Source organism: Sciurus carolinensis, chromosome 13, assembly GCF_902686445.1.
Source record: "Sciurus carolinensis chromosome 13, mSciCar1.2, whole genome shotgun sequence".
NCBI lineage: Eukaryota > Metazoa > Chordata > Mammalia > Rodentia > Sciuridae > Sciurus > Sciurus carolinensis.
This window is the reverse complement of record NC_062225.1, coordinates 78553525-78625068: the sequence shown is the minus strand read 5'-3', so window position 1 is coordinate 78625068 and position 71544 is coordinate 78553525. Positions and strand designations below refer to the sequence as shown.

At 44.9% G+C, this 71544-nt stretch overlaps 1 protein-coding gene across 1 annotated transcript; it reads right to left on the bottom strand.

Annotated features, from left to right (window-relative positions):
- Positions 1-32773: 32773 nt before the first annotated feature.
- Positions 32774-70997, bottom strand: Apob (apolipoprotein B). The gene is made up of 29 exons (XM_047522404.1): positions 70810-70997; positions 70438-70476; positions 69112-69227; positions 67833-67978; positions 65868-66021; positions 65040-65195; positions 63574-63698; positions 62669-62754; positions 61331-61550; positions 60364-60591; positions 60013-60130; positions 59754-59900; positions 58863-59074; positions 58351-58588; positions 57621-57797; positions 55864-56055; positions 54789-54956; positions 54083-54294; positions 51133-51315; positions 50458-50579; positions 48977-49187; positions 48229-48404; positions 47906-48093; positions 47056-47201; positions 44892-45265; positions 36789-44339; positions 36176-36290; positions 35886-36072; positions 32774-34701 (listed from the first exon to the last, which is right to left on the bottom strand). The coding sequence occupies exons 1-29, from the start codon at positions 70874-70876 to the stop codon at positions 33058-33060; spliced, it is 13698 nt and encodes a 4565-aa protein (XP_047378360.1). The 5' UTR covers positions 70877-70997; the 3' UTR covers positions 32774-33057.
- Between the last annotated feature and the right edge of the window lie 547 nt (positions 70998-71544).

Genomic DNA, 71544 nt, shown 5'->3' with positions numbered 1-71544 from the left:
AGTAGACCAAGCCAGAAAAGGCTCATTTGGGGAAGTTTTCTTGCTCATTGATGGGGGCACAGCGAAAACTCAGGGCCCTCTGTAAGACAGCAGTAGAGAGAAATGGAATCATGATCTTTAAAAACAGTTTCTCTGTGTTACAATGGCGATGCCACTTGGGTATTTCCCCAAGGGACCGCATGCTGATGGATGCTGTTCTCTGTCCCTTTGATGGTCAACCAAGGTTTCTTAAAGATAGGAGCCTGAAAACTAGACTTTATTCAAGTTAGAACCAATTTGTAGTGTTGTCACAAGGATTAAATGTGGATTAAGCATAATTCTCCGTGTAAACTTCTGTGTGTAATGTGGTATACATTAAGCACTAAATAAAAGTACAATATTTATTGTACAAACTTGTGATGAGGATGCTAATCTGTCTTGTTTCTCAAAAGACTCACTGTAGTCTCAAGAGTGCAAAATTTCATTTATTTAGCATTTACTTTTTGCTACTTAATTTAATAACTTCTTATTGGTATGGATTTTCCCTCACCAGCCCCTACCCCTGCTCAGAACTGCTCGTGAACCCAAGGCTAACTTCCCAAGGTTGTGTGGACATTCAGAGAAATGGGACTTGGCTTTAGGGGCACTAAATTCCCTCCCCTAGGAACACTTGGGTCTGGTTCCTCTGGAAATATCTTTGTGCCATCACCAGAGGGATAATTATAATGGAAATTGCACAGATTGGCTGGGCTTCTGCTATTGAGCCCAGTGAGGATGTCCCAAGAATTCATCCCTTTGGCTCACCCACCTTACTCCTACCCAGCATCAGACTCCCACACGTCCTGGGCTTGCTCTGTGGTTCTGTGATCATGATCTAGTTCTTCATGATCAACTTGATCAACTTAGTCATCTCATCCTGCATGACATCTCAGGACAAGACATGATCCAGGCAAGGACAAACTTTCAAGACAGCCCAAGATACTCCAGGATCTGGCACAGCACCCGGCTCAGCAGCAAGTCTTCCTCCAAGACTTGGCTCCTTCCTGCCCACCATAGTCCATATTCTCTGCACCCTACACCTCTATAGCTTAATCCTTCAAGTACCGAAGGCCTCATTCTCACCTTGTTCCTTGTGTGCTGATCTCGAATGTTCTTCCAGGGGCGGGACTCCATCTTTTCCTGAGAGGCAGCCTGTACAGCAACAGGCAGCAGATGCTTGGAGTTGAATTCCAGCTTCATCACTTCCCAGCTGGTGAAGGGAAGATCAGTTATGAAATCTTTTTCATGCCTCAACTTCCTCATTGGTGGAATGTAGGTACTGATGATATCTGTCCTCATGAATGTGAGTTAATGTTTAATTCGACTTGGCATGCAGCGATCACTATGCAAATGCTCATGAGGGTGATGATGATGATGATAATTCCCTTCCCTTATAAAAACAGCATCTACACAGCCCTGGGCCCAGTGTCAGTTGGTCCTAAAAGATCTGTTGCTTGGAACAGCCTGACCAAACCAGGTTCTGAGGGATCTATAGGAGGGAGCTGGCTCCTTCTTGCAAACAGTCAAGGGCTACTTCTAGGAAGGAATGCTAGAAAAAGAGTTTAGCTACAGTGAATAGAACAGGGCTGGCAGTGCTGAGTGCCAGTCCTGAGGGCCACTGAGGGGCCCACGTAGCGCTGACCTGCCTCATAGAGTAACAATATCTAATGACACAAGGAACTCTTTCCTTAGGCTGTGAACTCTCATTCCTTTCTGGGAGTAAGTTGCCCATGTTACTGTGAAAATAACTAAAATACCTTTCAATCTAAATATTTGGCAGCTGTTGACCAGGGTAGTCAATGGACTGGGCAAAAAGGGTTACGACCCTCTACCAGGCTCTGTGCCCTCAGAATGGTGGCCAGAACCATTCTCTGGGACAGGAGGGAATTAAAAATCTTTGAAAATGTCTCCATTTCCTATGTCAGGAAGAGGCCAGGCCCCGCTGGGGGTGGACAGGGTGGGACAAAATGAGAATGAGGCCCACAGAGGGAGGCTGGTCCACTCTGAGCTATTTGGACTAAAGCAAACTTCATCTGCAATCCTATTTTCTTCTTCAGTTGGCTGTTTCTGAAGGTTATAATTTCCTGACTCAGGGGTTTGCTGGATGGACGATGACCTCATAGGAGAAAAGTGAGCATTTGAAACAGCTAGAAAAGAAGGCCCTAGGTGAAGACCTGCATCAGAGGCCACGAGTTGCAGCGTGAGGTTGGGCCTCTCCCTGGGAGGGTTGTCTCTGGGTTCTCTCCCCACAGCAGCTGTGGACATGTGGCAATGAGGATACTCCTAATGCATGAACTTCCCACTAATGCTGACCTGACCTGATGAGAAGATTGAAGTGTGTTGTATTGATTCTGGCTCTCTCCAGGGATCTGAGACTCCTGCGATAGTCAGGTGATGGAAGCCACTTTGCTCCTAATTGCATTAGGGACTTTAACTTCTATAGAAAGACAATCCAAGTTATGTTCCTGGGAATGACTGGATATAATGCCAACCTTAGGCAGTAGGGGTTAAAAAGAAAATCCCAGTAAGAGGGCTGAGATAATGACAACAGACTCATATCGACAGGACAGACAGGGAGAGGCATGTGGGATGGAGAGGGGAGGAGGTGCGGGCCTACTGGGCTGTAGTGGTCTCCTCAATCTGGGCAGTTTGGAGGCAGCTTTGATCCTATTACATGCTGAACAGGGAAGAGATGTCCAACGCTAAGAACTGAAAATCACATAATCTTGTTTTACAATCTCAGGTGCCCTCCCTTGCTAATTGTTGAGGCTTTGTCCTAAGGGGTCACCGTGAAGCAAGCTCAAGAAGACAGGGCTGCTCTCTGAGGAGGTGGGCTAGGTTGGATATTAGTGGCATTTATGATCAACAATGACCCTACTTGAGTGATTTCTCATGGTGGCAGCAAGATAAGCACACCTAGGAGGGACCACAAATGCCCAGAGGATAAGTACAGACAAATCTGTACCATAGGTTTTCTAACTTTCCTAGGATAAGAACACTCTTTTTAAAAATGTGACTTAAAATGACTATTTAATTCATGATTCGGTGGGTCAGCCATTTGGTCTGGGATCAGGTGGACTAGGCTTAGTGACTTTTTGTTGTAATCCCCCCACAGCTGTGATCCACGGCTGGGTTTGCTGGAGGCTGAGGGGTTGGATGAAGCTCATGGAACGACCCATCTCAGATCTGTGTTTTCTCTCATTCTCCACCAGGTTAAGTCTAGACTTTATTGCATGATGGTGGTGGCAGAGTCCCAAGAGAGGCACCTAGACTCTTGAGGCCCAGGCTTGGGAGTTTTGTAACATCACCATCTCTGCATTCTATTATTCAAACCAAAGGTCAAGAAATAGATTCTACCTCTTAATGGGAGAAGCTGCAAAGAATTGTGGCAATTTTTGCAATTGACCACAGGTGTCCTCTGTACTTCTGCTAGCTTTAAGGATTTGCTTGTTGCCTTTTGAAGTCCATAAAATCATTCTTGAAAGGAAATCCGAGAAGAGCCCCGGTGTTTGAGAGATTATAAGGATTCTGTTTTAATGTCAAAAAATTTCCCAAGCTCCATGGAGTAGTTCATGGACTTTTACAATCTAGTGTTTGAATAATTACTTAATAACTAGAAGTTATTGAGAATTCCGGAAAGTTTTGGAATAAATTTTAACCATAGCAGCATCAATGTGCATTAAAAAGCGGTTTAAAGTTCAGATGGAATATGACATGTTAAACCTATAGTCATTGCTCGAAGTACAAACAGCCTCACGGATCCTTTTAGTGCATCTGAGACATGACAAAGAACCAGATCCCCTAGTGTGGGGATCATTGTTCTAGACCAGATGAAGAACTGGCCGAATGCTGCTCAGTTCTGCACATCCCTACCCCCTTTGCTTCAATGACTGCATTTATTTGCAGATGCTCTTGAGAGACTGCACTAGAAACTGCCCTACTCCCCCCAAATCCCAAACCCTCATCTCTCAAGCCAAAAGGTGAGGTCTGAAAACCCACTGCAAAAAGTCACATCCCAAGTTTACGATTTCCAGGGTGAAAATACAATTCTCCAGGATCTGGGGACACAGCATGTGGCCACCATCACTGACTTCCTCTGCAGCAATCAGCCAAGATGATGGAGCAGAGCCGGGTCTGGTGGTGCATGCCTGTAATCCCAGAGGCTTGGGAGTCTAAGAAAGGAGGATCACAAAGTTTGAGGTCAAACTCAGCAACTTAGTGGGGCCCTGTCTGAAAATAAAAAAATAAAAGGGGCTGGGGATTTGGCTCAGGGGTTGAGCATCCCTGGGTCTAATCCCCAGTATCAAAAAAAAAAAAAAAAAAAAAAAAAAAAAAAGAAGAAGGAGCAGGTGGCAGCAGGCTGGTTCAGCCACTGTTAGGTCCTTGTCCCTCCTCTGGACTTCTGGTTTCTTCTCAAAGAGAGTAGGTATTTAAAAGGCCCTTTTAGGAAGGTCAGGACTGAAACCTGTGAACCCCACCATTATGCGTGACTATAAGGCACTAATAAAAACATTTACGAATAGGCTGAAACAGGTGACAAGGGGAAGGAGGGCACGCATAAGAACTGGCTCTCATCTCTTTCTCCTTTCCCTGCCATTCCTCGGTGGTGGTGGCAGGACCTGACCTCCTAAGGATGGCAGAGCTGCCTTCTCAGTGGAGAAACCTTGACTTTGAGAGGCGGTATCTTCCCCAGCTGGTGGGTCCCTGCTTTGCATTGAGGTTTTGACAATGAGTTTAATTAATGCACGGGCATTCTGGTGGTGCTCAGAAACCATGTGGTCCCAAACTCCTTGCATATTCAGGGGGAGGTAAAGGCAGGAGGCCACAGGGAGGGAGCAGGGGAGAACAGGTCTTGGTTGGAGGGTGTTCTCTTTACGAGAAGGGTGCCTGGTCACACTTCTGTCGTTCGGTGCTGTAAGTTAGTTTGTTACCTTCCAATACACCTCCTTTTGGCTTATGCCAGCTTGATTGGCAATCTTGATAGCATTGATTAAGACACATTAATTTACAGGTTTCCACACACACCTTTGATACTTGCCTGTGCTGGGCTCTGGCAGCTGCTGGTTGCCACAGACTCTGCTCTCGTAGCTGACATCTGTATAGAAGACTGACACGTAAACAGATTATAATAGTGTATGGGACAAAGGAGAACTAAAAATACATGTATGGAAGGGGTCAACATGAGCAGAAAAGTAGGTGGTATCAAAGCTGGGCTTTGTTGGGTCACTAGAAGTTCAACAGGAGCATAAGACCCACAATGAGAAGTAAGATAACAAGTCAAATAACAATGAGAAGTAAAACAGGATGTTTTCAGGACAGAAGGGAGGGAGTTTGGCATCGATGTGGTATAGAAGGAGGGGGAGGGAAGACTCCAGAGCTGAGGCCAGCAGGCAGGGCTGGGCTGTTGGGGGCTGTCAGAGATCCTTCCCCCGCTTGCTCCATGACTCTTGGCTGTTGGATTATGGAGATATAGACAAGTGTAATTTCACTCCTCATATTTTCAGCAAAGGTATACGATTGAACATCATTGTCATCTGACCTGAGAAAAGACCTTCACCAATTCATAAATCAGCATCCTTTAAAACATTCCTACCAAATGCTGCCGACATTGAACACAAAGGGGCTGGAGTTGCAGCTCAGTGGCAGAGCGCTTGCCTCCCACGTTGAGGCACTGGGTTCGATCCTCAGCCCCGCATAAAAATAAATAAAGTAAAGGCATTGTGTCCATATACAACTAAAATAATATTTTAAAAAAATTGAACAAAAAGATTTTTGAATCAGGGGAAGGTGGGAATAGGCCCTTTTAATACATGTCTCTCCTCCCTGCCCCTCTCCTTGGCCACCACAAATCCCTTGATGTCATAAATAGATTTAAATGCTTAAAAACAAGAAGAGGAAATGGTGCAAATGTCCCTGTGTTAGGATGTCATCGTGAACCACCGGAGTGACTTGTCTGGTTTGCAGTCCCAGTTTTAGGACACCAACAGGGATATGTACTGGGGTCCACAACATGGGTCTCCCCAGCTAAGAACTGCAGCGCCAAAGCCGCCTCTGCGAGGAAGACTCCCATGGGAACCAGGGGAACAAATCCCAGCCAGCTCTTTCAGATCGCCCCTCTGCTCCTGCCCCTTTGTGAGCCAAGCTCCCATGAGCATCGGGTGTAATCTAAACCATGGAGCCGCCCTTCACTCTCGTTTTCCTGTTTCAACTGCAATTTTAAAAGAAGCTTTAACGTTTCCTACAAAAGTGCAGTTCGGAGTTCATGCTTCCTCCGGTGGGGCCTGCTTAGGATGAGAACAACTCTTTTCAAGCCTGATGGAATCCGGGAAGTGCCTGGGAATTAGGCAATGCCAGCAACACGCAGCAAGCTAAAGACCTGTTCTAAATGGTCTTTCCACTGCTACGTGGGGGGCACTTAAGTCAGAAGATCAGGCTGCAGGTAGTTACCGAATGCTAACTTTCTGACAGCTTCTGTGGACCCATTGTCCCGGCCGCAGCCTCAGCCTGTGTTGTCATCCCCACCACTGGGAAATGTCACCATTGCATCAAGGTTATCACGGCCAGGGACTCCGTGAGCCCTCCCTCTGGGGCTTGTCTTCTCCGCTGTGTGGAGTGCACAGTGTCTGCCTCTCTCCTCACTTCCTCACACTCCCACAGAAATAGAAGTGGCCAATAGTAGTGAGCCCTGTGGTACCTGTGAGTTTCCAGAGCCTGCCCCTCTGGGAGGGGACATGCAGGTCAGAAAGCTACAGGCCCAACTTGCAAATAGGAGACATGAAACTACACTGCAAACCCTTGAATCCAGAGGCTCATAATCAGTCGTGGGCATCATGGATATAGAAGCCATCTTTCCTCCATCGAATATGGAGTGATGTTTGTTCACTGATGGGGCCAATAAGGTAGACTTTTTAGTTTGAGTCCATCCCATTTATTGATTCTTGCTTTGGTTTCTTGTGCTTTGGGAGTCTTGTTAAGGAAGTCTGATCCTAAACCAATATGATGAAGATTTGGGCCTACTTTGTCTTCTGTTTTGTGCAGGTCTCTGGTCTAATTCCTAAGTCCTTGAGTTTTGTGCAGGGTGAGAGATAGAGGTTTAATTTCATTTTACTGCATATGGATTTCCAGTTTTCCCAGCACCATTTGTTGAACAGGCTATCTTTTCTCCATTGTATGTTTTTGGCTCTTTTGTCTAGTATGAGGTAACTATTTATGTGGGTTTGTCTCTGTGTCTTCTATTCTGTACCATTGGTCTGTCTGTCTATTTTGGTGCCAATACCATGCCATATTTGTTACTATTGCTCTGTAGTATAGTTTATACCTCCTACTTCACTTTTTCTGCTTAGGATTGTTTTGGCTATTTGAGGTCTCTTATTCTTCCATATGAAGTTCATGATTGCTTTCTCTATTTCTATGAGTAATGTCATTGGGATTTTAATTGGAATTGCATTGAATCTGTACAGTGCCTTTGGTAGAATGGCCAAAGCTTTTTCTCAGCAAAGGATACAATCAATAATGTGAAAAGAGAGCCTACAGAGTGGGAGAAAATCTTTTCCATACACACTTCAGACAGAGCACTCATCTCCAAAGTTCATAAGAACTTATAAAACTTTACACCAAAAATTCAAAGAACCCAATCAATAAATGGGCCAAGGAACTGGACAGACATTTTAAAGAAGATATACAGGCAATTAATAAATATATGAAAAAGTGTTCAACATCTCTAGAAATTAGAGAAATGCAAATTAAAACAACTTTAAGATTTCATCTTACTCCAATTAGAATGGCTATTATCAAGAACACAAACAATAATAGATGTTGGCATGGATGTGGGGAAAAAGGCACATTTTTACAGTGCTGGTGGAGTTGCAAATTTGTGCAGTCATTCTGGAAAGCAGTGTGGAGATTCCTCAGAAAACTTGGAATGGACCCACCTTTTGACCCAGTTATACCACTCCTCGGTTTATACCCAAAGGACTTAAAATTAGCCTACTACAGTAACAGCCACATCAATGTTTATAGCAGCTCAATTGACAATAACGAGATTGTGGAACCAACCTAGATACCCTTAAACAGATGAATGAATAAAGAAGATGTATATATACATGATGGAATATTATTCAGCCATAAAGAAGAATAGTAGTATGGCATTTGCAGATAAATGTATGGAATTGGAGAATATCATGTTAAGTGAAATAAGCCAATCTCAAAAAACCAAAGATTGAATGTTTTTCTGATAAGTGGATGATAATAAAAAATGGGGATGGTGGTGGGGAGGGGTTGAGAGAAGAATGAAGGAACTTTAGATTATGTAGAGGAAAATGAAAGGGGGGAGACATAAAAATGGTGGAATGAGACAGACATCATTACCCTATGTACACGTATGATTACATGAATGGTATAAATCTACATCATGTGCAACCATAGAAATGAAAAGTTGTATGTACCCCATTTGTGTACAATGAATCAAAAAGCAGTCTGTAAAAAAAATAAAAATAAAAAAGGTAGAATTTTTGAATTTCAGCTCTTCTGAAAAATCTAGGATGAAAGGATATTGAGGAGAAGGCCAGGAAGAGTGATTTCTGCTCCTAGAAGACTGGGCAGCTGAAGGGTATGTGTAACTTCTTAGCCTTTAGACCTGGGTAGGTACCTGGTGACAGAAAGCTGTTGCCAAATTCATACATGAAAACTTAATCCCCACAGTGATAGAATAAGGGGTTGGGTCTTGGGAAGTGGTTAGGCTGTTGGGTTCTGCTCTCAGGAATGGGATCAGTACCCTTTTAAAAGAAGCCTGAGAAGATTGTTAGACCTTTCAGTCATGTGAGGACACATTGAAGACATATTCATGACACTGAATAAGTTGGTAGCTTGACCTGGCCTTCTTAGCCTCCAGACTTGTGAGTAACAAATTTCTTTTGTCTGTACTCAGTCTGAGGTATTTGGTTTTAACATCTGAGTGGACTCAGATGCAGATGTTCCAGAGATTGTTCAGAGGAGACAACTGGGGTGACTCTCTATGTCCTGTTGGAAATAAAACTGTTCCCCCCGTGAAGACCAAGTCCTGCTCAGGGAGATGGTGAGCTACTGTCCCTCTAAGACTGTACTTCTCAAATGGGGACTTTGCTCTCAGGGAACATTTGGCAATATCTGGAGACATGTTTGGTTGTTACTTCTAGGAAGGAGGTACAGCCAGGTACCAGGAGAGTAGAGGCCAAGGTGCTGCTAAACAATGGAGGACACAGAACACCAAAGAATTATCTGGTCTTCAGAGTCCATGGTGCCAAAGTTAAGAAACCCTGCTTTGAGGGGAAGGTCCAGGCAAACTGCAGTGACTAAGGCCCAGACTCAGTGCAAAGTGAGACCAGAAGAGTCAGGCTACCCCAGCTAAAGGCCTGGAACAACTTAACAGGATGCCCAGCTTTGAAAGCTGGAGGCGACTTACACAGAAATAAACCAGACAAATGAGTTATAGCAGAACCCTGGTTTGTTATTATAAGTGCTTTCTTTCCACCCACTGTGCCAGTGGGGCCTCCAGAGGGCAGGAGTGTAATCAGCTTCCACTGAAGCTTCCATCAGACATGGCCCTGGGCTCTGACTGTTGTGGGGGCAAGTGAGCTTCAGGGAAAGCTTTTCTGTTCATTAAAAAGTCAAGTGTCTGGGAGGATGGCCTCTAGCCCTGCCATATAGGAAGCTGGCTATTTTTAGGAGTAGGAGTTGTGGGATTTGATGTGGTAGGAGATTGGGGATTTGAGTCTAGACACATGAGTGAAATACTGGCTTTGCAGTCTGGGGTCCCAGAAGCCAGAGCTGGCTGAGCCTGTTCCCCAGAGCAGATATTCCTGTTTTGGGCAGGATGCTGCATCCCTACCTTTCTTGCCATCTACATAGACCCAAGGGCTTGTGTTTCAAAGGGTAAGTGCTCCTTCCCTGGGCTTGGCCTTATACTTGGGAGTTCGTCTTTCATAAGGTACCAACAGATGCAGAGGGCCATGCCTCCATACCTACCGTCCTCCTTCCTTCTTGAAACTCCTCTTCTGCTCTAGGGAGGGTCAGTGTTACCATGAAGACCCTGGGCAAGACTCCAACTAACTTCTCCCTCTCTGTTTCTGGCTATGTCTCTTAAGTGAGATTGAGTACACTGATCCCTGAGAGGGGCTCAGACTCTAAGCTTCTTGAGTACAGTAGAGGGACTCAGTGTCATTTGGCTTAGTGTCTCTAACCCCAGTGAATACAGGAGTGGTACTCTATGAAGCCTGGATGGCTGACTGATTGAGTGGATGGATGAGTGACAAGGTGGATGGATGGGTAAATGGATGGATGGATGAAAGGATATGTCATGACAGACTCATCAATTTTGTGGGGTGCTTGTTGGCCATATGTGGAGTATATGATAACCCCCACCTGCCACAATTCAGGTACCTCCCATCCTAGGGTTATATCTGGGGAATAGAAGGATTGAAATGAAAACCAAAGGAGTATCAGGGAGAGAACTAAAGGGCCATGCTGGGCCAAAGTTAATATTTCATAACCACTGGGGCAGCGGACAGATTTGGGAAAAGCAAAAGTCTTCTCAGAGAATTATGGTTCTGTTGGCAGATGCCTCTGTGGGTGCCCAAGGCTGTCCCTGGCTGGAGGAGACCAAGATGAGCAGGGAAGAGTGCCTTCCTTGCTGAGGTGTCCAGTCTAGGTGGAGAGTAGATCATGAACATGTAAAAAGTTAAATAGTCCTACTAAGCATTTGGTTTGGTTGACAATTATTTGATTACAAAAAAACAAAGACTACTCAAATAGATGGAAGCAAAACAGAGAGTCGCTGAGTGAAGAGTTACTGCTGGGCCTCCTGGAATCTGTCAAATTGTCTCTGTCTTGCTCTCTGGGACCACTGTCACTGTCCTTTGCTCCTCTCAGCTCCAGACTCCCAGAGCTTCCTCTGCAGGGCCCTTCATTTCCATCCCCCAGACTTACAGCTTTCCTGAGACTTTGGGTTTTGCTAACCTCTACGCTGGCCCAAGCTCCACATGGCATTTTGTGCCAGTGTGTCAAACTTTTGTACTCTCTGTCTGCATCTTTTAGAGGAAGAAGACTAAGAGAGAGAGAAATCGGATTGCTTTGGCCTGGGTCACATTCCCTCTTCCTTACCCCAGGCCCCCAGGGTGTTGCAACTCACATGAAAGGGGCATGGCTCATGAGGACAGTCCAGCCAAGAGGGATGTGAGCGAGCAAGTGACACTGCAAATGTATGTCGACTAACGAGGGAAGTCTCGGGGATGTCAACTGACCCCTGACACGTGGGCAGGACCCAAGGTCTCAGACTCATGGGATGAAGAGTGTGAAGAGAGAGGGAATCTCACTAGGCTGGGTGGTTAGTATTTGGGGAGTGATGAGAAATCCAATTTTAGGTTCGCTGAATTTGACACATTCCAGAATAGGCAGGTCAGTGAAGTTCATGGTGGGGGGAGAAGCTGCAGGCATGCTCCCCTGTGGGCATGCTAGAATAAAGGGCAGACAGGTTCCAGGATGCAGAGATGAAGATTCCTCTGAGAAAAGGTGATACAAAGATTACTCACTGAGGGGAGAGAATCAAACCGCCTGGTTTTCTCTAATCCTGCTCCCCAGGAAATGTGTTCCAAGTTCTTTGAGAGAAGAGGCTGTTGAAATGGGGGCCCCCGAAAGAATTCCACTCACTGAGGTCATCGGAAGTGTGGCTGGAAGCTGAGCTAATGTTGGGAAAGCCCCAACTTCAAGGCCAAATCCAAGGGAAGTGGGTAAAGATGGAGGCAGGGGGTGGGAAGGGAGATATTGAGATTACAGGAGACAATGAGACATGTGGAGTAATAATAAAGGAACCAGGTAAGCTTCTGGGCTCTGGAGGAAGATGGGAGAGGCTCAGGGGCTTGGAACTCAGTGACTTTCCAGGGAGGAAGCACAGGGTCAAAGGTCACTTGGATTGTTCTCTAGGGACTGGGTATTCCTCAAGACCAGGGTAGCTCAGAGGGAAGACTGAACCTATGACTTTCCTAGGAGTGTTCAAGAGGAACTTTGCTGGATACTAAAAGAATCTGGCTTAACTCAGAAAAATTTTTCAGGACTGACCCCATTCAGGTGTCAAGAATGAGGAGGGCAGAATTGCTGGCAGCTGTCCCCTGAATCTGGAAGTTCTTGGGCATCCAGTTTAGAAGCACCTGTATGAACCCCAAGCTCATCTCTTTCCTGACTTGAATCACACCCCTCCCTCTTGCCTGCCAAAAGTCCTGGAGATTGTAAAGAAACTCTATCTATAAATGCCTATTGATGCTAATGGATCTGTCTGAAGGGTGAAAGTGAGTCGTTATTATTGTTGTTGTTAAAAGAGTAATTTTAATTTCACATGTACTTTCCCAGAATAAAGAGATTGATTTCTTTCTTCCTTTTTTTACATTTTATTTGTTCTTTTTAGTGGTACATGACAGTGGAATGTATTTTGACATCTACATACATGGAGTATACCTTCCCATTTTTGTGGTTGTACGTGATAAAGAGTTGCACTGGTCAAAAGTGAGTCTTGAACTGAGACCTATCTTAGAATTTCTGTGATCCCCCCAAATAAATGCTTATTTATCATAGTGATGAGCTTAAGCCCAGAGCCTCCAGGGTTGGGAGGGCAGCAGAGGGGTGGACTGAGAACCCATAGGCATAGCCTGTAGCAAGTAAGACCATATTTTGAGTTAGTCTTGGTTTCACAGCCCTGCTTCCCCACTTACTAGCTGTGTGTCTTTGGGAAATTCACCTAACCTCACTGAGCCTCAGTAAAGTGGGGATACTAATGATACCAATTTCAGAGGGTTGCAGTCAGGGTGAAATGAAAACGATGCAGGCAATTACTTCCCCTGTGACTGCTCCCTGCTATGCTCTCAAAAAGTATCCACTGCCTTAGTGTCAGTTTCCTGGCGTCACCTTTGCACTCTGTCCCCTGCCTGAAGTCCAAGGCTGGTGGTGCACAGAGGCAGGGAAAGTCATCTGCCTGCTCTAAATAGCATCTAGACTTTGCCACCTACTGAAGATGCTGGCCTGAAGCATTTATTTCTAGCCAAGCACCTTGTTTGTCCAACTACAGCGCGTGGCCCGATCATTGGACACAAAGTCACCGCAGCTCCATTTTTCATCAGGAAGTATGGCCAGGGGAGGGGTTGGGTTGTGACTTTGTTTCAGCACAAGACTCTGAAATCTTCCTGCTCTGTAGGCGCATCTGCCCTCCCAGTGGCCCCGTGAAACATGCAGGAACTGAGAATCACTTCGGGTCAGTGGGGGAATTGATACTCTTTGAAAGAGGGTTGAGAATAATGCGAATGTCATGTGATCACTGCTCCACACAGTTCCTTATAGAAGCAACAAACCAATTAACTAATGGAATGCGGAGCATCTAGGGGAACTGCAGGGGCTCTGAGTGACCAAGAAAAGCAGCAAAACCAGATCCCCGTGTGGACTGGTGGCCCTAACAAAAGCTCTAGTGGCTTCAAACTGGTTCTGCATCCTTCGCCTGAATTCTCCATCTTTTCTCTCCAGTATCCTAGAGAGTTTGTCCCTCTTTGAATATGTACGTTTCCACACCAGGGCCAAATCCCAGGCCCCACGCCTCCCTTCTTGGAATCTTGAGTCCCTAACCACTGGTGGCTGTGCGTTCATGTCCCTTGTGTGCCTGGAGCTGTCTTCTCTGCTGCACTGCTCGCTCAAGTGGAGGATGCTAAGTTTCACCTGGATTTGAATCCCAGAGACAGGAGTGCCTAGTGCACTAAGTCTAGGATCTTGGGGACAGCGTGCAAGCATTGATTACCAAGTTCTGTCATGGATAGAGGTGTTTACAGCATAGGTTGGTTAGGAACTAGTGTATAGTAAGTGACTTAGAAACACTTGTAGAGTGAATAGCTAAATGGGTAATGAGTAGGATGGACAGGAGAGGTGTCTTGCTGAGGGTCACAAAGGCAGTTTGTAGTAGCATGTGGTCTAGAAAGCTGTCTTTTGTTTGGCAGCTCCTAATTCTTCTCCTGTGTACTATTTACTCAAAGCATGGGACTGTGGGCATTCAATGACAGCAGGAAAGGGGAGAATCTGGCAAAGGCCAAAGTTCTTTCTCCAGCTCTTATTTGATTTGGTCAGAAAAGATACACTAAGGCCCAACTTGGGCATGAAACCTCTGCTGAAAAGAAGCAACTCGACCACTCAAATAGAAAATGTTGCAAGCTTCAACGGGGATCGCCAGTCACATGCGTTCTCCATTCAGAAATCATTTGTTAATCAATGACTGCACTTTTTTTTTTTTTTTTTTGGTATGTAGAATCACATCTGGAAATGATCTAGCCCCATAAATTGATGCTTAGGAAGATGATTAAAAATTCTGATTGTGCCCAAATAAGTATGGAAATGTTTAATAAGGAGCCGGGGTCTTGGGATGCCTGTGAGGCACATTCCTGAATCCTCATCTTCATGGTCTGGACTTCACTTTGGGCAACAGGGACCAAGTAGAGGATTAGGGAGGTGGTGGTTCAGTTTCCCTCTCCATTCTGGGGTGGAGCAAGGGCTCCTGCTCCCCCACTCGCCCTTCTCCTGTCCTTTGGGAACGTTTGTTTCCAGTATGGAAGGACACATGGTTTTCACTGTGCTGGCATCTCACAGAAACACCATGAGGACACTGACTGAGACTTGGGCAGCCATCCCTCTTCACCCATGGAGTGGTTGGGTGGTGATCTAAGGTGTTTCTGAGCCTCAAATTCAAGGTTGTGACTTGTGCAAGATCATTATAAAAGCCAGAGCGCTGTCACTGGACTCTGGTGTAGTGCTTTTGTGTATCAAACTCTTGGGAATCCTCGTTCTCCCCAACAGATCCCTGGGGTGGCTCTTCTGGTCATGGGATGATACTGCAGAAATTTGGAGGTAGCAGATCCCATAGCCATTGTACATCAGAAAGGGAAGCATGGGTAGTAGGACAGAAGGGCACAGTACCTTCCCCCTTATTTCAAACCCTAAAGAATGTACAGAATATGGTCCTTTCTGGAAGTCAAGGAAGAATGCCCCTTCTTTTCCTACAGTAGTTGTTGAGTGTTCTCCTTACTCAGGGACTCAGTATTCCCCATTTTTTATCAATGATCAGGGATCCTAACTCAGTTCCTTTGTGTCCTAACAATATTAGTAACAGTGAGTGCTTGTTGAGCATTTGTGGTATGCCAGCTATTACTCCCAGTCTTCTTTGTTGTACCTTTGCAACAATCCTATGGGATCGTTCCTTTTGGGACTGATCTTTTACAGGTAAAGAAAGTGAGGTGTAGAGGTTCAGAAGCTCCTGAAGTGCCAAAACCAATGGAGTGGTGGGGCTGGGACATGACTCCAGGTAATTGACCCCAGAGCCTGCTCACCCAGTAACAATGCCACCATCTTTTGAGGCCTCTCAAAGTCTTCCCCATGCTGTATTTTGGAAGAGGAACAGATGAAGTACCAAAAGAACACTACCATGTTCAAATGTTTAAACAACATTTTCCCAACAGGCCCCACATTTGACAGGTAATTAATAAATCCCAACACCCCAGACTTTGAGTAGCCTGTCTTGCTGCCCTGCTTCCTCTTGCTGACTTTGTAAGAAAGGCAAGTTTAAACCTCTTGAGAGAGTTTGGACTTAGAAGTCACTTTCCACCACAGAATCTCCTTCTAGCCAGAGAAATGCTGGGAGTATGTTCTGTTGACTTGCTAGGCTGGGCCTGGGAGGACTCTGTCCTTATAGAACACAAGGGGTTGTGAGAAGAGGACCAGCCATGTTCTGGAAGAAGGGGCTTGGAGACTTGAGAAGGTCTCCATCCTTTAGAAACACAGGGCTTTGATGGCCCTCTTCAGACCCACCCTTGCAGAGCCTGGAGGGGTGTTGGAAGAGGCCCGGATGTGGGCAAATTTCTGACTAAATTCAGTTTCTCCAATTTCCCACGTTGACGTTCTTTCCCCTCGTGCCTGTGAATGTGACCTTCCTTGGAAACAGGTCTTGGTAGAATAATAATAATAATAATAGTTAGGGTGAGGTCATTAGGATAGGCCCCAATCTGATATGACTGACATCTTTGTAAAAAGTGGAAATTTGGATACAGGCACCCAGGAGAATGCCACAAGAAGATGAAGGCAGAGGTCAGGGTGATGCTTCCACACATCAAAGAAAGACTGCCAACAACTACCAGAAACTAGGGCAGGGGCAGGGAACAGGTGCTTCCTCACTGCCTCAAGGTAGCCCTTCGCCACAGGCTTCTGGCCTTCAACCCTGAGGCAGTGAGTTTCTGCTGTTGAAGCCACCCGCCTGCAGGGCTTTGTTAGGGCAGCCCTGGGAATTCCAAACATGAGGGGCACCCAGGAAGGCAGCAGGAGAATCCAGGCCACTCCAGCACTTCTGAAATGTTGACCAAGCACGTATATGAACACAGTAGCTAAATCTCATTCTTAGACCAGTTTTGTAATTTCTGATTAATTGAATGAGGAGAGTTTTAGGCTGAGAAGCTAAAGGGTAGTTGGGTGTGAGCCCAGATGGGTCACAGGACTCAGGTTTGCATGTAAGACAGAGAACCTGGCTTTGTGCTCAGTGACTTAAGCTCTTCTGGGTCTGTAGAAGGTGTGGCAGGGGACAGCAGTCACATTTCTGGTGGGCAGAAGTCAACAGTATCAGGAGAACGAGACTCGCATTTCTTGAGGAAAGGGGGCAATTGACTTGGAGTTTAAGACCTGCTGGTTTGGGACTGAGGAGGTGACCTCAAGTCGTGAGGCTGGAACTTTGGAGGGTCACTGCACAGAATCTCATTCTTGAGAAGCCGTTAGTGAAGCCAGCGGGGTGAGACAAAGCAGCGAGGGACACCTGCAGGGACTTGATCACATCAGAGAGGCAGGAGGAGAGGTTGCTAGGCAGAAGAGCAGAGAGGGCACTAGTGTGAGCCCAGAAGCTGCTGTAAGGCTTGGTATCCTGGGTGACTTGAAGTTGGTTTTTGGGAAGCCTCAGTTTCTGCCATACAATCCACTTTCAGGAATTGTGGCCTGAACCAGTGTTTCTGCTTCATCTGCCGTGAAGGAGGTAGCTGTGTGGTCGTGGGAAAAGGCCTTTCAGAAGACCAGGGCCTGTGGCAGGCATAAGAGGATATGTAGGGCAGAAGCCACTCAGCCCACTCAGGAGCGTGCACTGAGTGAGCCAGCCATGTCACCAGCTCTCCACCCTGAGGAGCAGAAATGTGGGTGGAAAGAGAGAGGAGCCACTTGCAGCTGGGAGAGCTGCTCTGGAAGCTCCGCTATGTGCCATGACTTAGAAGTCTGTCATGCACCCAGAGATGGGAGAGGGTGCCTCACTCACCTCTCCTGAGTCTTCCTCATGAGTTTAAGGAATTGGCTTATGTCGGTCCAAGGTGCCAAGGAGAAGGGCCCATTCTCAGCCGTTGGCCAGACCAGTAGCTTCATGAATGAACCTCTCCTGGGGCTGTTTGTTTCATTCAACCTTTTCTTCCAGGGAGGTAGCTCTCAGGACCCTTGGGGGCTTTCTGCCCTGTGGCCTTCCTTTAGTAGAATGAAGGAAACTGAAGATCAGAAGTAGGGAGAGGGTGTTGGGGACAGAACTGCCCATACCCAGGTCCATTATTTCCTGATTCCTGTCTATTTGCTCAGTGGTAATGGGCACTTTTCTCCAGTTCCCCAGACATAAGTTTGGTGGTGCCATGACTTTTCCAAGACATGAGTGCCCAGGCATTGGAAGGCACCACTGAGCACAATGCTAGAAACAGGCTACACCTGGCTTACCTGGCACAGGGCCCACAGACTTCTGCAGAGAATACAGCAGCACTCCCTGCTCTCAGAGGTTGAGAGACACGGGGCTCTCCCCTGGTTGGTGATTAGTTTCTGCCTTTTCAGCCTGGGATGCCTGTCTTTGCATCTGGGCTTAAAAACTAGGGCTTTCTTTATGTGGCGTGAATATAAACATGATAAGAAGAGAGGAGAGACCTTCAGAGGAGAGATGTGAGCACACAGCAAACCCTAGCAAACATAAAACTAAGTCAAAGCAATGGGTTTCTGCCACTCATTGGAGAATGCTGGAGTAAGCTTAAGAAAAGGAGACCAGGTGTAAAACACCAAGTAACTACATTGATCAGGGCCTTGAAACCAGAGCGCCACAGTCAGACTTTGATGTAAGTATCATGTTGATGGATGAGCTCTATATTGTGCAGACTCCTGATACATGGGGAGGTTTGAACTTGCCTAGGTGTCTTCTTTAGGGACAGAAGGTGATCGAAGAAATGGCAGATATTACTGAGGTGAGTTCAAGCAAAACTTGGTACTTGACTTTCCCCATATTGTTCTGTCGCTGGCTCAGGAAGGGGAAAGAGCAGAGATACAGTTTACTCCACTGGTTTGTCCCCAAGGTTTCCTCTCATTGGCCCCACCTGGGCCCAGCTGGCAGTCAAGGACGGGGACTGCAGAGACAGGACACAGAAGATCCCCTGAACTGTGAGGTTGAATGATGAGGCTAGGGGAGAAGAGCTCTCTCTACAGAGGACTTGGGGGTCAGAGTAACTCTGGAGTCCACTCCATTGGTCCTCCATTCCAGTGAGTTCCACATAGTGTGACTGTCCATGGCTGGGGCAAAGCTCTGTACAGTCTGACCACAGGCTGAGCATTTGAGGCACATTTTGTGCTTTAACTCAGTTTTACAATTTGGTTTGGAGCCCACAGTGAATCTTCCCCTGAAACTGGATGTTTATGAAGGATCAGCCTCCTGATAAGCCAGGCAGTGTCTGATGTTGTCTCCTTTGCCCAGAGCAGCTTGTAGGTGCAAAGGGAGGATGGAGGTAAACAGAGGGGTGATTCCAGTCAACTCCATAGAAGCAGGCGCCATCCACGTAACTCATTCCCATCTTTATTCCTTTCTTGCCAGCAAGATGGCACAAGAGGAATTGGCTATGGCAGTGAGAGGGGACATGGACAGGACATGAAGGCATTCAGGAAAGGGTCTGAAGCAGAGACCCTGTCTGTTGAGTGGATTTTTCTGGAGGTTGGACACAATCAGCAAGTTTGTGGGGTCATTGCCTCTGTTGTAGAGTAAGGGTTTGCTGCTCCATGCACGTAGAAGTCTGGTTTGTGCAAAAGGAAAGAGCTGTATTGTAGGCTGACTGACAAGGAGACAGGAGATGAATTCAAATATGCCTCCCCAATTGGCCAGGAGAAAGGGATTTAAGCAGCACAGGGCAAAGAGAAATAGAGGGCTGATTGGTTGTAACTGGGAGTCTTGGAAGAATCTGCTGGTTCAGGTGGAACTTGTAATTGGGGAGTTTCCAGTTGCTCTGTAATTCTGGTTCATCCTGCAACTGTTCCCTCACTTCTGATCTAGGTCTGTGGGACCCTGTTCTGGTTCTTCAGGTTCCACTTATTAGAGGATTTTGGTTCCACCAGGCTCTGAAGGTCATTTTTGATCAGCTCCTATGGTTTGTGCCTGTGAACAGCCAGAACAGTTTTTAGGAGCAGGTAAGTTGCCATTTTATGACCTGGTTTCACCCATCTTTGTGCCTGGTCCTGTGCCTAGTGTGAAGGTTAGATGTTGGGATGTTGGGCTGTGCAAAAGGCAGGGCATGGGTCTCTTCTCAGGCTGTAGGCAGCAGGTGGCCACAATGGTAAGTGACTAGGTCCAGGGGCATCCACCCTGGTGAATGGCTCCTGAGCACAGATGAACAGCTCTGTTTGTCTTGGAAGTCAGGCTCTGGGCATTCGGTCCACCAGTGTCACCTCTGGGATTCCAAGGGACCCCTACATGGAGTAAGACAGCACTGTGAGACTGTGTGTGCATGTCCCCAGCAGGCAAGACTCCAGTCCAGACCATCTAAGGAGCTCTTCAGGTGAGTTTGATTTCAGGAACCTCTGGTCAGGGTCAGACACCTCCTGGAGAAACGTGAGCCTGGGACCCTCATTGAGGAGCATACCCTTCCTCCAGCAGAGACCACGGTTGTCTCTGCATCCAATATGCAGACACTGCAGGTCTCTCCTGAGTGGCTCAGCTGCTGGTATGACCATGAGAGCAGATGATTCTGGAAGCTCTTCTGATAAACTGTTGAACCAGGAGGGATATGTGTGGTTCTGGGGCCTATCTGACTTGTGGTGGCTCTACCAAGAGAAGTCACAGAGGTTGGTGACTGTAATATTACTGTGAGATAAGGGGACAGCTGTGTAGATGGAACTACTCCAGCAGCATGAAGAACTTTATGGGTGCCTAGAGGAGCCCCTGGCACATAGTAGGTACTCATTAAATGTTTGTTGAGTGATAGAGTATGCTCCATCACCCTTCTGCAGTGTCTTAGCACTGGGTCCTGCTGGCTGTAGTAAGAGGTAGGGATCTGAGGAGTAGCCTGTCTGTGCTCAGGGCTGACCTGCATGGTTTCTTTGAGAACAAAGTATGACACCATGTGCTGGGAGTTCTATAAATGTCCCAGGAAGACCACCCTCACCAGTTGTCTCCAAGCACCCTATGGAGAGCAATAGGCCCGCGAAGGAATGCCCCAGCACCAGAGCTGGTGCCAAACTGGGTTCAACTGGTGCTCACCTCATCTCCTTTCTGACAAGAGGCTGAAGGGATGCATGGGCTTATGCAGAGCTCAGTGTGACTACTGGCAGTTGCACTTGCCTGCCTGTATTTGGGTGGCATCTATCAAGCAGAGCAACGGTGTGTTCCAGTCCTGTGTGGGGTGCTCCAGGCCAAGGCCAGGGTTGTGAGGACTTTCTCTTGGCTCTCTCTCTGGGACTCATTGGACGATTGCTGCTAAGTCCCCCTCTGCTTCCAGGTACAGGCCTTGGTTTCCACAAAGCAGCTAAAAGGGTGTCAGGGAGCAGATAGAGAATTTCAGGGGCAGGGGCTGACCGTGAGCCTGAGAGAGGTGGGGTGTGGCTGACAGCTGCCAGGAGGCGTTAGGAGGGAGGCTGAGCTGGGGGTGTGTGGTGGTCTGTTTATTGGTGGGTAAATGCAGGCATATATCCATACGGATGTGTGTATCCATGTGCGCACATATATATAAGTTGGTGTCTATTCACAGGCGTTTCTGCATCCTGTGTCCAGGTGTGCACCCACAGGGCAGGTGTTTGTGTCCTATGCGCTCTTACCTGCCTATGTATATGCTTAGGTTGTCGTCAACAAGGGGTGATGCTCTGAATTTTTAACAGCCAGCTTCCCACAAGCACTCACTAATAAGAATGGACACTGTCAGTAACTCAGAATTGGCTGGAGTCATGGGATACCCAGAGGGTTCCATGGGAGGGGCCAGAATAAGAGATGTTAGGGAACATTTGGGGAGCTGAGGCAGTAACTGTGAACCAAGTGGTCCAAATGTACCTAGAAATTTTAATAGTTGATGGCCATCCTAGTACCAGTGGGATGAGCGTCAGAGTGTATTGTCGATGCCAAAGACGAACTTGGGTGAGTAATTAGGAAAATTCTTTCTGGTTAAGGTGAGTTTGATTTTCAACTGAAGGAGTGACACAATTGGATTTGTATGTTCAATACCCTGTTAATTAATCTCTTGTAAAATTGGCATGATCATACTCACCTTTATGTAAGGTTGGCGTAAAGATGAAATGAGATAACACCTAGCCACTGTGCCAGATATGAGGACATTTCTAACATTACTGGATTTATCATTTGTATGATAATAATGACACAGCGTATGTTTCCTGGTATGGTTTGGAGATGATGTAGACCTAGATTTTAAGCCCAATTGGCTGTTTATAAATAAATCATAAATGTGGAAATACTTAATGTCTCTGAGTCTCAGTTTTCCCATCTGGAAAATAAAGATCACACTGTCACTGTGGGTTTGCTGTAACACCATTAATACTATCTTGCAGTAAGTGAGCCATAAGAGAGTCCTGTTTTCATTCTTCCTGATGATGGAGGACAATAGTGCTAGGGGGACTCCTCCCCAGTCTTCTGGAATCTGAAGACTGAGAGCCTTTAGAGACCACTTGGTCCGGGTGCTTCATTGCACAGGTAGAACTGCTGTGGACTGGATAGGTATGACAGGAAACTGGCCTCAGGCCTCCTGGGGCTACGACCTGAGGGGCCCACTGAGGAAAGAGAAGCTTTTAGCTGGGTGTGGATTTCCCCACTGCTGAGTCCTAGGCTTCACCACTGATGGTGGGACCTTGTGAGACATGGTACCAGGTAAACCTTTTATTGCTTTTGATGAACTTGTAAGTTAGGGTCAGCACCGATAACTGGTCCCCATTCTTCACGTGTGTGCTGTGGCTGACACCCTCTGTAGAACCTGGGCTCCGAGTGACTCTAGGAAGGGAAGGGAAGGAAGTGGGGTATCATGGAGCTCCTTCCCTGTTGACTGGAGCAGTGCATGTCCGGCTTGTCCAGATCCGCCAGATGTGCTGAACCAAGTCCCTGAGAAACCTCCCATCCATATTGTGAGACCTGTGTGATGTTGTCGCTGACTTAGTGGCAGAGGCAGAAACCCAGTCAAGAAAAGGTCTCCCTGGACCAGAGTACTGAACATTATGGAAAGCTATTGCTCCTTTAGGGGGACGGTGAGGGAAGTAGAGGGAGTTATTTGATTGCTACTCAGGAAGTAGCAAGCTTCTGGAGGCAGATTATCAGAGAAAGAAAAGAGCAAGTATGTTATGTCAGATACTAGTCCAAACAATGACTTTGTATAATTCTCACAAAAATCCTCTGAGCCAGGTACAATTATTTCCCCCATTTTATATATGCAGAAAAACTCGGTACCCTGCCCACGGTCCCCTCAGTGCCAGGAAGCAGGAGTTAGGATCAGGCGGTGGGTCTCTGAAGCCTTTCTGTACCCTCAGTTGAAGGATGGGATGTAGGGCAAAGTCTCTTGTTCCCCTTTGGTGAAATTTGGGCTGAATGCTGAGAAACTGTGGGCACGAACATTTCTTTAGGCAAAGTGAGAAGCCCAGGAGCTTCAAGGAGGGCGGGAGCTCTGAAAGGCCACTGGCACTGCATTCCACGGCAGCCATGTGCAGTTGCTTGGAGAGCCCAGGGGAATTCTGGGAGCATCATTAATCACGGCGCGGCCCCTCACAGGAGTGGCCCACCTCGCCCTGACTCTTCTCTGTCACTTGACGAATTCTCACCAAGAAAGGGACTGCAGGAGGGGAGTGTAGGGGTGCCACTTGTGAGGGTGGGCTCCTGGCATCCTTGAGGATGAGTGACCCAGACTAGCTCTGGTCCAGAGTTGATCTACAAGCTTTGCTGAGCCCTGCCCTGGGCTTAGGTCCCAGTTGAGGGCTATGGAGGGGACAAGGCCTGTGAAACCCAAGCCCAGCTGCAGGAGAGCACAGGCCACATGGGCAGGAGGATGGAGAGCTGGCAGCCCAGAGGAGAGGGAGAGTGAAAGGGTGGGAGACTGGGTGTGAGGTCGGCTTATCAAAGGAGGGTGACACCAGGGGCTTTGTGGAGACATGTCACTGGGAAAGGGAAGTTGAGGGCTGCTGACAAATCCTGGGAGCTCCCTTGTTGGGCCTCCTTCCTCTGTGTCATCATGACCAGTGCTGCTCAGGGAGGGGAGGTGTCTCTTGGTGCTGGTTGCAGAGTCTCTTGTGTGGGATGGAGCAGAGCTGGGCTCAGTTACTCTGCCTGTGTGTTCATCTCATGAGCCCCTCTCTGTGCCCTGAGGAATCAGCCCCCAAAGCACTTGATAGGCACTTGAGGTAGATGTACTGAGGGAGAAAGAACTAAAGGACAAGAAGCCCAAAGTTTCCTGCCCTTACCTTGTGTCCTAGTGGAGCCTGACTGGGTCAGAAGGCCTGGCCAGGCTCCTAGGAGTTCAGAGTGGCCCTCCCCCTCCTCAGATCTCTGCATTCTTGTCTGAGGGTGGGGCTGTTTGGTGCAGTGGGATCTCCCTGTGTCCAGGACCCTGGGGAGCCCCAGCACCCTTCCTTCCACACCCTTCCATGAGGTAGGACTGGGGGAGATGCAGGGATGTGCCAGGATGAGGGCTCAACCCTCACCAGAGTTCTTACTCTTCAGCTTCTGGGGAGGGGACTTTGGTGTGAACTGACTATTACCATGGAATTTCCTGGGAGACAGACCATTGGCAAAAGGAGGCCGCCATCTCTCCCCTGGAAGACCACAGAATATTTAGGCCTACCCTCTTTCCCTCCTCTCCAGAGTTTGCGAGTATCTAGGGTAGGGAGCTCATCAGGTTTGTACACCCTGAGGTGTGTTTTTCTATCTGTGGGCAGTTGGGAAAGCTGGTGGCCAGTTCCCATCCCAGTGGGCCATGGGCTCCTCCCTCCTGCCCCTCAGCAGCCTGAGGCAAACAATAGCCCTGCCCAGGCCAGGCCACTGACAGAGGCGGGGAGGTGGCTGGATTCTCAGGAGTCTACAGGGCTTGGAACTTAACTTCCCTGGGGCTGGCTTATATTCTCACCTCCAGCTTTATATTTGGCTTAGGGCAGCTCACATTATACTTTCCCACTTAATTTAACAGCCATAGAAAATATGCTCTTTTTGCTTTTTTCATCTTTTTGACCTGAGATCATGTTGGTGCCAATTTCCTTTTAAAATAATTCATTACCTGTAGGCCACTGGCGTGAAATCCCAGCGGTGGCCCCCGCCGACCCTCCCTCCGTAATTCCATGGCCTCCCCTGCTCGCCCTTTCCTCGGCCTCTGTGTTTATACACTAATGTTTTTTCTCACACATTCATTCTGTGGCTTTCCTTAATTTGGTGTCCCGCCGGGTGCCAGCGGGGGACCACTCAAACATTATGTCAGTGATCTCAAAATTGAACCCCAGGGCTTTCTTCTGCCAGCGGCCTGAGCAGATGTGTGGCACACTTTATTAACTCAAGTACCCACGAGTTGAAAATTTCATTAGTTTGAGGGGAGGGCTAAGACCCATCAAGAGACCTGGTCTGGACAGATTCTTTGTGTCAACCTGACCCCTGGCAAAACGGATTATTGTTCTAAGTGAGACAAGTGACCTAATGTTCTGCCTATTATGCACACATGGTCTGTAACCTTTTAAAATACGAGTGTGGGAAAAGAGTGCATTCTGCCACATCCCCGACTGCAAATTCCTGACAGGTGGCAGCGGCCTCTTAGCAACGCCACAAGGAGCCTGGAAATATCCAGGGGCCACGATGGATGCTTTCCTTAGGGCCAGGTATGGGGTAGGGTCAGGAGATTGCCTGTTGGGGAGAGAGGAGCCCAGAAGGCAGAACTCAGTCTCCAGTGCCACCCTGTGACAGGTCAGGGGACAGCCTCAGCCTGGTGGGGAACTGGCAAGAGCACTGAAGCATTCCACCTTTCCTGCCTTGTCACCCAGTGTAGGTCTGGGCTTCCCAGCAGGAATGGAAGATGGACAGGGCACCTGGGTGGTTTTGTGTGTAAAGGCAGTAACAGGGCTCTCTGCTGAGTCTGAGAGCAGCTACGTCCCAGTGGAGAGCACTCTGCAAAAACCCACCTGCTCACCTGGGTCTGCTCCCTTCCCCCGTGTTCTCAGTGGCCTCATTAGGCACACATGGCCTTCACGTTTAAAATCGAATATGGGAGAATGGCTCTTTCTACCACATCTCTGATCATCAATCCCTGAGAGGCGGAAGCTGGGATCTGTGGAAAAAGGCAACTTTGGTCATTTAGGTTGGTTGGCTCTGGAGGCCTCCCCAGAAGGCTCCTGAGCCCGTGGAGGAGACAGAGGAGCCTCCACTGGGCCCAGGTATATGTGTGGGGATGGGAACGCGGAGGAACATGGGGCCGGCGTGGGGGGGGGTGTACTGTGCATGGTGTGGGGTGGATGGAGGAGGGCAGGGGTTCTAGAAGTGGGACTGGTGAAGGAAGGCAGGAGCCAGGTCAGAGAAGTGGAATGGGGCAGGGATGGGGAAAGCTGTGGGTCATGCGAGGTCTCTGGGGATGCTAAGAGGTGCTTGTGATTGTCCACAGCAAGCTTGCTCTGGATTGTGTAAAGGGCTCAGACACAGGGTGGTTCCCAGGCTGAGGAAGAGAATGCTCAGGCAGTGTTTCTGGTGGCCTCTTGGTCTCCAGTGGGGCCTGTAATGGAGATCCAGCCTTGAGCAAACCCAGCCCTTGTGGGGTAGATGAGAAGGCTAGAGACGTCAGACTGCAGCTTCAAGGTCTGGGCTCAGCTGTCACAGAGTTTCAGTGACCTGGCCTCCCGGGGAGCTGAGGGTAGGGCCCCTACCTTCTGACAGACACAAAGCAGAGCTGGTTGTAAAAACTTAATTAAATGAAATATTTTAACAAGAAATTCCAAGAACAGAATGCCCTGCTCATAAGCAAGCTATCACAAAAATAAAAGCTGACAGGAAGCGTGTGTTCTGTCCAGCAAGAGAAAGTTTCTGCAAGAAACAAGATAGTGCGGAACTGGCCTGTGTCAGACAAGCCGTTGAAATGGGCTGGTGGTTCCCAGAGGCACAGCCGTGACTACCTGACAGGGGAAAACCTGGCCACAATTCATGGATTCACAGCTTTTCTTAACACCTATTGTGTGGCAGGCACTGTGGGGGGATTTGGGTATACAGGCTGTCAAGTTCACCAGGTGTGCCAGAGAATTTACAAGAGAAAGACAGGAGGGTCAGGGAGCGGCGTGACGGGGTACCACTGAGGCAGAGCTGGGACTAGCACCCAGGACCACAGACACCTAAATCCAGGCTCTTTTCCCCCAACATACTCTTTTGACCTCAGCTCAGGTGGGAGAGGCTCTGGAAAGGGCACCCCGCTGAGGGTGCAGTTCCGTGAATTTGCAGCTGGAGTTGAGTGGGGTCACTTCCAGGGCTGCAGGGTGCCGTCCACACCTCCTGGGGGAGAACAGCCAGATCCTGTCCTCACAGCAGAGTGAGGGTGGGCTGAGACCCTTGTTCCCACACTGAGGCCTCCACACCAGACAGTGTAGCTTGCTAGAGACCCACACTGGTCCTGCTGAGGTGCCAGGTCAGGTAGACCCTGCCTGGGCAAGAGACAGAGGGGACATGGACCCGAGGGAGAATGGTGGGGAGAACAGCGGAGCACACAGCGAGACCGAGGGAGCCCAGGAAAGGGCTGGAAGGTCTTAGCAGGCTTCCTGGAGGAGGAGGGACTTGAGGGAACTCTGGAGGGTGTGCCCGGCAGGGGAAAAGGAGGAAAGCCTGAGAGTGGGTAGCAAGCATGGTATGTCAGCTGGGTAAGAGGAGCCTGCCCTAGAGGTGAGAGTGAAACCTAGGTCAGGAACATGGTTGCCCAGGGCCATGTTGTCCTCTGTGGGTCTCAGCCACAAGGGGTCATGGACATGCCCCTGACTCCCATGCCAGTCTGGAGTCTGGGAGGAAGATGTACTGAACACACAGCAAAGGAATTTGCTAGATTTCTCTTGATTCTCCAAAGAGCATACCCCATTTTTCCAGGTCCTAGCAATTGTATAAAGTGAATCAGGGCTGTGATTGGCACATTTCGACATATGTGACTATTTTTATAGCGGCATAATTGTGTGCATAGTCTACCTCCTTCCTTCATGGTCCCTCACTTTTTTCTCCCTTGGCACAGAGAGGGAACAATCAGAGAACATTCTATCAGAGACTGGAATCACAGGGCCCATCTCCTTTTGGAAAGCTGCAGATTTTACTAACTTTCCCTGTGTGAGGTTTTCATACCAGCTCTTGGGAGAAGACAAATGTTCTTGGGCCTATCCTGACCCACCCGCCTTGTCCCAGGGAAATTGCTGGAAAACTTTTTGTTAAATAGATTCATTTAAAAACATGGTAGGGTAATCATTGCTCTTGTGTTATGTGTGTCAAAGGAGGAAAAACTTGTTTTAAGGTTGGCTGCAGGTATTGTATTTTGAGTTTCCATTCTAAGGATCAGAGAGGTGAAATGATTCTCCCAGGACCCCATAGCTAGTAAGAGGCAAACTGGAACTCACATCCAGTTCTCCCTCCCAAGTGTGGCCTGCTCCCTCTGTCCTAGTAATGCCAGAATCCCTGTTGAGTCTTCCTTATTTGGCCCCCTCCCAGACTGAGGGTCACCTCCAGCCTCCCATAGCAGGACCTTGTTCGCTTCTCTGTCTTGAATGCTCAGGACGATGCCTGGCTTAGAGAAGGGACTTAATAAATTCTACCCAAGATCTGAAATAATTTTCCTTTGGAAGAGACAGTTGCACCCTTTAAAAATTCCAGGTGCCTTTAAGAGGAAGAGAGAAGCACAAAATAATTTAAGTACTTAGTGTCTCAGACACTGAAAGATTTTTTCTTTTCCTTTTTTGTTTTAATTAATTATTAATTAAATATTTTATTTATAAATAAAAATTAAATGTTTTATTTAATTAATAATTAATTAATAATTAATAGCATAATAACCCCCCCACACTCATCCCCCAGTGTGAGAATGAGAGCATGATAGCAACAGCTCCTATCAACCTGTGACCTGAGGGTCCTTCCCATCCTTTCTCCTTCCTCACCCCAGTCCCAGGCATAGCCCATCCAGCATCTTGAGCTTATCATTCTCTTGCTCTAAAATCGTAATCCTAGAAAACATGGTGTGTGATTTTAGTTGATTTTAACTTTATTCCAATCACACTGCCCTTCGTTTTTTGCACTTGACTGTTTACTTTACATTACTCTTTGAAGTTATATACAAGTGTCATTGTATGCCATTCATTTTGGCTTCTGTCAATATGACACAATCAATTTATCCATGCTCTGGGTGCCAGGCTCAATATACATTACCTCACTTGACCTTCATAACGACTCTATAAAATACAAAGGAAGCACTCTCTACTCCCGCTCAGAGTGGCTCGATCTACCCTTTCATGATTTCCATTTTAAGGATGAAACTGAAGGTTAGAAAATTCAAGTAACTTGTTTGGGTTTACATAATTCATGAACTGTGAAGCTTGAATTTGGCCCTGGAGCATTCTTTGAGAAGAGGGGTATGTACTGGCTGCCTGGGTCTTCCCTACGTCTGTTCAGTACAGCTATAGGGCAGCACCCTGTCCTTCCTATGCTGACCTTTCCATGGTCCTAAAGCATCGTGTAGTTACAAAAATGTTCTAGTATCCTCCGTTTCCATCCAGTTAGTCCAGCCCCAGTTCAAGCTCTCTGGAGCTGTTCTAGAGCTGTCCTGAGACCTTTAAGGATGTTGGTACCACCTAGATGAGCCCCACCTGATAGAAGAGAAGGCAGGAAGCAAAGAGCCCCCGGGGTCACCAGGGGAAGTTGGTGGAGCTGGGCTGTTTCTAACGCTGCCTTTGCCCAGGCCACTGTCTAGTTTAGCACCTAGACTCTGGAAGCCTCTCTCTGGTGTGGGTTGGTGGTCCTGCTACACAGCTGACAACCTGAGCCAAAGCTTACAGACATGAGTAGGGGTGCAGGTCTGCAGCTCAGGAACCAGGCCACCACCACGGCTGGCATCATCTCTCTCACCCGAAGGCTGGGCCTCAAGAGTGTCAATTCAGGGGGAAAAATGGACACAGGGCTGGAGCTTAGTGACTAGTGCCCTGCATCACTGACCTGAAACACTTCTCAGAACTGGGGAGGCAGGAACCAGCTTGGAGGAAAAGAGAAGAAAAACAAAGGACATCTTCTCCTTGAAGAAACACATGTACCTACTCCACCAGCTTTTATGAGGCCCTGGAATGTTATCTGTTGGTGACCACCCAACCATCCCACCAGCAAATGGAACATTCTAAAGGGAGATGTATCTGACTTCTTAATGGGAAACATACAGGAGATGAGTTCAGAGGTGAGGTCTGCTTCTGCACATCTATCTCTGGTTACTAGACACTTTTAGAGGAAACATCTGTTTGTCTATTTTAACTCCTATATTGCAGGCCCCATTCAAGGGCTATTCTGACCTCTTCTCTGATTGAATGGGGACAAAGCCTTAAATTAGAGCCAAAAGGGGAACCTAGAATGGGAAGTCAGAGGGAACTTTGGTCTTCTCAACAAAAAAGGGGGACTGGGATCTTTAACCAACCGGTCTTCAAGTGAAAACTCGAAGAAAATGGAGAAAAATCTGAAGGCATCTTGTGAGGGTGTAACTCAGTGGTAGGTCATTGCCTGGCATGCAAAAGGCCCTGGGTTTGGTCCCCAAAAATACAAAGAAAAGAAAAAGGAAAAAAAAATATCTGGTAGTGCCTGGTCCAAATGGACTCTTGCATTATAAAGTCTATCCTGGGGGTAGTGTCACTAATCTAGGTGGAATCTGGGAGTCAAATCAAAGCATACACTTTGATCATGCTTCCAAAGTTTCAGGAACATGGGTTGGATTCCATTATTTGATTTCTCCTTTGGTTTTAAACTTTGATAGTTGTTTTGTAAGAGAAATACCTATCTTTATTACAGGACTTTCCATATCACCTCACAGTATATTCTCAGGACATGTGCATTTTGACTCTTATGATAATTAGGCATACAAGAGGAAAACTTTACTTTCTTAGGTTTCTAAAGATATATGAAATCAATACAACAGTTGGTTAAAACTGTCCTTTGTCCCTATTCCTTTCTCTAGCACACATCTCCACTTTTCCTGCTAGATAGTTTCACTTACAAATTGAAACTCACCATATGATCTCAGAGCATGTTCCAGTTGCAATAGTCTGTGAGTCCTTATGCTAATCATCTCCCCTTGACACATTCTTCCTGCTTCTATTGTAGTTCTATAACTCTTCAGGTTGTACAGGCTCAAAATGTCATACCTCTGAGCTCTGCTTTGCTTATTGCTATGGATTGAAGGTAACCCAAAGTCCAGGTCTGGAAATCTTAATCCCCAAAGCAATGGTATTAAGAAGTGAGGCCTTTGAAAGGTGATTTGATCATGACAGCATCGACCTTATGAATGAATTAAGGCTGTTATCAAGGAAGTAAGCTAGTGAGAAAAGGGGGGATTCCACCTGTTTTCTATTTTTTTCTCTTCAGCTTGTTTGCTTTCCCATCATGTTATTTCACAGCCTAAAAGCCTTTGCCAGATACCAGCCATGCTCTTGGACTTCCAAGCCTTCAGAACTGTGAAAAATGAATTTATTTTCCTTATAATATAAATATTCTGTTAAATCTGCACACAACTAAGATACTCATTCTTCTTCCTGTTCTTCCTCTCTCTTACTATACCCCTTCAATTTCTGGCTCCAGTGACTTACCCAGGCACCTCCATTTCTAATGGCTTTTTACTCATCCTTTATGCCTTTAACACTCAGCTACCTGATCCTGTCCATTTTGCCTTCATGATGCTACTTTTATCCTACCCCTTCTTGCCATTTCCAACATGTATGACTGCAGGGAGGTGCTCACCAAGTTGTAGGTGGGCCCGTATATTTTACTTGAACCAGATACAGTGGAGGCTAGCCATAGCATTTCATGGGATGGACAGCAGTCAGAGAGCTGGGCAAGAGGTGCTGTGAGATTTATGATCATTTTGAAGTTAGTATGTTTCCCTTATTTCAGTTCCAGATATAGATATCATCTCATGGGCCAAGGGGACCTTAAAATTAAGGCATAATTCCTTCCCTTTAAATTAAGCCATAACTCTAGGCCTCCTTTCAGTTTGAATACTCAGGATATTCCTCTTGTTCCCAGCTCATCAGGAAAACTTGCAGAACTAATCTGGTCCTGGGATCTGGACCTAATTTTCCCCTTCTCTCACCCTGAAATGAACCCTCATTTACCAACTCATTCTTTTATTCACTCAGTCATCCACCTGTCCATCTAACACTTTCCTGGAGGACCAGATCCATAGGCTTCCATGTATCCATTCTCTGTAGGCTCTTTCTGGCTCTTCAGTTCCAGGTAGAAGAATTCTGCTAAGGTACCAATAGGCTATGTATTTCCTTTTCCAGATGATGCTTGTGAATTTTAACATTGGGCTTCATTAAGACAATATAAAGGCTTTATGGAAAATTCATAAAGGTTGAGGTGTTTTTGGATAAAAATGGGTCATTTACAAAGAGGCATTATGTAGACTTGGGGGTCAGTAACCTCTAATTTGTTATTCCCTGAAGGACATACTCTACTTTGTTCTTCAATGCCATTGAAAGGAATGTGCCATTTGATAGCTACTCTTGCCAACGATATTAGTAAAAATTATGTTGTATAGACTCTTTGCAGCTTTCCCTTATGAGATCTCAGGCTGGAAGCTGAGGCTGCCAATGCTTAAAATTGGAGTTTGAAGTGAGTGCATTTGTCAGGAGAAACCCTTGGGTTTTGATTATACTTTGCTTATTATTAGATATTACATTTGAAAAGATAAGAAAGTTCAAGAACATAAGCACATGCTTGGTTGCAGAATTGTTAGGTATCCAAGTACCCATCCCTCCTCTCTTACTCATACTTTTTTGCTTTGAATGGATCCTGGCGGAAGTGCAAGGAGACTTCTGGGATTCCTATTGCTATAAAGTCCTTGGGGCTGGGACTCCTTCATCATCCCTATCAGGCTGAGTGAAATAATGAACCTTTTGGAGTATCTCAAAGCCTAACAGCCTTGCCTGGCAAAGGCAGATGGGTTGGTAAGGGAGACTGTGGCACATGAACACAAATGATATGCTTCTCATGGTTGAATAACATAAAAATCTCTGTGAATACTTTTTCCTTTTCACTTGGTAAATTACAGTTCCTGAGATCAACTTCTTCTTTTTGTTAGGTGACAAAATATTTCCCTCCATTGCTTCTCCCTTTCCCTTTCCTTTTACTCTATTACTTAAATCACAGAATGTGTTGAGAGGCTTTGCAATGTCAGAACATTTGAATTGATACCCTCATTCCACTATCTTTCAATACAAGTGAGTCGTATTGATACGCAATAAAGAATTCATTTATTTGCTTTTCCTTTCCCCTCAAGTTTAGTAAAAGAACTCAGATCCTCATTTTCTTTAAGTTGCTAAAAATGTCATTTCCCAGAGGTCAGAGGCCTCCAGAGCTCTCATGCCAACTCCAGTGCAGGTCTAGTTCCTAGCTAGTTCTGCTTGTAGTCAGCTGTTTGCTGCAGGGTTGGATCAATGTATGGTTTTATCAAAAGTTTGGATATATATGAAAGTTTAATTGGAAAAAATGAAAAAAATGAATGCTTTAAAAAATTAAAAGGTGATAGTTAGTTCTCCTGGAGCAAACTTTATGTAGGGGCTCCCATCCTTGATGGTGGCAGACTGCAGCTCTGTCAGGAACTCAGTGATATGTCTTAGAAACATGTGGTAGCTTTGAATGAACAGGTCAATCCATCTGGTGGCCTCAGCAATGAATTTTTCATGGTAATCAGAAATTTGGTCTGAAAAATTCTGTAGTTTAGATCTGAACTGGTGGTGGTAATCAGAAATGATTTCCTTCATTGCTGTGACCCAACTTTTAATTGTTTCCTGAGCAGTGGTAAGAAGCTCTGCAATCTTGTCTTCTCCTATTCCATCTGCTTCAGTAAGGATGCTATGAGATCTTTGGAAAGCTTTGTCCACAAATTGCTCAACTTGACCTGAGAGTTGAAAGGCAAAGCCAGCAGTACTGGAAATATATTTGCAATGGAAGTCCTTAAGGGCAATTACAAAGTTCTTGATCAGATCCAATACCTTTTCTTCAAGTTCATAATATTTTACCATCCAGCCAACTGTACTTGGATCAAAATATTCTTCACGAAGAGCCTTTATGTACTGATGAATCTGCTCTAAGTTTTCAGAAACTCCCTGAAGTTGTTCTTGAATAATTTCATTCAACTTACTAAGAATAAAGTCTAGAAATCCTTCCAGAAAGTAAAGAGGAAATACAGCAAAATCTTTGAAGATTGTTCTTTTCTCATGTAGGTACTCATTAACGAGAGAAGTAAAATTCTTCTCTTTTAAGTTTTTAATGTTTTCTTCTATCTCTTGGAAAGTACGTTTTAAACAGTTCTGAAGGATATCTAGTAGCTCTGAGATATTAAAAGATGAAAGATAATTAAATTTTTCTTGAATATTTTCTGGTAAAGATTCCAACTGTTTCCTATAGTCCAGAATTGTATCTTTTAGATTACCGCTTGTTGAATAATAAGGAACTTTAATCTGTAGGTCTTTGATTAATTCAGTTTTCTCCACTAGGTCTTGGACATAGGAAAGCAGTATGTCTAACTCACTTCGGATACTGGAATTATATACTTGGGACAGTATCTTCCCGACCTCCCTCATGACCATACTTTTGAGTTCATCACTAGTGTATGTCCCAGCTTTCCCTGGGAGATGGAATCTGAAGAACTTCAGGAAATCAATGAATGAGTCAATTAGATGCTTAATTGCCATATTGTACTCCTGGGTAATCTGTAGTAAGCTGTCAAATGTCTTATTCTTGGTTGTCTGGAAACTGGCCTGGCCCTCCTGAGCCAACAGTTCCTGGTACAGATTCTGAGTCTTGTTCTTCCACTCTTGGTAAATTCTTGTGGTGCCACTGGCTGCTCTCTGGAGCCCCATGTCCATCTCATCAATTTGCCTCCTGGCCCCTTGATAGACCTGCTCAGCACTGTTCTGCAGACTTCTCCTCAGCTTTGTAGAAGCATCTCTCAGGTTGAGTCCTGTGTACACCTGATGGTACTTGTTGATGTAGTCATAAAAGGCCTTTGTGGCCTTGGGCACATTGTCTTTTAGAGAGCTTAACAATCTGGAAACTGCCTCTTCTTCCCAATTAAATTTGATCTGAATTTCCTTATCAGATTTCCGGTACCCCCACTCAGTTTTGAATATGTCAAGTTTTTTCTCTGCAGAGGACTAAAACCAGAAAGAAAGAAAGGAAGAAAGAAAGGAAGTGGGGGAGAGAGAGAGAAAGAAAAAGATGAACATGTTTTCAATTACTCTGATAATATACTACACTAAAACTTCATTAGTAGTTACAAGTAAAGATCAGAGGATCTTTTATATTCTAAAGGGGATTTATCTTTCACATGTTGGTTTGTGTGTTTGTTTTATGGTTAAACAAACCCACTATTATTTTCTCTTTATCATATGCCTTAGAAAAGATAAAAAACATGCTTGGCATTTACACAGGAACACTTACCATTAAGGCCTTCCGAGGACTGAAAATGGGGATAGGAGGGGAAGGAGAGGGAAGAAGACAGAAGGAAGCAGAGGCAGAGGAAGGAGGAAAGAGGCAGGGAAAGGCACATTCAGAGAAAGAAGTAGAAAAAAGGGGAAATGTCCGGGGCCCAAGCAGCAGGGAGCCAGAGTACCATCTTAGTATTCATTCCCCAAGCAGACAGCAAACCTTGGTGATAGAATCAGGTTATCTCCCCCTCTGGTAATGACATCTTTGATTTGGCCCTAGCAGAGCTTATAAAAGACATGAGAGTTGAGTCCTTGTATCTCATCAAACAATTCTGTTATGGGGAAGAATTCTGAAGCCTTTAAGAAACCTCCAGAAAGCATGATTCAGGCGATGGGAGGGTGGGCTGTGGCTGTGGTCAGGGGTAGTGTGCTTGCTTAGCATGTACGAGGCCTGGGGCTCAATCCCCAGCCCTGCACATAAATATATAAAAATAAAAAAATAAGCCCAATGATGAAGTATTTGAAAGTGGGGCAGGAGGTGGGGTGTTGTGCTGGGGATGTGACTCTGTGGTAAAGAGATTGCCCAGTACATTCAATACCCTGGGTTAGATCCTCAAGACCACACCAGAAAAAAAAAAAAAAAAAAGTATATTTAGGTGATGAGGCATAACCTTCATCTTTCTGGATTTTCTCAGAAGTAATAAAATAAAAGTGTTAATATGATGTCATGTGAATGACTAATAATTAAATTCAATGAAGGACCAATTGTAAGTCTTTCTGGAGAATAATTCCTCAGTGCCTGTCTTTCATCTAGTTTGAGAATGCTCTGAAAAATTGTCTTAAATTAAATCATCTGTCCCAGTTCTCTCTCCCTGCTCTTGGGCATGAGCAACCCATTAGTTGGGACTTACCTGAGGGTAGAAGTAGAGATTCCACTTTACGCTATGGTTACCTTCTTCTCTCAGGCCCAGGCCCACAGTGCCTATGGCTGGGGAGGCTGCCCAGGAGGCCAGGCCCTTCCCATCTTCTTGGTAGCGCAGGTGGAGTTCAGTGAATGCTGGGCTGGTGATGTCCAGGCCAGCGTCTCCTTCCCAGTCCCTGAAAGCAGAAAGGCATCTGGGTCACAAAGTAAGGGGCACAGAGAGGGTAAACTTCACAATGAGCTTGGAAAAGGAATGAAGTTTCAATGATAGCTTCATACTTCAGTCCTTTATATTTGCTCTCTTCTTTATATTCTGCACTGAAGTCATGATGTGCAAATGTTCCTTTGGTCTTCCAGATGAACACGCCATCTTCCACTTTGTGTGTTCCCACAACTGTAGGGGAGAGAGTTGACATTTTGTTAGATGAATAATTATGGGACACAGAGATCTTTTCATTGGAAAATTTGGAGAATTCTATTTTAACCAAACACCTAACTTACATGTGTTCAACATGCAATGTGTAATCCATAGTGTTTGAAAAGAAAAATATATATATTTTTTTTAGTGCTGGGGATCAAACTCAGAGAATCACACATGCTAGGTATGTGCTCTATCACTGAACTATACTCTTTGCTCTGTAATCTGTTTAAGTAAATAGGGAGAAGACAATGTAAGTCCTAAAATAATTATAGGAAAATCTATTTTCCTTGAACCTATCCTTCTTGAATGTCAGTTTATTTTCTACTGTTTATTTTTTATGTATGGGGTATGTATGTATCTCTTCTTTTTGCTAAGAGTGTAATTGTGCCTTTGGTCATAACTAAATACATAATTATTACAACTTTCATTAAGACCATAGTATCTAGGAAAGGAGTCGGGTCATTTTCTTACCATTTAGGTCATACTCCAGGAACTGTAAGGTTGAACTGCATGTGGAATCCAGGAATGTTTCAATATGATCTACTTTGTTTTTCAAACCAGCACTCCAAGTGACATTATACAGGGGAGAGGCCACCCCAAACTGTGCCGTCAGTTCTCCAAAAATAGGAATCCAAATTCCAGCGGGTATAGAGAACTTAATGGAAGGAATCTCAATAGTCTGCTCAGGCATGATGATGGTAGGCAACTCAAAGTCCGCAACCTTGTTGGCCACCTCATTTAGATCCAGAATAGCACTGCCAACTGAAATACTTTTTGGAAGAGTGAACTGGGACACCGTTAACTGAACTTCAGGTACAGTTACCTCAAAAAAGGGAACTGAGGAGTTTTTTGGTTCAGAATATTTTGTTAAAACAACAACTTCCGGGAATTTTATTTTGGGTAATGTTGGTAAGTTGAGTGCAAATGGTGAAGTTCTTAACTTTTTATAGATTTTCATTTCACTGAAGTCAAGTTTGTAGGATGGAACCTGAAGATCTGTAAATGGGACTTGGAATGTAGGTGTGACAAAAACTGAATTTAGATCACTTAGCCTCAACCCAGGGATAACGAATTTATCAGCCAATTCTTGCACTGGGACAGAGAAAGGGTAGCCACTGGGGTTTTTGGTGTACACAAGAGCAGTTGAAGCATGAAGATACTGTTTACTGCCAGGGCTGGTGGTTACATCCAGCTTTAGGAGATCCCATAAGCTCTTGTCATACACTGGTAGGATGATGTGTTTGAGGTATGACAGGTGTCCTTTTAAGGATCCCGCAATGTCCAGGCGTGCCTCTTCTTGGTTGTTGGAAAGCTGTACATTGTTCTGGAGAGACCCAGAATGGACCTGGATCTCACTTTTCCAGCTGACCTTCTGGTTCTTAGTGTTAGCATTTAGAGTCACTTCCTGGCCAATGTAAGGGATATCAAGGAGGGAATTGGGTTGACTTGCACGAACCTGAACAAGGGCAGACATGGCCCGTGGGGAGAGTTCCAGGGTGGCTTTGCTTACATGTTCTCCTTGTGTGAAAAAGAAATCCTGCAGCTGTAAGTGATTTTTTGTATTGTGTTCCCAGATGGCATATGTACGTCGGAAAGTGGCTTCTCCAGCAAAATTTTCTTTTACTTCAAGGTTCCAGATACTATCAAGTTTGGAAGCCCCTTGTAGCTTCACTGATGACCGAGTGCCCTTGGAATTCAGGTAAGTACTTGCCTCACTGGCAATAGTTCCTGAATATTCCCGTGAAAGGACCGAACCCTTGACATCTCCTTTAGTAGATGACTCAATGGAAAAGTAGGAGGTGAGGCTTTCTAAGCTGAGCTTGTGGTCAACTGCTCCTTTAGCAGTAGAGTATAGCTCTGGAGAATTAAAATCATATTTTAATTCAATAGATGAAGAGACAGTAGGTTTTGACTTGGTATTGCCATTAAGTTCTTGCTTGAAATTCATTCTCAGAATTGGAATATGGACTTTGGCCGTTGTTGTCACCGATGCTTCCATGTTTGTCTTAGTTAAGCTAACAGTGCTATCATGACTGCCTTCCACAAATTTGTTACTAAGAGACAGAGCTGTGGCCAGCTTGAGACCTCTTTTCCTTGTCAAACTTGAGGTGCCCTCTAGTTTGTACTGCAGTGCATCGATGACAAACAAGGAAGAAGAAAGGAAATGAGCAACAATATCTGATTGATTATAAAGCCCAACATTGGTATTCAGTGTGATGACACTGGATTTAAAAGAAAAATCATAAGTAATATTGCCTAGGGCTGGAATAAAAATATTGTTCACAGTACTCAGTTCCTTGAGTAGATTCCTAGGGGCACGAAGGACTGACAGCTCAAGGGATGGGAGGACAAATGTGTGTGAAGGCACATAAAAGCCAGACCCTGGGAGGGTGAAATTGGGGCTGGTGATCGCTTTGGGGATCACGTGACTGGAGGCTGACATCTCTATTGTGAATGGAGACACTTCCATGTCGATGACTGGAATAGTATATCTGGGAGTTTGAAAGGTCCTGGGGAGCTTGTTGAGAGATCTTTCAACTTCATACTCACCAAAATTACTTTTTGCTTCATTATAGGATGTAGTGAGAAAATCTAAGGCATTGTCTCTGACTTTCTCAAAATGTCTGTCCAAGGAATTGATATTCTGATTGATAAACTCAAAAACCACACCCAAAGGAATTGCAAAGGAATGCTTGTCTTTGTTTTTTTTATACTGAGCCTTTACACTTAAATCAAACGATTGCTTTGTTGTTTTCAAGAAATCCTTTAAGCCTGTTTCTTCCCATATGGAGAAATCTTTCAGTGAGGGTGTTGTGAGTGTTGTATAAGGTAGATTTATTTCAGGAATTGTCAAAGGAATGTTCAAGAAATCCAGGTTGGCATCTCCATTGATTCCTACGTGGGCTTCCATGCTGTGCTCATTGTTTGTGGCAGAGAAATTTTGATTGTATTTATACTGATTGAACCTAGCACTTGCTTGCCAACTTGCTTGTTGGGCTTGAGGACTCAGGGACATTGCATAGTTGTTGAGGAAGTCTATCTTCCCTATCAATTTTAGTGGAAAACTAACTTTCAAATTCCCTTCATTATTTGTGGATGTGGTAATTTCAAATGGCTGTGCTGAAAAGAAAAGAGAATTTTTCAAAGTTCCAATAACTTTTCCATTTAAATGAGCATTGTGGTTGCCAGTTATCTCTGCCTTCCCTTCTTTGAGCAGTGCTATGCCATTAGCAGTTAGAACACTGCGGCCCACATGCTGGGATTCAACTTCAGACTTAATTTCAAACTTGGAAGAGTCAAGGAAGCCAGATTCATAAGCAATGTTTTGGTTTACTCTTAGATGTTTGCTGCTGATATTATTAGATAATCCAAAGGAAGTGATAGGTCCTTCCACGGTGAAGCTGATCTGTGATTCATGTATTCCCTCATCTGAGAAGTTGAGACAGGCCAGTTTCCATGACCCTATTTCAGAAGAAGTCCATGTTAAGCGTCCAGCTTCCAGCAGTGTCTTGATATCATTGTTCAGACCAAACTTACTGGACAAGTCCAGTTTGGGGATATTCAATTTGTGGAAGTACTTTGTATGACTGTCCAGTTTAAGCTGATTGTTTATCTTGACAATTATACCATTATTAAACTCTACTGTATTTTTTTCTGTGTGTAAATTTGCCATTGTATCTGATTTTCCTTCAATGGCATTTCCAGAAAATAGTATTTCACTTTCATGCTCTGTTCTCAGGTACTTGCTGGAGAATATCATGGATTCCTTCAGAACCAGTGGATTAATCTTAGGATCTGAGAGTTGTGCATTTGCTTGGAAATCAAAATTGAGAACTTCTAATTTGGACTGTCCTTTGGCAATGATGGAAGCTGCAATCTCTCCTTTGTGCTCTGAACTAGTTATGTTCTGTATGTTAGCATTTGCATCTAATGTGAAAAGGGGAGATTGGACTTTCAAAATACTATTCAACTTGCCAAAAGCAGGTATTCCTATTGTATGTGAGACATGGGGAAGCTGGAAGTCTGGTATGTGAAGCTCAGGAACTTGAAAATCTTTCAGGTTGAGATTTGGGATCACAAATTCTGGAATTGTGATTTCTGGTAAATGGAAGTCTGGCAGTGTGGGGAAAGCAAGAGGGGTGTCTTCCATCTTCAGATCCCTCAGATACACTTTTGGAACTGGCCATTGCAGGTCACTGTTCAGCATTTGGTCAATGGTTCTGATGATCTTTGCTTTGATTTCTACCAAGTCGATTGTAAAGGAAGGAATGTGGAAGGTGTTGAGGATAGTAAATTCTGGGGTAGAAAACCTGGATGGGATTTTTATATTTTTCAACTCTTTGAAGTTTATCCGAACTGATGGAATCCTCAGATCCGTCAGGGGGACTGTGAAGTCAGGAGTCTGGAAGGTGGCTTCCCGAAGAGCACGGAGACTAACCTCGAAGGCAGGCAGGGTCCCGAGGATGGTCTGGATTTTAGGAACAGTGAACCCTTGTTCCACCAATGCTTTCACGTTTTCAGCCCAGTCTTGGATAGAATATTGCTTTGCAAAGTCAGTAAGGTTCTTAGCAGCAAGAATCCACCAATCAGTAATGTAGGTGACAAGTGTATTATAAACCTGGCCCACTAGAGACAGGTATCGCTCAAGTTCCCGCTGAATGTCCATTTGATAGATTCGGTCTCGTACATCTTCTAGAGTTTCTTGGAATCTGGCTTTCATGTGAACCAAAGGTGCAGAATTGAATGCATCCTGTAACCAATCAATGAATAAAGTTAGTTTGGTGTCTTTTAGCTTTTCCCAATAGATACAGACCATGGCCTTGATGTCCTCTATAAACAGTTTTAGTGCTTCAGCTTTCTGTGGCAGTTCCAGAGCCTGAATTTCACCATTGATTCTCTGAGTCACCTCATGAATTTTTTTATTGGTTTCATTTACAAACTGGTGGTAATCAAAGGATTTTAATTTCTTTACCAACATGTCAAGCAATATATTTACTTCCTCAATGAATTTTTTAAAAGACAGTGCTTCAAGCCGTTTGACTGCATCATCAATAAACCCAAGCAATCTCTCATAGTAATCTTTTATCTCAACCTGCTCTAGGACATTGCTTAGTTTTTGAACAATCTCCTTCAGTTTATATTTGTGGGCCAACTGTACTGATTCATCCATTAAAACCTGGATTTGTTGGTCTACTTCATATTTCTTAATTAACTCATGGACTATGACTCTAAAAACATTGATTTTCTCAGTTACTTCAAAATCTTCAATAAGATTTGTAACAAAGTATTTGACATGTTCAATAATGTCCTTTATTCTTTGAAATAGAATTGTTGTTCTCAATTGATCTAAAAGGACTCTGACATCAATAGCCTCAACCTGTTGTTTTAACTCTGTGGCAAGGTCCTCGATGTCTATATTCTGAATCTGTGTGTTGAACTGCTGCAATTTTTCTTTTATCTGAATTCTGATTTGATACTTGGTATCCACATTTCGAATCCAGGAAGCAGTACTACTTCTAGTTTTGTCAAAATCAATATTTTCAATGAATTCACATAGATCATGAATTGTCTTTACTAAATTTACACAGATACGATAATGTTCATTAAGTATCTTCCATTTTTCAATGATTCGATCAATAATCTCGGCAATAGCCATTTTAAAATCATGTAGATCATAATTATCTTTAATATACTGATCAAATTGTATCACATATGTCTGAAGTTGAGAGAGTTTTTCATTAAAGTTGATTTTGGCATTATCCAACGCAATTTGTAGATCATTTTCTGTAATTCTATAATTTTCTGTGAAAGTGTTTAGTTTCTCCTTGGCCCTGGAAACTTGTCTCTCCCAATTAAGTGCATTCAGATAGTCATTAACTTGCTGTGGGAGTCTGTCGAGGGTTGCTCTGTATTTCCTCACAAACTGATCAATATTGATGCGTTTCAATTCTTTCTGAATGGTTTCCAGAGCAGTTATAATTACTATTCGATTCCTCTCCAGATATTCTGGCAGAGTTTCAAAGAATGGGAGGCTGATGGTGTGAACATCTTGGTTCTTATCATACTTTACAAATGCAACAATTGTGAATTCTTGGGGCTTGTCAACAGCATCTCTCATCTCTAAAGCATCAATGACATTGACGGGCTTGCTGAGTACAAATGGCACTTTAATCGGGGAGTCTAGCATAGTAAGGTCAGCCAGGGCTCTCCCACTAAGCTCCACACCAATTTTGTCTTTAGTGTTGTAAGCTTCAAAGTCCTGACTGTACTCATTGTTGTTCAATTGGGTCTTGAGTTTCCAGGTGCTTGTCTGCTCGCCCGGAGTGAGCAGGGCACTGACTTTGTGATCAAGAGCTGTACTGATGCTTTTGCTGGACATGAGATGACTTGTGGACCCTTTGTAATCATGAGAGAAAGTGAGGGCCAGCGGTTCTGCTTTCAGCAGGAATTTGCTATAGAGTTGCCCAGTATGCTCTCCCCAGAGAGACAGTTTTCCATTGCCATTCGTATGTGCATCGATGGCCATGGTGAATGGGGCCATTACAGAACGGAAAACATTGCTGAAATGCAGAGAGTCTGAATTATAGTTTGTACTGATGTCAATGGATGACGCCAACCCAGCAATGTCAGTGTTGAGCCGATGGCTAAACTCCACACCCTGAATCCGAGCTATGGTGTCTGCTTTATAACTTGCTGATAAGTCAGCATAAGAAATGGTGTAGATATGTTTTATTTCATCATTTTGGTAGGCTCCTTTGAGGTTACCAGCCACATTCAGCTTCAGGGGTTCCAGCCGTAATTTCCCATTGCTGGTCAGATCCAGAGCACTGTATCTCAGGTCATTGTTTAAAGTAGTTACAAGAGAAAAGGGCTGTAACTGTAAGTTAAAATTCTGCTTGTAAAACTTGTCAGTGCTGTAAATGTTGTCAAGTTTTGAAGAGAAGTCCAGTGATAAACCTGCGATGTTCAAACTGTTGGAGTGGTCCAGTTTCATTTCAGCATATGAGCCCATTAGGTCATTTGAAAGCTTCAGTCCTTCCTGGCTGATTTTGAAGTTGAAAACGTTTTTGCTGTCGACACCCAGAAGCATGGCCTGATAAGTACTTCCCAGTGATATCTCTGTGAGGGCCGCTTTGCCATCCAGGCTGAATTTTGCATTGTGTTCCCTGAAGCGACCATTTGTTGTTAATTTCATGGATGCCCCAGACAGATCAAGGTCTGCATTCAGCTCGTTCTCCAGCAACAAGGGACTGTACTTCAGGCTGGTGGTTGCACTTGTAGATAATCCATCTCGGGCAATCCTTAGTGTTGCCTTATGAGCACCAGTGTTAATTTTGTCAGTGCCCAAGATGTCAGCATTTAATTCAACACCATGGGAATTCAGTGACCCAGAAAGCAGGGTGAAGAACCTCATTGACTTGTAGTCAGCCTGATACTCAGAACGTAGCAATGCATTTTGCTTAGAGAAGGTCAGATCCACCTTGTTAAAAGTAGAAAAGTCCTCGTACTTTCCATTGCTGTCAGATTTCACTGTCAGTTCGTAGTTCTCATATTTCAGGGAAGCAGTATTTTTAATGATACCACCTTGCAAGTCAGAGGTGGAGGTGAGGGAGAGGGTTCCATCTTTGTATCTTCCGGTTATCTGGTTGGTGCCCTGGAGGTAGGAGGAGTTAAACCTCAGGTTGGACTCTCCACTTAACTGGCCAGTGGTAGAATCCCTCTGACAAGACAGGTCAAATATGCCTTTAGCATAGAACGAAGAGGCTCTGAATTGCCCATCAATCTTGACATCTTTGACATATAAATGTTGTTTCTTTTTTGAGTCCAAATGGACTGAAGCAGACATCTGTGGTCCCCAGGCACTAGATGCCTCAAATGTTAGTAAACCTTTTGAGGCTGGGTTGTTTCCAACTTTTTCTACATGACTGAACTTGATATTTGAATCCAGAAATTTGTGGCGTAGAGACCCATCGCAAGATAATGTGAACATATTTCTGTGGTCATAAGCTGTTTCTCCAGAACCTAATGTAAAAATGAAAGACATTGGTTAAATTAAGTAAAAAAAATGTGCAGAACAATTTTTGTTGGAAATCTTTTAATAAAAAGTCCCATTTATCTGGGTCAGTTTTGTAATAGTCTCCTCATGTATAATGCAAACACAAAATTTGATAACAAGGTATTCCTCCAGGAAGCTTTCCCTGACTGCTGCAGATCTTTTTGGGCTCCCTTATTGAGGGTTTCACTGCACCTTACACTAGTACACCCCTGTGGCACTCATGCTGGCTGAATTATGATTAATAAAGTAAACTAGGTGCACCTTACACACCCTATCATAACTCTTCTCACACTGAATTTTAGTTGCTACTTTATATACTCCTTTCCTTATTATTACCTACGAGTCTTTTGAATGCATATTACATGCTCAAAAATATTCTTATGAGTTGAGTGAATGAAAAGACTTCTAAGTAGCAAAGAAAATAAGAAAGTTCATGTCCTTTCCTCCCTAGAGGGGGCTCTCCTACCAGAAACTGCAACGAATTAGCTCTGTGCATCCTTCTCCTGAGCATGGCTCACCTTGAATGCTGTAGGAAAACACGTCAATCACAGAGTTGGCCTTCACATGGTACTGAGCCTGAAGTGCGAAGTGGTCTCTGCTGGTGTTGCCGCCGGTGTAGGAGGCAGACCAGTTGTACAAGTTGCTGTAGACATTTGTGGAGAGGTCCAGAACACCCAAAAGAGGTACTCGCAGTTGATACAACTTGGGAATGGTAAAAGTGGGGACTTGGAATTCTTGAGATGGCAGCTGGAATCCCACAGACTTGAAGTTGAGGGCTGGTGTCCTAATAGTCTCTAGCATCTTTAGATCTTTGGAAGATTTGCCACCAAAAGGCAAAGGAATCTCAATTTTCATACTGTTCTTGTTCAAGGTATATTTGACCCGGCCATCACTGAAATGAAGAACAACGTCGATAAGTCAGACATCAAGACCTCAAAACTCTCTGCCATCTGATCTTCTTAGCAACATTGCATCTACTCCATTCCCAAACTCTATTTTTTATTACACTACTTCCCGTGCCTAGAGTCCTTTGCTTTTTCCTCTACCTGCCCAACGAACTCTTTTGAAGCCCTTCCAAGAGACATCCCTTAGCATTTCCATTCTCCCCAAGTCATAGCTAATTTCTCTCATTCTTAAAGTGATAGTCTCCTACACCTATCACAAAGAGCATGTCCTAACCTTGCTTATATAATGAGTTATTTGTTCATTTTATGATGTCTGTACAGCATCTTCCTGGGAGGAAAAACTATACCTTATCTAGTTTCTATCTTCTTACTGTACCTAGTCTAGTATTTTGCACAAGATGGACCTTTGGTACATATTTGCTACACTTTTGAGGTAACTTGATATGTGGAATGTACACAGAAATAAAAGGCAATAAATTTGGATGAGAGCTTCAACTTCCACTAAATGGTAATGTTATCTCAGTGAATTAGTGTCTCTGAGTCTCTGCGATGCTTTCTGCATAGTGGGGACAATAATACCCTTTCTGCTGAACTCACAGAGATGGCCTTGGATATCAAGTGAGAAAAAAATACCTACAAGCACTTTGCAGTCTTTTCAATACCATACCCATGTCATGTACTAACAGGATAACTTATGAAAAATAAAGTAGGAAGAGGGGTTTAGTTACTATGTGCAAATAAATTGCTCACTGTTTTGCTGCACAAGGATCCCCACTTTTAGCAGGAGGAGGACTGATGACCAGTCAGGCCCTGTGCAATTCATAGGTCCTGAAACACCAGCAGTGAAAGGGGGTTCCTGAGTCCTCTGTGCTGCCGCTTTTCTTAATCTCCTACAGTCTTTTTCCATATAGGTGCTTTGGCAGACTTCTGCCCATTTATAATAATCTGGCCTATTAAACCGATCCTCTGCCATTGACCATGGGAAGGTCCACATGACATAGGCCACTTATTTTTTTCACCCTTGAGGAAAATACAGAGATTGATCAACTTAGAAAATACACTTGTTTTTTCAGCTCATGCTCTGAATTTCTATTTTCATGAAATAAGGCAAGCAAAGCATTTACATACATTTTTGTAAATCCAGAAAAGGACTGAGCAGTTTGTAGTCTGACTTTTTTTGGTAAGGGTTAAGTTGTATTTCTAAACTGAGTCTCTCTCAGAATGTTGCCTTTATTGGATGCTCAACGGTTATTCTGACTCTCCATAATTCAACACCAAGCCCATACTCAATAATTCCTCCAGCTACTCTTGAACTCTTCACAATCAAACAAGTGTGAGTATATCCTGATCTGGAGCAAGAGGGTGTTTACTTGTGATGGAAGAAAGCTGAATGCCTTTCAAATTCAGATTGTAGTGAATAAAACATCTTAGGAGGAAAGTACCAGAATTTCTCAATTGTTTTTTAGGTCCTTCCTGACTGGGTTGACCTTCGTGTTCGGACTTCATGTTTAACAATGCAAAAGTGCCACAGTATTTATACTATAGTTATTCATCTCCTTAAAAATGCTTACATTAGGGGCTGGGGAGATAGCTCAGTTGGTAGAGTGCTTGCCTTGCAAGCACAAGGCCCTGGGTTCGATCCCCAGCACCGCAAAAAAAAAAAAAAAAAAGCTTATATTATTTCTCTTAAAAAATAAATAAAAAGTCACAATCATGCTATGTCAAATTTTCACATACTTTGCATAGTTTGAGAAACTTCACTGGTTTCTTCTTTTACCTTTTTAAGAAGAGGTTTTCTGGGATTTGGAAGTCTGGCAATCTCATTTTCTGGAGGTTCAATTCTGTTAGGCCATTGAGGTGATCCTGCAATGTCTGGGCATATGGAAGACTCTCAGATGCCTTCTGAAGCCAGCTGTTTGTTGCCTACACAATGATAGAAGATTTTTAGAGCAAGGAGTGGGACTGGGTGAGCCTCAAAGTGAAATAACATTAGGTGATAATCCAGATTTGACAGGTTAATTATCAAGCAGAACAATGAAGTGAAAGTTAAAAATAAGATACACAACTGGGCATGGTGGTGCATATAATCCCAGTGGCTCTGGAGGCTGAGGCAGGAGGATCACAAGTTCAAAATCAGCCTCAGCAACTTAGCAAGCCTCTAAGAAACTTAGTGAAACCCTGTCTCAAAATAAAAAGTAAAAACCCCTGAGGATGTGGCTCAATAGTTAAGCACCCCTGGGGTTAATCCCTGGTCCCAAAATAATAATAATAGTAATAATAATGTTACAGAAAATTATGAATTCAGATTGCCTGTAACTGATCTTTTCCCATATTTTAGGAAAATAATATGCAATATAGACTCCTAACCAGTGTCTTGAAGTTCCTGTTCATAAATTTAGGCAGAGAAAACTCTTCTGTGTAGTACATTCACTTGGTATTTATCATATTCAGCTTCGTGTAACTGGGAAACTAGGCAAGTTTGATGTTTCTGTTCTCTCCAGAAATTTCTTGGGTGTAGGAAGCATGCCTTAAGCATCTTTTGATACCCTCCTGCACTTAACTTAGAGTTAAGTTTGTGATTAACACTTAAAACTGTGGATCTATTTTGCTGATTGATTCATACTTACAACTATTAATTTGGATCCCATGTGCCGGAGAGTCATGTCTGTTTGGGGAACTCTGTGATCCAGGAGACTACTGGCATACACATGCAAGGTTCTAGGATAATCAGAGAGCTCCACTGGGAAATTGGAGGCGACTTTTTTGGTATCCACATTGGTACCTGCGTTCCATTCAAATTCAATCTTCTCATCATCTGAAAAGGTATGTGTGAATAGTTGTCAGTGGGACAGTGGTGCAACACAGGTCAGCCTGTGTCCGTGGCTCTTGGCAGTTACACTGAAGTACACAGCACCCTTGGAAGTGCTTGTGTGGGAGAAGAGGCACATACCATAGCGACAGACCAGTCTCTTGGAAACTGTTGAGCCATACGCTGTAGCAGATGAGTCCATCTGGAGGAACAGTTTAGTTGGGGACCAGCGGGTCAGGATCTCACTTCTGGCTTCTGCTTGTAAGCGGGGTATGGAAATGATACCTTTGATTTTGCTTTCTTCCTTAGTGTCACAACTATGGAAAAGAAAATCATTTGGCATCAACGATTTTTCCATTCAAAGGACATACACAGAATTCAACAGTCAGATGTTGTATTTTTTAGTGATAAATGTAAGATACACGAATGGGTGAGAAACAAGACCATAGAAAGACCAAATGCATTAACTTCAAGGCCAATACTCAGTGCAAGTGCAGGGCTTTGCAGGAAACAGATGAACTTTTTGAAAATTGTTTCAGTCTGCTTTGCTGTTTATGAACTCTTGGCCTTGGCCAAATGATTAAACTGCTCAGAGCTACCATTTCCTTGCCTATAAAACAGGGAAATTCATACCTACCTTGCAGTTTATGGTGAGGACTCAGAAAATTTTTTAGTGTACCCAGCACAGTATTTTATAAGTGAATAGTAAGTATAGGATAAATGATAGAAAGATCCAACTGAAAATGTGTAGAGGGTCAAGACGTTGAGGACCCTATTTTCCAGATTATAGACCAGAGATGCATCTGTCTTGGTTAGATTTAAAGCTGGGGAAGAAGGGAAAGAGCCACCAGAGCCTGAAGCTCAGATTGGATCCCCATGCCTTCCTTACCTTATGTGGCCCATGAGAGCCACTTCGGTGATTTTCTTGTTCTGAATGTCCAGGGTGAGTTTGTAAGACTTTTTGTCCTGAGTAGATTCATCACTAACTCTGAGGATTGTCCCAAGGTCAACATTAAGATCTGGAATTTGGATTTCACTGAATAAAGTTCTACTCTGCCGATTATATTTGAACATCATTGTAGCCTCGGTCTGCTTCACACCTGAAAGTGTATAAAATAATTAAAATGTGTGTGCGAAGAGGATATGCTTAGGAAAAGGAGGGAAAGGAAAAGGTAGAGAAACCCTTGGTACTCAGTGTGCTTAAACAAGGACACAGTTCAGGATTTTACCTTACATTTTTAACTCTGTGATAGTCATAATTCATGCAACTTGCAAGTATTTACTGCTGGTGGATTATGTGTTGGGCACTTCTCTTGGAATTGGGGAGTCTTGCCCTTACAGAGTTAACTTCTAATGGGGAGTACAATTGGGTACCAGCCAATTACCTGCATCAGATGGTAATAAATGTGAAGAAACTGGATATGAAGATAAAGGAAAGGGAGAGAAGAAAAGCTGTTTAATACATAGTGGTCAGAGAGGTTCTCTCTGCTAAAGGGATACGTGGGCAGAGACCACATGAGGAGAAGGGATGAGGCATGCCAATTCTGCAGGAAGCCTTATAGGCCGAGGGTCGTATAGGCAAAGGTCCTGGGGTCGGGGACGCTTAGCATGTTCAGGGATGTAATATGGCCAGAATCTGACCATTTTTCATATCTCTTCTGCTACCACTGTCATTCAAAGCACCTACTTCTCTTGCTTGGATTCCTGTAGTAACTTACATACCAGTTTCCTTTCCTCTTCTGCAACCTTTTCTCAACATAAACATAAACCAGGAAAAACCTCCAATGTCTTCTTATTTTATTCATAGGAAAAGTCAAAGTTCTTACCGTGGCTTCCAAGACCATCTCTCCCCTGCCTCCCCTTATTTCTATGATCTCGTCTTCTATCACTTTCCTCCCTGATCTCTGCTTCAGCCACACTGGCTTTCTTCCTTCTCTTCAAACATGGCAGTCACGTCCTCGCACCTGCTGACTCCTTAGCCTACAACACTCACGGCACAGGGATGACCTCCCTCATGTCTCTTTTTGCTGTTCACTTTACCAATGAGACTTTCTCTTATTGTCCCCAGTATCACTCCCTTCCCCCACATTCCTCCTGCCTGATACTCCCAGCATGCCCTAGGCTCATCGATGTTCTGATTTTGTCCCTCCATGGATCTGACAGCCTGAATATTTACTTGTTTGGTGGTAACATCCACGAAGATGGAGACTTCATTGTTTACTGTTCGAGCCTCAGTTCTCAGAACCGGCCTGACACTTATTGGGCACTCGGTCAGTATGTGTTAAGTACATTACATTAAAGGTTTCTCCTTGTGAGTCCTGAACCTGAGACTGAGGGCAGAGAGGCAGCATCCTCTTTGTGGATACTCACCTTCTGCCTGAATCATAAACTTCAGCGTGTCTACCAGGGCTCTCTCTTCTCTCTGGAGTTCGTAGGTTGCACTGGCAGAATACTGCTCCACCTCTCCCGTAGGCCTCAGTTCTAGCTCATACCTAAAGATGTCACGGTGCATGATGTTACAGCTTTCAGCGATGGTAATGATATCCCCAAACAATTCAGTCTCAAGTGCAATAAAAATACGGTCCTTATTTTAACCTCTCTTGCCTGTAACTAATAATGATCTTTATGATCCCCTTCAGTCCCTCCTAGAGCCTAAGATAAGGACAAATCCCAGGATTCCCATGGCTTTTGGATAAGAAGAGGAGCAGCTGGCTGACTCTGTCAGCAAAAGCAGTGGACTAGAGTACTCTGGAGGCTTTGGGCACACTGGTGAGCTCTGGGAAGCTCATGCCTATGGGTCTGGAAGCTCAGAAACTTTGACAGTGAATTAGGAGTAGATTGGAATGTGCTTTGATCTTCTCACTCAATGCAGGAAGGGGAAAGAAGTGTTGGCCAGATGACCACAGCTTTAAACACCCAAAGGACGGTGCAAGCCCCTGAGGCTGGTGACACAGGGCTATAGCACACAGCATTTCTCTCTTTGTCCTGCCAGGTGACCATAATGTGGATGGCAAGCAGACGCAAGCTGGGCACTGAGCATCTCACCTGGTGTCACCTGTCAGTGGGTAGTAGGAGGCAGCCTCTGTGGAGCTGGCGTTGGAGTACGCTCCCGTGGTGCAGTAGTTGAGTCCAGTGATGAAAGGCCTGCAGGTGGACCAGGACTGCCTGTTCTCAATGAGAGGCGGGATCACTTCTGTTTTGGTGGTGGAGACCAAATGCAATGTGTTGCTGGTGAAGGATGAAAAATCCAAGTTATCTTCAAGTCAGGAATCAGAATGAATATGGAGATCAGTAGAATAGAAGTGGGAGGGAAAAGGGAAAGAACTGGAGAATTAAATTGACTAGGTGCATGTATGAATATAATGCATTCCAATTTTATATATAACTATAATGCATTAATTACAAAATTAATTAAAAAGTAGAAGGAAAATTAATAGAGTAGAGGAAAGGGATCAGGGCAAGGCAGGGTGGGAGAAAGGGGGTAGTTCTGCGAATTGAAATGGAGAAAACTATGTTATATATATTTATGAATATATCAAAAGGAACCCCACCAATATATATAACTATGATGCACTAAATTTTTTAAAAGATTTTTAAAAACAAACATCACTGATTCTTACTACACACAAGCCCTCTTTCTTCCTATCTACCTCGGTCCAAGCCCATCTTATTTGGTTTACTGAGAAACAAGTAGTAATAGAAAGATCATCACAGTTACTAATAATCTTGGTGACTCTTGTGCTTCAGACATTACACTGAGTTCTTTAGGTGTGTTTCCTCTGGGCCCCACAACAGCAGGTACAGGATTCTCATTTTACAGAGGAAACAAAGGCTCAGAGGGGCTAACTAATTGGTCACTGGGTCTGAACTTAGTCGTGCTCCATCCTTCGCACAAGGAAGGATGAGAAGAACCCTGTCTCTTTCGTGTGGAATCCCTCACTCTCTGCTGGCTTTTGTCCATCAGCATTAAACACACAAGTCTCTTTTCCCACTCATACTCACACACACCCACACACACACCTCTTTCTTTCCCTTGTTGCCTCTATTGTGTCCCTATCAAGTGGGTGTTGGCCTTTGTGGGGTTCTTCCAACACATTTATTGCTGAACTGTGCTCTGAATGTCACCCTTTATCAATATCTCCAGTCCTCTTCCTGCTCCTAAATCCAACGAATCGAGTTAGGCTTTATCATCTCTGACCTCTCAGGAGCATTCAGTAGACTTGCTCATTTATGGCTAGATTCAGATGCCAGAGTCTTTATCCTCTGAAAAGATCATGGTATCCTCCTCCTACATATGTACTTTAAATTGTGAAAATAAAAGGAAGTAAAAAATGTCCCTGTATCTTTGAAGGGGACATTTTTTTTTAAGTACCCTGTTCTTTCCCTAGTGTTGTTTTCTCAGTAAGAACACCCTTTACTGATGGGCTGGAGTCTTGCATGCCAACTCTGGACTGCCTATCTCATGTTCTACCCTCCAGTAGAAGGGTCTACCCTCTAGACCCTTATGGCCTTGGTTCTCCTGCTGCCTCTCTGGTTGCACTCTATGCCAATTGCTATTCCATCACACCTCTGTATACTGCTGATGCCCAACTCCATGTCTGAGCTCTAACCTGTTTGCTAGGCTCAGATTCACAGGTTCATTTGCCACCTAGATAGTTCTAGCTGGTTATTTCATAGGACATAAATACAGCACATCCAAAATGGAATTTGTCATCTTTCTCTAAAAAAGCAGCTCCCCCTCTGTAGTCTTTATTTAAAATGAAGGGCGCTCTGCCTCCCTTCTCTCTTTCTTTTCCCTTATCCCCATACCCAGTCAAGAATTAAGAGCTCCTGATTCCATCTCCATATAATTTCTGGCACCTCTCACTTGTCTCTGCCCCTGGCTCTCCCCCAGTGGAGGCTATTGTCCCCTCCTGCCCATATGTTTGTAACAGACTCCTAAATGGTCGCCAGTCTTGCTACCTCTACCTGGAGTCAGAGTAGTTAGTTCTTCTAGAACACCAGCCTTGCCTTAGTTATACTCTCCTTTTCGACTCTTTTGCCTTCAGAAGAGTCCAGGTTCTTTACCATGGCTGACAAAGTGGCCATGGTTGCCCTGGACCCTCTTCTCCCTACCACCTCCATTTATGCTCTCAGAGCACTTTGGTATACTCAATTTCATTCAGTCCCATGAACCATTTTCTTTTTCCTTAGGCTGTTCGACATGTTTTTCTCTTTGCTTAGAACATGCATTCCTTTCTCTTTTGCTTGGGTAAGTCTCAGTCCTTGATAGCAGATCAAGTGTACCTGCCTCCGAAAGCCTGCTCTGACTCCCTCAGGCTTCACGGTATTCTAATACTGCCGCTAACCTAGCCCTCACTCCATGGCTGCTGTTTCCTCAATTGTATGTCTTCCCTGTAAAGTTAAGCTCTAGAAGGCCAGAGGAGACCTAAATTCTACTTCTGAATGAGAAAATTAATGTGTTCAAAATATCAAAACTAAGGTCAATCAATGGTAGAGGATGTCATTGAAAATGGAACTCTCAACAGAGGCTGAATCCTATAATCCATCACGGATTTTCATGCTTTATCCACTGAGCTAGCTACCCCAAAACAGTATATCCTCTGGCATTTTTCCTAGAGAAAAATCTTAATTTTTCAAGGGAGATTTCTGTAGAGCTAGTGCTACTTCATTCTCTAAGCAAACAATCGACAATGACAACAAAATCCTCCACAGCAGAGTTATGACCAACTAAACAGTAGATCTTAAGTCTCAATAAAGGACGATATAGGATAATTTAGTAAAATGTAGAAAGAAGAAAAAAAAAAAGGCAGTTATTTTGTGTGTTTGAGTCTAGGTTAGGCTAAAAATAGGTAATCAAGAATCTTCCTTCCCTCTCCTTTCCTGCTTCTCTGGGATGTTAATTTTCTCTGTTGGTTATCTAGCCTGACCAAACCCTACAGATATGTTCTCAACTCTTTGAAACTGGCCAGGCACACCTGGCTGAAAGAATTACCTGCCACTAAATAGCTTGACTGGCCTCTTTGGAGAAGGAATGATGAACTTCAGTTGTCCAGCCTTTAGGGCCACACGAGCCTCCAGGCCTGACTCATGGAAGAAGTTGGTGTTCATTTGGACACCACTCCTAGCGAAGTCAGGAAGGAGGATGCCCATATTTGTTACAAACTCCACAGTCACAGAGGGCTTTGCCACCAGATCAGCCTGCATCTGCAAGTTGGAAAACAGCCTATTCAGTATTGTTAAATATCTCAGCCCATGACCATCAGATCAACCACCCTTTCCCATCTCTGGGCAAATATCTATGGATAACTCACATCTCAGCAAACAGTATTGTGATTTATTTAGAGGATGAAAAGCCAAGTGCCCAGTTCTTCAAAGCCAGACTTCACTATACAGGATGAGGAAGCAACTTAGTTAAATTTAGGCATAACTAGATTGAAAGATGACCAAAACACTCATTTATCAAGAGAACAACTAAGTCTTCATCTTATTGCCACACCCCAACTGGAGATGGAGAGGTGGTTCATGCTGCGGGAATCCTAAGGCTTTCATAAAAATTAATGAGGTGATGACCATGATGATAGACATTGTGGCAAACTGGAAACACATTTTAAAAATGTGAAATATTTAAAAATTCCTCCCCCCACAAGAGGAAAAGAACAATACCCACTTGTTTGCCATCAATGCAAACAGGATCTTACATTGGCTAGTTCCAGTTTCACTCCAGTTTTGGTCCCAGGGGTGATGACTCCAGAAAAGGACACTTGCAACTGTGACCCCACTCCAGTGGGAAGCACAAAGGCATTGTCCACGAAGATGTAGTGAAGAAACAAGTCACTCTTTGAGCCTGCCCTTATGGCCTGTCCAATCTGCAAATTGAACAGGGGAGAGCAAATTAAAGCAAGCCATCCTTCTGCCCTGAGTTTTGTTAAGTGCAACCTCCCAAACACCGACAATAATTTCTCTTTATCTAGAAAAGAAGGAACTAGCATATTTAGCTAACTAACTTAATAAATAAAGGTTAATGAATACTTATGTCAATGATTTGGAATATATGCAATTGCTCTGAATTGAATATCATGTCACTTTTCAACTGGTGGTTCTCAAAGTACTTAGGAATAGTGCAGGGCCTCAGAGCTCTAAGTAAAATCTATGGTGTGGCTTAATCCTAATTTTTAAAAATCTGAATGTAAGTGAGAATTTACTTGAAGTGTATTATATTTTGGTAAAATTAATTTTTGAAATGAAAAAGCTTCTGAAATGATGTACCTATTAATATACATGGGTTTTTGTCTTTTGTAGCATTTCCATAAAATAACTCGAGTCTGTTTTCTTAAAATCAACACGAGTATTTATTTAATCATGGGGGTATATTTTCTATTTTATTAGTAAATTAATTATAATAAAAATTGTGACCAATATTTGGATAGTGGGTTACAGTTTTCCCAACACTTTTTTTCTAATCATTGTGTCCTTTTAATGTTAAAAGTAGTCTTCATTGCAGGTAGAGAGGAAGGTACACTTAACATTGTTTTCTGGAAGATCATACTAATGCTCTTAAAAGTACAGCTAACATTATGAATGATTTCATTTCTGAAGGCACCAATTCCTGGTGATCTCAAGATCTTCTTCATTGAGATTCAGAGTGAACTTGTATCTTTGAGGGAAATACATGCACTTTCTTTGCTTTGTGTGGCCAGGATCTTAAGGGAGTCTGGGAGATCTAGGAAGAGCACCTGCTAATCTATGGGCCCTCTCAGGGGCCTGGTCACTTACCATATGGTGGATTCCCTGCAGTGTGTGAGCACCGCTCAGCAGCAGCCTTCCCAGGAGCTGGAGGTCTTGGAGCCTGACAAAGCCAAGTTCTTCTCCCAAGATGCGGAGGTAGGCGCTGGCTTCTGGGATTTCTTTGGATCTCAAATCATTGATCAGCTTTTCAACGATGGGCATAATTCCATTTACCATGTCCTGGGATTTTGGTAACACAATGTTTAGTGACATGTCAGCTTTGTCTGATACCTTTGGTTTCCTAAGGTGGGGTCTTTCTCCTGCTGCCATGACTGGCCTAAATACAAAACCTGGAGGTGGGGCTTTAGGGCAGACACTGGAATCAGGCTCCTTCCTTTTACTGAAAGATAATTCGTCTAAACAAAGATCAAAAAAGCCTGAGGTCTTTTCAGGGATGGTAGTGCTTTCAAAGCTGTTATTAACTTGAAGAAACAAAATGCAGGAATAGAAAAGGGAATCCCTGTTCTCCAGGATTCTGAGATCCACAGAGCTCCTCAGGATAAAAGACTTCTGTCCTCCCCCGCTACTTAGCCCTCTCTGCTTCACTAAGGAGGAGTAACAGGGTTTTCTGAGAAAGTGTAGTTTCCCTATAAGTGAGACAAGAGCTTGGAAAACACCTGATTGTCGGCCTGTTCTTCTTAGAGACAGGAAGAATATCCTAGAGTGATGCACAGATATTGTGAAAGAAAGGAAATAGCTAGACCCAAAACAGATCAAAGGCCATCGGCTTCAAGCGGAGGTTGGCAAATCAGAAGATGGAGATGAGACTGCCAGGGAGCACCTGGGAGCAAATTATTGCCCTGTTCTCAACCTTGAATGTACACACAAGTCCCCTGGGGTCTTATTAAAATGCAGATTCTGATTCAGTAGGTCCTTGGTGGGCTTAAAGTCCTGCATTTATAACAAGCTATCATGTAGTGCCAATCATCAGATCATACTTTAGATAGCAAAATGTTAAAGAATAAGAAGCTGCAGATCATACAACCTTGTTTCTACTCCTTCACTAGGGACTCATTTCCAACCTCAATATGGATTTTTGGTGCCATTAACTGGTGCACTGATATGAGTGACAGTCAAAGAAAGCAGCTAATAATAATGAAAGGAAAATATCAATTTAAAACTTATAATAGAAACTTCTTATTGAGCATCTGAGACTTGTGTTAGGCACTGTGCTTAGCATTTTATGTACCTTATTTAATGTAGTCTTTAAATAACCTTGTGAGGTGTGGATTATTATTAGTACCCTGAGGATGCAGGAACAGATACATATATATATATTTATATGTTATAAATATATATAATATATTATAAGTATATAAATATAAATATATTATAAATATTTATATATAAATATATAATATATAACATTTTATATATATATATGTATATATATATATCTGTTCCTGCATCCTCAGGGTAATGTTATATATAATGTTATATAACATTTAAGCTGCCTGGGATATGTAGCTTAACGACTGAGGTTAGAATCAAACCCAGGTCCCACACTTCATACTCTTAATCATTTTGCTAGAGTGCTCCTAGTGAGTCTGGTCCTGGACATAATGCATTTCCATGAGGCCCTTAACAGCTGAGGATACTGGCCCTTAGCCCTGTAGGACTGGGTAATACACAGCCACAGTTGTTATTTCAGTTAGATAGGACCTTGAAGACTCCTATGCTTAGAAAAGAATTTTTTTTACTGAGACCCAAAGCTTTCCTTGAGAGAACACTTATCAGATACATACCTGCTCATGTTTATCGTCTTTGGTATAGTCAAAGTGGTCCACCAAGACCTTGGAGACATGATCAGGGACTTGACCATTGACCCAATATAAAGCCTTGTTGACACTGTCTGGGAAAAATCCTTTCTTCCCAAAAAGAGCTTCCAGCGTTGGCTCAAAGCCTTTTCCTTCCAAGCCAATCTGAGAAAGAAAATCAAGCAAGAATACGCCACTGGGTGTTTTGGCGACACATCAGTCTCCCATTCCCCCTTTTGTCTATTTAACTAAAAATGTATTTGATGAGCACTGCAGGAAAGGAGCTAGGCTTAGCATTTCACAGAGGCTGTCTATTTAAATTTCAGTGGACACTTGAAGGGTGCAACCCATTTGCCTTTTTCTAGAAAAGACAGGGATGAGAGAGGATAAGGAAGCTGAGGATTCAGAGTTGGGAGTGGATTTGGGGTTTGAACCAGAAATGATTGACTAGCTCAAGTATTTGGATGGATTTTGAGTTGAAGGGCTTTTTGGAAACATCTACATTTCCATTAATATGAAGAATTATGTTTCAGATGACCCCTAGTGGACAGAGAGGAAGGCAAGGAAGGAAGGAAAGGGAAAGGCCTCGAAACGAAGGTACCAATCACCTGGTGATTCCTGCTCCTCCCCAGGCTGGCTCACAGCTCCCCTGACTTTGTATTTCTGGTGTACAGACCAGGCAAGAGAACTTGAGACTCTTCTTCAGTCTCACACATACCTCGACGAGGTCGGTTGGAGCAAATCCAAAGACGGCGAGGGTTGTTTTCAGCATGCTTTCTTTAGGAAGGTAATTACTTGGATCAAAGATAAGATTCCCTTCGATTTTGGCTGAGACTGGGTCAAGTGATGGAAGAGAAACAGATTTGGAAAGGTGATAGTTCCGGGAAAATTTTCTGAAGTCCATGACAGTTGGAAGTTGAAATTCTTTCAGGGCTTCTTTCACTAAATTTTTTAGTCTAGATAAAAAGAAGGGATATACTTTAAGCCAACATACCATGTGACTTATTCATTGTCTCTTGCATCCTGAGTAAATATGGATTCCAATCACTACTAAAATATATGGGTTTCATTTGCCCCAAGACTTTGGCTCAGGGTCTGCTGCGCACTCACACGAGTCTTTGTTCCAGAAGACAGCACACTCCATAAAGGGCAGGCGGGGCCTGGACCAGAATGGAGATTTGGAACAGCCCAGGGCCCTCAGTAGCAGATTGCAGGGCAGGGGGCACTTACTCTTGGATATCCAATTCTTCTGAGTTCAAGATGTTGGCAATGTGGGAAGCCACAAAGTTCTTCACTTGTTCATTCTGCTCCCGTAGGAGAAGTCGGGTAATTTTGCTAATATCTGACTGGGAAGGCCCCCTCATCAGCATGAGATAGGCAGCCAGTCGCTTATCCACCGGAGCAGCACCATCCACAAAAGACTGGAGAAGGATCCCCCTGACCTGCAGCCCAAAGAGGAGACTGTTATCAGGACACAGAACATGGCTGGCCAACACTGGCATGGTCTGCTAGCTCGTTCTTACACACAAGTCTAATTTCTCTCTAATAATTCTTCAAATAATGCTGAATCTTCTCGCCAGTGTTCCCCAAAGCAACCAGCTCAAGGTGAGATTCTCAGAAGACTGCTATCAAATATGTGCTCAATTCAATTGCATTAGAATGCTGAGATCTGCCACTAAAGTTGTTTAAACATAAATTATTTCAATGTGAGAATAAAGGTAGGAAGGAACAGTGAGAGTTTGGAACTAATAAATAAGGTAGTGTCTAAAGCTCTGGCATTTCTGCTACCTAAGGTAGGAGGATCAGGTTCACTCTTAGTTTGGTAACATTGGAGAAATTAGGTATGTTTTCCCAAAATGAGAGTGGTGGTCAATCTGGTAGCAGGACATCATGTAGCAAAAATTTCATGTTCTTTGTGATAGAGGAGTAGAAGCAGCAAGGTTGCCTGTGTCTCTCATGCCATGTAGTGCTAGGCAGTCAACAGGTTCACTGAAGTTTGCAATGGAAAACAGAAGAAAGTCAGCACAAGAATGAAATTTAGAATCTCATTCCCCTCAGACTTTCCCAGACTTTGTGGATCAGCATACACTTTCACTTTCAGACATCCTCTGTGTACTTTACCTCCTCTCTGAGTTCCATCTTCCTCAGGGCCTGGATAGCAGCTTTCTGAATCAGCAGTGATGGCTTTGCGCTTTTGATACACTTCAGGACTGAAGATTTGAGTCTTGGCATTACCTGCTCCATGGTTCTTCCCATATTTCCGATGATCTGCATTGAAGAAAAGAAATAAGAGCTCATCACAGAGCAGAAGGAGAAATAAGGGGTGTCCTAGAAGAGCATTTCTGAAATGATGCATCTTATAACAAAAGACTGAAAGTACCCTCAGGATCAAGTAGGTGTGATCTTCATCCCCAGTACACTCATTGCGAATCTGTTCCAACAGGTAATTGGCAACGTCCTGAAGGTCCTGGGTCACTGCCTGGGTCATCTTATGGTAGCTATGGAATAAGAGAAGAGTATTAACACCTTCCTAAATCAGAAAGCAAAGGTAGGCTTTCAGAAAATCCAAACTTGTGTTTGCTGATTTCTTATTTCAAGCTGTTACTCTCAAAATGACCAGGAGAAAAGAGTGGGCACGAGGGTTTGAAGGTAAGGGAGTGTTGCCAAGTCAGTACAGAGAGGCAGGGCTTCCCTCTGCCCCCAGGTGGAGAAATTCAGTGCGGATACTCACCTGTTGACTACATGGCTCAGTGCATACAGGGTGGCCCGGCTTTGCTGCTCCCTGGCCATGTTGAAGATCTCTCGCAGCCTCTGTGTTGAGGGCTCTGGGATCAAGGCCACCAGGTAGGTTACAACATCTATCAGAAGCGGGTGAGCTTTCTCACTCTTCAGCCACTGGAGGATGTGAGTATAACACTGGGGCTGTCCACACTGAACCAAGGCTTGCAAAGTGATGGGGCTGAGGAGAGATGTGTAGAGGGACTTACACAGAGCAGCATCAAGATGGGGAACTCTCCTCGGCCCGTGGTGTGACCTCTTCCAGGAGGGCCCTATGTCTCTTATTAAGTTCTAAATTCAAAATCCAACTCTGAGCCCAAGAACCATGATCCTTCCCTAAGAGTATTTCCACTGGAGAAACATCTTGAAAGAAATTTGAAGAAGGACCCCTGGGCCTTAAGCTGAAAGAGGACTGTTATCACTGCCCTTTGCTCAGGACACAGAACATGCTTGACCAACACTGGCCTGGTCCATTCTGGCCTCAGCACCTTCTGTGACCTTCAGAGCACTTGGAGCCTGCCCCTTGAAGTGTAGAGAAATCACATTATTTTGTTTGCTTGAGCTCTCTCTCCTCTAACCTGTAAGATCCAGAGGGCACAGACTTACTACCTCAACATTCTTCAGCGAACCCACAATAGATGTAGGAATGAGAAGGTACCCATCAAATGAGGAACTACCTCCCTCTGGTTTTAACACACAAATACATGCCTGCCTCAGATGCCCTGTGTACGTGTGTCTTGCCTTGAAACTCTTAGCACCTTAGCTGACATTTCTCTGCGTAGCAGACATTAACTGATTGACTAACTGATTAACTAGATTGATATTTAAGTGGTTCCTGAGGTCCTCTGATCAAAGATCAAAAGTTCTGCTGGCTTGCACAGGTTGTCTGAGAGATTGAGTTGCAACCATTAAAGACCTACCTGGACACCTCGATCAGCTGTGGCAAGAGGGATTTGACTGCCTCTTCATTGAGGCCTCTCAACTCAGTAACCAGTTTGTTGAAGAGATTTGCTCTCTGGGCATTCTGCTCAGAGATGGACAGCTTTTTCAGTTCTTGGAGGGTCTTTAGGACAGCCTCGGCCTGCTTTGGTGGCAATGTGGATTTGGTGCTCTCGAAGGCCAGACCCACCTTCTCAGCACCTGGAAAGTGCCAAAGGAATTCTTGGTTATTTCTACATCTTAACCATGTCTTCAAATAATAGAAATTGGAAACTAGGGAGGTACCAGCAGGTAGAAAAGAGAAGAAAACAACCGTCTTCTCATGCCTAGTAGGCATGTTGCTCTGTGCTGGGTGTTGTTTGTTAGCTGATTCACTGCAGCATCCCTGAGGGTTGGTATTACTCCCAACTTAAGAAAAAGGAACTAAGATCCAGAGGTGAGAAATTTACTTTGTGAGTTCTTACCCAAGAACTCTCTGGAACTAACAGGCAGAGCTGGAATTTAATCCAGGTTTATCTGACTCTGGTATCAAATTACTTTCTGTTGGAAAGGTGAGAAGATACTGCAACTGAGCAGGTGACAGCTGAGGCTGGACTATTTGTTTTACCATCGGCCCTTCTACTTGAACCTTCCAGCAGTTCATGGTGAGGGGAGACCCTTCTGCAGCCTTCTCTTCCTTCTGCTCTGACTTGTGTAGGGAGAGGAGTGAAGATGGGCACGGAGTTGTGAAATGATGGGCAGAGTCCTGGCTTTGCTCATTTTATACCATCTCTGGGGTTCTGGGACCTTGACTACATCACTAAGCCTCCCTCCTGTCCCATTTCCCCTCTGCAGAATGAGTGTAAATGCACCTGCTGTTACCACCTAACATCATAGGTGCTATGAACAAAAAGAGTAAATGAGGTGAGGCACAAGTGAGTTTTGACAGATTTACGCAGGATAGAATGCTGGGCTAGAGTTACACTAGAAGTCTCTGAAGTTCAATTCCTTGGACTTCCTCTGTCTTGGCCCTAAAAATCTTTTCCTGCTTTCTCCATCTGGTCCAGGCCAGACACAAGTCTAGTCATGGAATCTATGAGGCTGTCAACTTCACTGAAGGTGTCACTAGTTTCCAATAAAAACCTAAGCAGCTTTGGCAACTTCTCTTCATCCCACTGCCCCTTGATGCTCTGAACTGAATCTGCCTACTCAGTAGCCAGACACCAGAGTCCGCTTCACTTTTTAGGCAGGAGACATTTAATAGGACCCAGTCAGGAATGAAGCTGTGATGCGCAACCGCTGGGCAGCTTTCCTTGCACCAATGAGGACAAAAATCTTACCTGCATTAAAGAAGCGGCTGTTGATCTTAGGTGTGTCTTCGAGTTTCAGAGTCTGTGTAATGTGTATCATCATCCCGTACTTATTCCTGGTAACAGAGGAAGCACCTGCCTCATGGAGGGCCACCAACCCAGAACATACTAGTCTTTTCATGTCCAAAGTTCCTATCTCTGCTACTGCCCCTCTCCTGCCCACCTTTCAGAGCATGGTTAAATCTAGGTATCTTTGACCCTCTAATGAGCAGCACCCATATCCTCCTGGTCACACTCATTATCCTTCTCTCAGAAGGACAAATGTGGGCCGGGGTTGTGGCTCAGTGGTGAGCACTTGCCTAGCATGTATGAGGCACTGGGTTCAAGTCTCAGCACCACATATAAATAAATAAATAAAATAAATGTCTATTGACAACTAAAAAACATTTTTAAAAAAGGATAAATATACCTTATATCTTACATCAGTCCAGAATTCCCAGAGGGCTGGGACTAACACTGAGCCTCGAAATTCTTTGTATCTCTCACTGCACAGTGCCAAGAACACAGTAATTACCCAATAAACATTAGTTAATTGTCAGCTTTCAAAATGGATTGGATGCACAAGTCTCCCATCAAATATCCCAAATCTTCCATGAAACTATTCCTAACCAGGGCATCCTGCAATGATTCCCTGATTTTCTGGATCTATGGTCCTTAAAGTCTGAGATATCTTTGGTTGGTCTCAAATTGCCTCACATGTCTAAGGACTTTCTGCAAGATTGCCTGTTCGCTTAAAAAGGAGGACAGTCATGGGCGCTGCTCTGTACCTCTCCACAGCTCCCACCCGGGCACAGCCTAGCCTGGAACAGGGAACGGGAGAGTTCAGCTCACATAAACCCCCTGGTGATGAGTCACGGGAGCAGCAGGTGACCTACTTGTAGGAGAAAGGCAGGAGCAGGTGCTGCTCCTTGCAGATGGCTTCTGACACATGCTTCCTCTTAGAGTCCAGGGTGTACTGGCAGGACTGCTTACTGCTGAGCAGAGTTGACAAGTGGCGGACCTGTGCATGAAGTTGGAGATGAGCATTTTGGACAGTCCCTGGGGTTTGGACCTCCATCTTCTGTCACAGTCATTTCCTTCGAGGTGGGAGAATGGGAGCCCTGCACCACTAGACAAGCTCGGAAAAGGAAGACAACTGGATTCCTGACGTCTGGCCGAGGGACACCTCAGGTCTGCATACTCCGGGCTGCAGACCTCCTACCCCAGCCTAGCGGAGCTCTCATCCTGCACACACACATGCCTATGTCCCACATACCCATCTGCCCGACATAATGCCACACATGCTACTACCCGCCAGATGTTCCTTGCCTAGAAGCCTGTCCTTGGCTCTCTCTCATTTGCACATCCTTTGTCTTTTTCGGGTTTGTGCTCCACACCCTCCATGACTTTGCCTGATGAGCTACGTGCATAATGCTGCATCCTAACCATTCAGGCTGAGAACTGCTTGTCTGCACTGCTCAGTTCATCGTTTTATCAGGTATCCTGTGCACTGTGCTTTACGGGTATGCGTGTGAACCTTGCTGCTGCATTAGCCTGGAAGCATCTCAAGGAAAAGCTCCATGGTTCACCTGCTACTCTCCCTCCCTCCTTGGGACTAAACATAGAGCAGCTGCTCAGAAAAGACCCTAAGCCAGTGCATCAGCCTCCTCTGACTCTGGGCCCCGCAGTCATCAGAGTCCCTGTGTTCAGTCCCAAGGACAATGACCAGGAACACAGCCAGGCAGGGCAGTGATTGCTCATCTTTCTTGTTTACTGAGATGACCTGTGAGTCACGTCCTGGAGGATATGACAGGGGCTTAGGCAAACTCAGGTATTATGTGCTATGTGACCCAACTGCAGCAGAAGAGGTCAGTACTGAGTGGGTGGCCCAGACAGGAGGCCAGAGGGCCTTAACTTGGCCAGAGTTACAACTGGGGTGGAAAGACAGGAGGCTGGGATGAGGGAGAGGAGAGAACACAGGCTTTAGGACCTCCTTGGAGGCCAGGTATTGGGGCAAGCAGCTCTCACACAGAAAGCAACAGCAAGGGGTTCTGCCTTCTCAGGGGTGAACCATCATCCCTCTCAAGTGATGGTGGAGGATTCGGTGTTACGACAGGAGGACCATGGAGGGACAGAGCTCTGGGCTGAGAGTCAGGAGCCCGATTCTAATCCTGGCACGATTAATAAAAAGCTGCCCAGCCTTTGCAGTCCTTCCCTTGCCTGGTCCTGGGCATCCTGCAGAGTCTACACAAAGAACCAGCCTGGCAGGATCATCTCAGAGGTTTCTATGAGCTGGAACATTCCCCAGGGTTTGTCAGGAGGATGCTGCTCAGGGCAGACTGGAGGCTGGCATGGGACTCACCAGGCCTTGGATGAGGGCGAGAGGGCTGACCCCAGTGCTGATGGGCTGGAAGCTGTCACACTGCTGCAGGTCCCTCTCAGTGGATATCTCTGTGGCCACATTGCCCTTCCTTGTCGTGACGGTAACCTGAGTGGAGCAGTTTCCATACACGCTGTCCTGTGGGAGCAGAAGACACAGGAGCACTCAATGTGGGAAAAGCCTTTAGGTATTCGGGAAGGGCTGGGAAAGAAGCCGGGAGCAAAGGCAGAAGGAACAGAGATTTGGGAAGGACTTTCTTTCCTCCCAGCACTTCTGATGCCTGGCCAGCCAGGGCTGGGAGAGAAGAGCAGGTTAAGAGCACCTCGGAGAAAAGGCCAGTACAGGATGCACCTCTGTGTTCTCCAAGTACAGTGAGCTGAGAACTCAGCAGCCTCAGGGCTCATAAACGTTCACAGGACTGAAGAAAATTGGGCTCTCTCTACGATGAAATCTGAAATTCTTAAAAAGAGGCTGGCAACATATTCCAATCTTTTGGAATATACTGTGCACACAGGCTTTGCCATGTTGTACGTAACGTGTGGGAACTAGAGGGGGAAATACCAAAGGAAAGCAGGTAGAGAGGTCAGGAGTCCCAGTAAGTGCTTTAAAATTAGACCCGACATGTTCAACCTGCTCGGGATGTCCATCAGTGACCCTGTGGGACAGGAGGAACCACAGGCTCCAGTACTTCACACCAATATAGGGTCTCCTGTGTAGCCAAGACAACAGTCCACTTCATGTGCAGTGTGACAGGTCTTTGACCTGGAAGCGGAGTTTAGAGGCTTTAGCAGCAGCTGTCTAAATTCTCACCATGAACACCTCTTGTTTGGCTTCTTCTGTCTCTGGGGGAACCAGGAGTGCGGAAATGATGCCCCTCTTGATGTTCAGGATGTGTTTAGGTTCATCCTTCTCTGGGTAAAGGAAGACTTGCCTCCCTTCAGGAATGGCCAGCCTGAGCTCGTACCTGTCCCAGAGAGAGAGTGTGTGATCGCAGCAAGGCCCTTTCTCCACTGCGAGCCTGCTGGAAGGAAGCTGCTGCTTGACAGGCTCCTTCTCAGTTCTTAACATCAGTTCTTTATAAATATATGCACACACAAATACATATTTTCAAAAAAGTATACAAACAGATGAAGTTTCGCCATTCTTTTTCTTTCCTTTTTTGGCTGGGCTCATCTATCCCGTTTCCCACCCACCAGTCTTGCTCCCAGTATGGACACACTAGTGGGTATTTCAATCATAGCTCCTGTTCATACAATACTACATAGATGGTGGGTGCAAACACAGACACATAAAGATTTGGTCATTATTTGTTTTATGCAAATGGTTTGGTATTATGCATACTTTCCTTCATCTTGTTTTTCTCATATAATTATACTCTATGAAAACCCTGAGTCGTTTGCTATAGCTCTAAGCGATTCTTTTTTCAAAAACTGTATAAACATTCCATTCTGTTGTTATACATAGTTTATTCAACACATTGCCCCATTTGGTGGCATTTACCGGACTCCCCGCCCCCCTTTTTTGCCACACAAACAATACTGAAATAAATATCCTTATGTGTTTATCTTCATCTTCATGCATTACTGCTTTTATTTTCATGGGCTAGAGTCCCAGAGATTGGAATTACTGTGTCCAAGGGTATAAGTATTTTCAACTGGAATAGCTATCGCCCTGTGGCTCTCATTCCCACGAGCCTTGCATGGGAATAACTTTTCCTCCCTGGTCTGCCAGCAACAGGTGCCATTGCTGTTTTAAAGTTGTGCAGTCTTACAGGCGTGAGGTAATCTACAGCTTCTTGTAACATTCATTTGCATTTCCTGACTTCTAGTGAATTTGAGCTTCTTTTTATACACTTGTCTTTTATATGATCTCAATTCATGTTGATTATGGTTTTAGGACCTTCTCATGGGGATGATTTGGGCGTCTGAGGGCCTGGTTGCACCTGTTCTAATTAAGTCCATCACTCTGCACCTTTCAGAAAATTCCAGACATGGTGACCAAGGCCTGTAAAGCACTCCTGGTCAAGAGTAAGAGTCCCTTTTGTTTAGAGAAGAGTAAGGACCAAAAAGTAACTACCGTTCCCTCCTGCCACCAAACCCCTCCCTCCATGTACATCTGAGTCTCAGGTAAAGTAAGGTGTTTGGATGCAAGAAAGAAGCATCCACACAAGACTCTTATTTCTCCATGCCACCCGCTGACTGCCTGTATTGACATTCACTTAGGGCTCTTTATGCTGTAATTAGGGACAAGGCAGAGGTGATGCTGAAAATATCTAATGACTGGTGCAGGTGCTGGTCTGTCAGAAGAGATGCCAGTTGTAAACAAAGTACTGGCCTTCTAGTGTGCAGTGGCTGCATGCAAGCCCTGGGTAGGGGGCCACTGAAGTCTTGTCCCCCATTTGCCCTGCACTGAAGCCTTGTCCCCCACTGTGCCACTGTGTGTTGGCACTGAAGGCCCTTTGGCACCATCTTATTTAAATAAATTGCCTCAAAGAGTTTAAAAGCGTGAGATCTTTTAGAAACATCTCTAAATGATAATCAAGGGAACCTGACCAGGGGAGGGTAAGTAATGCTTTCCTCTTTTTGATAGTTGTGAAAATTCTAGTTTCCTGATCCATGGTGAACACTGATTATAAAACGCTTATACTCACAGGCAGGCCTAACATGAACACACCTGTTCATGCCTCACTGGGCACACATACGGGAGCATGCAACCATGCAACACAGCCAGGGATGCACAGAGCTCAGAAATCAAAATGCACGCGTCTACCCTTACTTGGACATGGCGGCTGCAAACTCCTCAGAGTTCTTGGTTTTTTTCAGCAAAGCCTTGCCCTCAGGGTTGAAGCCATACACCTCCTTCAGGCTACACTGGCTGGTCTTCAGGATGAAGCTGCAGAGTTGGGGAACTTCTAGCTCGACCTGAGAATGGAGGGTAGCAGCATACTGAGGTTCTCTATCAAGTGCGAGAGAGTTCTCCCAGACCAGGGATTCATGTCTAATTAGGACACCAAGGGAAGTGCTGCTGGGGACCATGGTGGTCTGCGTCCCAACACCAACTGGGTTCCCAAGGAGCCTCATGGTCTCCATGCATCAGTCTAGGCTTTGTCCTACTTTTGGTCTTTTCCTCTTCCAGGGTAACAAGTTTCTTAAGTTTGCATCTATGTATGGGAAGGAGGATATTTTTCACTGGTTTTAAACTACTCACTTTAGTTATAAAGCACTTGGTGTACTTGTTTGGAAGAAAGACTAAGCATGAGTTTAATAAGAAAAATAGGAAGCAGGAAGATGGTGATCACTGGTTTCCACAGAAAATGTTTCCTTCATGTCACCCCAAAACTGTATCCACTAGGGCCTACTGAGGGTCTCACACATAGTTGCAGTGGAAAGAGCTCCCTAGTGGCTAATGAGACTAAGATGTGAATTGTTAATTTTATTAAATTCACAAAGCCACGTGTGAGTAATGCTTACCTTATCTGAAACACAGACAAGAACTATGGAGGCCGGTGGAGAACAGGGAAGCTTCTCAACCTGCCCTCTCTTCCCCATACAAACCTTAACAATAGCCCTCAGAGCTGTTTTATATGGCGAGGAACAGGAGGATAGCCAGTCTCAAGAATAAGCAAAGTTTCATTTTAGAATGAACTGCATGTACACATTTTTAATTTTTTCCCCATTTCTCTTTAGCAACAGGTTTTGTTTGACTTTGATTGTAAACACCACCTTCCCCCACCTTTCCTGAGATGCCGGTCTCTCTTAGCTTACTCACTGGGCCTCTCTTGTCTTGAAAGCTACCATCCTACACTGTTGGTAATCTAGACCGCGTACTCAAGTGAAAACTTGGAAATTAATGGAAGAATATTTTTTTCCAGGCAAAATTTTTCTGCGGTGGACAACTTCTCAGCAATGTGACTGACTTACAAGTTCAGGGACAGTTCTAGCAATTCGAGGTCACTACAGTTCTGGCCTGTGTGGGGACCTCCTGGAAGGTCCAGTTCAGAACACCTGAGGAGCAAGCCTGGGCTGCAGGTTCCTCCTGCCCCCATCCTCCATACCTTACAGTTGATCTTTGTGATGCTTCTTGAATCAGCAGTCCCAGGGACACCACTGGAACTCTCTGCCTCATAGTTATACATGTACTTCCGGAGGTGCTTGAATTGAGTTGCCTCTTCTAAAATTAGAAACAAGTCAGCTTATCAGAAATAACTCTCCCAGGGTCAGTCAGTTCTGGGCAGAGAGGGGTGGTGGTTTAGATAATAAAAATAAGTAATTGAGCTCAAATTATTTTTAATTTTCTTTGTATGATACTTAATTTTTAAAAGAGATTTAACTCCTCCATTTTGTTTTTGCTGAATCTCATATTTAAATTAGTTGGGATTCCTTGAACATATCATCTGAGGTACAGGGAGGAGAGTGCCAAGTATTAAATAATGGAGCTCCAAAAATTATAGAAAAGAACTTTGGAGAAGTAGGATTTGACAGCACTAAGCAAATGGATAGTGCTTTTCTTGGCTTGAAAATACCATGATTCTGTGACTTTTTGTGTGTGTGTTGTTGTTGTTGTTACTGGGGATTGAACCCAGGGTACTTAAACACTGAGCCACATCTCCAGCCCTCTTCTATATTTTATTTAGAACCTCACTAAGTTGCTGTGGCTGACTTTGAACTTGTGATCCTCTTGCCTCAGTCTCCCTAGACACTGGGATTACAGGCATGCGCCACCACGACCAGCCTGTGACTCTTTTTAATTATATAAAATACCTGAGGTAAAGTTCATTAAGCATTAGGAGTATCTGGTTGACTTTAAGAAGACATTTCTGGAGGATTGCACTATGAGGGAATTTTATGAACAACTTTGAGACAAAACTACAGAGCCCAATGTAGTGCTGCCAGATGTCCACCAGATGGCAGTGCGGCACCACTGGAGGTCAGCCCAGGAGCTCTCCAGAGAACACCTGGTACTGCACAAGGCCAGCTCCTCTGACCTCTAGGGGTCAGGTAAATACCAAGGGGCGGGGAGCTGGATTTTTGCACAAAGGTTAGTATTTCTTCATCCCCACACACTCTGAATCAATGATTAGTCACTGATAAACAGGACAGTGCTGTCTCTTTAAAGTGTTCATAAGGTTGACAGAGTGGCTGTCCCTTCCCTGCTGGACCCCCAGGTCAAACTTTTGGGACAAAAGGACTAGTAAGTGAGGGTTGAGACCCTTGGGGGTGGGCAGAGGTGCAAAGCACTTGTTTCCTAGGATCAGAGCAGCAACACAAAGCTGAGCATCATAGTACTACGTAGAGTGAGGTGGCCTTAATAACCAGAAGTCCAGAGGGCGGTTGGCCTGCTGTGGGGCGCCCCGTCCATGCCCAGTGGAGAAAAGACTTACTTGGACAGCTCGGGGTGGCATTTTCCAACACCTCGTCTTCTGTAAGAAAAGAAGAAAGAAACTGGGCTTTCCCGTGTCCTCCTGTGGTTGTGAGGGTCTGCCGGGGCGGACCACCGCACAGGTTTATTTTCAGGTAGGAAGCAGGTTCTAGAGAGCTCAGGCTCAGGCCCTCCATCCGGAGTCTGAAGGAGCCCTCCTTCCCCCTGTCCCCTGTCCCAGCGAGCCTGTGAACCCTGTGCTCCCTCCCTCCGACCCAAGCCCAAACTGCCCCACCACGACCCCTGCCACCCCACCGGCTTCCACTGCCTCGGGTCCATGTTGGTGGGAGGTTACAGCCCCGCCCCGCATCCCACCCGCACCCCATCCACTCACGGGCCCAGGCGCCGGCGCCCAGGAGCAGCAGCAGCAGCGGCAGCAGCGCGGACCTCGCTGGGCCCATGGCGGACAAGCGGGTGGAGAGGCTCCTTGGCTCCGGGCTGCGGCCTGGCCAGGCCGGGCGCCGCTGCTGCCTCCGGGGGCTCCTCAGAGGCTGCGCTGAGACCCACACTGGTTCCGCGGGCAGGCGGGGAGGGTGGGAATGCACGCCCGCGCGCAAGCGCCCTATTTATAGGAGGCCCTAGATTAAGAATTGCAAAAGGTCCAAAGGGCGCATCCCCGGCCTGTTTGCTTTTCCACCCAGGCTTGTCTCTGAGCCTTGAGGAGGGGGCCCGGGAGGGGGCTCACCTCAGACCCAGCAAAAGCCTCTCTGCTGGCCTGGCCTGCTGGGGTCTGGGAGGGTGGGCGGTGGGGCAGTGGGCTTATTGCCTGAGGAGCCAGCCTGAGCTGGGTGCCTTTGGGAGATGGCGGATCACAGGGACAAAACTCACTTTCCTCCTGCTCTGACTCTGGAGCCCTTTGGCAAACCAGTTCTGAACTCTTGATTGAGATGTTTTCTTAGACCTTTTTCATTTGGGTGGACTTTGGGTCTGCATGCAGGATCAGGACCTGCGGCGAGGGGAGGGAGGAGAAAGAAAGGAATCAGGGAGGTCTGGTGAGTGACGGGAACTGGCCCCAACGGATGGACACGGACTCAGGTTCCGCATGAGTCCAGGTGCCCTGGTCCTCCAG

What these genes read in the sequence shown, in the direction of transcription:
- Apob (XM_047522404.1), bottom strand. Translation starts at nt 70,876, where the DNA reads ATGGGCCCAGCGAGGTCCGCGCTGCTGCCGCTGCTGCTGCTGCTCCTG. An exon ending in ACACCTACTTGATCCTGAGG is followed by an intron (nt 59,901 to 60,012) that starts GTACTTTCAGTC and finishes TCTTCAATGCAG; the next exon opens with ATCATCGGAAATATGGGAAG. An exon ending in CTCCAACCGACCTCGTCGAG is followed by an intron (nt 57,798 to 58,350) that starts GTATGTGTGAGA and finishes TTTCTTTCTCAG; the next exon opens with ATTGGCTTGGAAGGAAAAGG.